Here is a 72,089-nt window from a genome sequence, read left to right on the forward strand (position 1 = left end):
CGCCTGTTCTTCTGAGGTCTTTTAAACAAATGAGATTTATATAAGAAGGAGGAAACAATGGAGTTTGAGACTCACTGTATGTCATTTCCATGTACTGAACTCTTGTTATTTAACTATGCCAAGATAAATTCAATTTTTCATTCAAGGGCACCTTTAAATCAATTCTGCTCAGAGTACATATGGTCCCTCTCTAAATAGTGTTAAAATAACACTGAATCAGAGTTAAAGTTTATGAGATAATTAAACAATTAATTAAGTGATGATTGTGCATTAGTGATGAACACCTGCTGTTAACAAGCATAATCACTGAAGAAAAGAGAAACACAAGAACTACAACTGACTTCAGTCACAGCCTTATTAATTGCTTAATTATCTCATAAACTTTAACTCTGCTTCAGTGTTATTTTAACATTATTTAGAGAGGGACCATATGTACTCTGAGCAGAGTTGATTTAACTCTGGGGATTTTACTGTGTAAATATGAATTATAAGAGACTTTCATTTACTGGAAGATGAATGACAAGACCCCTCTTTTTAATTTGTATAGGCCTACTTTTTTATTTTTCTCCCCAAGTACCTTGCTTTATTGTTCATTTATTTGAATAGGCTACCATTATGATGTTTATCATGTTCAATAATAATAAAAAAAAATCATTACCCAGTATGTAACAAGAGCATACAAGTGAACAGCTCGTTCGCAGTCACTCTCATTTACATCATGGCAGTTAATGAAGATAAAATGCTTTAAATTCCAAGTGCATTCTAAATTTTTCTTTGTGACATCAAAAATTCTACATAAAGCTGCGGACGCTTGAACTCCAGTGTTCTCTCTCCTCTTACGGTAAAGCCAGCTCAGCGGGTAATGCCTTCGGCTTCTTGCCGGTGTTCTGGCGATCTGTCCTACATGCTGAGGATGTGCTATCAGTAGTTTAAGCTGTCATGTTAATCTAACAATATGAGCTTCTTTCTCAGAATGAACTACCACCTTAAAAAAAGATGTAAAAACCTCCATAAAGGATGTAAAAACAGGGGTAGTGCATCTTGTGAGCTCTAAACACCTCTCAGAATGAACTACCACCACCTTTATAAAGGATGTAAAAACAGGGGAAGCACATCTTGTCAGGTCTAAACATTTCATTATGATGGAATAATAGATCATATATCTAAACTGAAGTTTCTTATAAAGGATTTTCATGTGAAATTACAATAATTTGCATCCACAGAGGACCATTTTGCATTGCATGATTACAGGAGGCTACAATTCAAATATGGAAGCAGCTCATTACTGTGTTTTAGCAGTTTACTAACTTAGGTTATTGAACATTAATGTAAAAAAAAAAAATAATAATAATAAATGGTAGAAAATTGAACTGTTTACGTATACGTATTGATGGGGTGCTAAACTAGAGGATCCTTCTTGGATATTAAATTTATTCAACAGTTATTTAGATTAGCTTCTCTGATCCATTTTATACATACACAACATATCTTTTATCATGTCTAAAGATGTTTGGTTCATGGACGATGCTGCAGAACATCTAGTATTCTGCTTAATTTTGTTAGATGTTTAAATTTTTGATGTTGTACTAGTTCTAAAATTGTTTAACATTTGCATAATGAATAAGAATGAGTCATAATTTTAAGATGGTTATAAAATCAGATGATGGGAGTGTTTGCAATTAAATGAACTCAGATATATTAGTATTTTTTTTATTTTTTTTTTTATGAACAGCCAGTGATCAAATAAATGAAATCTCTGACCGAGGGAGAATGAATCTGTCTTAAAATAACTTAAATTTACAGCATTTTAGAAGAACTGCTGATATGAGGTGGATAATGTGAGTGTTTATTGATATTTTTGATTGTTTTATTATGTTTATGATCTATAGAAAGTATGCATTGTTCATTTTTACTACTATTTTTCTATGCTTCATGTAACAGTGGAATTGTGTTCACGTTGTCCTACATATGCCATTAAAACTCCATTGGTTAAACCACAGCAGAACACACACAAACACACAAATGAAGAGGCAGAAGTGAAATGCTTTCTGCTTTTCTCTGCTAAAATGACATGACACATTTTCCTATCTCCCCTAATTTCCATTTCAATAGATAGAGCTTCCAGGTCCCTTATGAGACTCTCTCTGTCCCTCAGGTCTTAATGGATTAGTTTCTCCACCAGCCATATTATTGGCTTTCGTTACTCTTCCAATTTGTCTTTCAGTCTTTGCTTCAGTAATTTATGGGACTTGATGTGAAACAAAACATTTTTGACATGCAATTTATTAGCACTCCACAGTAACCTTTGCTGTTCAACAATTCATGCTCTCTGAACATTGTTTTTTTTTTAACAGCTTTCAAATTAATAAAATTTGCAATTCACATGCAGGAGCAATATTTTATGCTTGGACACTTTCCTGCACTATTTGTGTTCAAATATCCAGATTGAACTACATTTCTTACTGTCAGGATGTTTCTTGTTGCAAACTTTCACTTGTGTTGGGTTACTCCAAAAAATCTTCAACAGTGTAATTAGATTACTGTACTAATTACTCTCACTATATAGTATTGCATTACTTATGACTAATTATTTTCTAAATTCATTATCAACCAAAATCAATCCAATATCCTCAAGCAAGAGTAGGCGAACAGCAGGTATATCCAACTTTTATCTGCTGTTTAAATCTTCTCTCGGTCTTGTGTTCTGTCACGGTAAAGCGTGTAGATAATCCAAATAAAAGATTTGTAACTCAGAAAATGATCATTAACAATATAAACTTTCATAAAAACTCCTAGAATATCACAACGAAACAAACGTTCACTCAAGACAATGAACAGAAGAAACATAGGGCTTATATACACAAAGGATGATAATCAATGAAACAGGAACAGGTGTGTAACTAATCAACCGTGACAACTAATAATAAATGAGAACTAGGACAAATGGTGATAATGAAAAGAGAACAAATCTGGAACAGAACAAGACATGAATGTGACAGTGACCTTTGGGATAAGGAATAGGAAAGATTGGGTATCTAATGGGGATATTTCTTAGGGATAGTTCATCCAAAAATGAAAATTCAGTCATTAATTACTCACCCTCATGTCATTCCACACCTGTAAGACCTTCATTCATCTTCAGAACACAAATTAAGATATTTTTTTAAAAATCTGATGGCTCAGTGAGGCCTACATTGACAGCAAGATAATTTACAATGCCCAGAAATGCCCAAAAAGCTACTAAAGACGTATTTAAAACAGTTCACGTGACTACAGTGGTTCAACCTTAATGTTGTGAAGCGACGAGAATACTTTTTGTGTGCCAAAAATAATGCCTTTATTCATCAATATCTAGTGATGGGCAATTTCAAAACATTGCTTCATGAAGTTTTATGTTGTTTAAGTTAATTGTAAGAAAAGAAATGTGACTTTTTCATTTTTAAAAGAGGTAAATTATCTAATTAAAATTAGCAACTTACCCACTGACTCGGCTCAACTTACCCCTAACTTGGGGTAAATTGAGCCACAGGAAAACTTTTTTATAAAAAGCTATATTTTTCAAACCCTTTGTCATAGATGCATTCGGACCATTTAAATTGATAGGAAACATCCGGAAATTACTTTTCATTGTACTTCTGCCTCATTTTCCCTTATCTTGAGGACCACATGAGTAAAAAAAATGGCTCAACTTATCCCACTCTTTTGAGGCTAAATCAGGTCAACAGTGGAAGATTATGGGTTCTGGGTTCCTTATATATAACTTACAGATTGTTTTGAAAACGTTAGCGTGTAAGAGAGAAAAATAACTCCGAAAATTGCTAAAACAAAGTTTGAGAAGTGGGACAAGCATATGAAGTAACAAACACATAACCTGTCATCAGATTCTTACAGTCTCATAGGAACATGATATATATATAAACGTGAGTGGGTTTCGGTGAGCAAGTTCCACGTCAGCATTTGCTCATGAAATTCAGTCATAACCTTGCCTAATACATTTCAGGAAATCAGTGGGAGCTTTACTGTCAGAATGAGAGTTTTAAGGCAAAGATATGAGACGTCCATCTGCTAACACTCCCTTTTTTAGTGCTAGACAGAGTTAGCTCTTCATTTAAATTAACAAAAACATTTTCATAAAGCATTTTTATTTGCCATTTCCAAAAATGGTACTTCATTTAGGTTTATTAATGTAACATATTTACAGTGATTTGTTTTGACAGATATTTATTACACAACATGCAATAAGAAACTCTCCAAACTCGTACCATAAATCAAAAACTCTGATGATTAAACGCTTCTCAACAAACTTTTTATTTTTTTTTCTGAGAGCCTTTCAAAATGATCATAGTCACATATGACAGGCATTTATGGTGAAAAGGAATTAGTGTACAATAATGGAGAGGCGGTCGAAACAAGCTCTTAAAGGTGCAGTGTGTAAAGTTTAGCGGCATCTAGTGGTGAGGTTGCGAATTGCAATATAGAGAAGCTACGGTGGCCAATACAAGACACAGATGTCATCGTCTGAGACAGCAGAGAGAAGCTAGTCAATCAAACACGCTCTGTAGAGCAGTTTGTCCATTTAGGGCTACTGTAGAAACATGCAAAATGGCGACTTCCATATAAGGGGACCCACGGTGTAGATAGAAATGGCTCATTCTAAGGAAATAAAAACATAATGGTTCATTATGTAAGGTCTTTATACACCACTGAAAACATAAGTATGTATATTATATTGCATTTCTGTCAATAGATCCTAAAATTTACACATTGCACCTTTAAGTCTTAAGTCTTTTTCAAACACAGTAAAACAAAATTACTATGCATGAATAGAATGAAAAGAAATGGTATTGCTTGTTGCTGACAGCGTAACACACTTATCGACTAGATGAGTTTGAAACATGAAAGTCTGTTAAGATCGGAAGTATAATTGTGTTAGCTATAAATAACACAACCAAGATTGTGCCTCAGCATGATCTGTAGCCAAACTAATCTTTTCACAAACCAGCCTAATTACAGCACTAGTGTGCTCATAAAATAAAATCTAGGGCTTTTTTGAAGAAATACAATAGATTTGTGATTAGGTGTGGCACACTTTTGTTTCTCTCTATCGCAGTTTTAAGAAATGCACTATAATTAAACATACTTTTCTGACCAGATGAAGCTAGATGAAGGTTAATTTTGACAGAATAGTTGTTTATTCTGATCCAGAGTTCATGACAAATTATCAGAGATGCAGTAAACAGTTGATTAACATTTCTATATGGTTTGCAATTGCTTTTAAAGAAGCCTCAAACACACTGCAAGAGGATAGAAATCTGTTTTACTTCATCATATACCAGTAATTAGATGTTTAAGAAACTACTTTAAGCTAAAGTTAACTGTTACAAATTCATTCAAGTCCCTGACAGCAGAAACTAGCTCAGCTGAATAAGTGCATTCATTATTTCACCCAAAACAGCCACCAAATTATGGCACAATGTGAAAGCATGCAATTCAAAATGGCATATGTCATGTTTATGTACTGATTAAATGTTTCTAAATATACCTAATATGTACAAAATGATTAATATGTTGTTATGCTGAAACAAAAAGACCAGTGATGGCCTGCAGATTGACAGTTCTCCAGCTGACAGTGTTGGCACGTGGTCAAGGTCACAGTAAATGAATGTATTTGATTGAATATTTGCAGAGATCAATCTGAATTCTTTTCTTATGCACGTACATAAAATGGGCAGTAAAAAGCGATAATGTTTGAGTATCATGCATTTGCAGGCAAAGAATGAAAATTTCACTCCAAATATTTCACTCCATTCCTGAAGTAAATTAAAACGTGCAAGTGTTCAGTCCAACCCAAGTGAAAGGTATGGTGGAAATATGAAACATAGCCCTTAACATAGACACTGTTTGCCTCCGGATACAAATTAGAGCATCATTACACTTTTATATGTTGGTTAAATTTGAAAATACCCCATGTGATTTCACAGGCTGGGATTTTAGGATGTTAGATCACTGAAATCTCAATGATATATTTCTGGATTGGATGGTTGTGTATCATAATCATCAGCAGATTTTCAGTGAGCTTTTATATATTTAATGTTTTTATTATCCCATGATTTACTCACCCTCAAGCCATCCTAGTTGTATGACTATCCTCTTTCAGACCAACACAATCGGAGATATATTTAAAAATATTCTGGCTCCTCAAAGCTTTATAATGGTTGTGAATGGGGGCAACATTTTGAAGCAAAAATAAAATGTATCCATCCAAAGCGATGCGTTTTTGTAAAAATATCCATATTTAAAACTTTATGAATTCAAATAACTAGCTTACGGCGGACGACCGTACGCAGTACGTTGGAGTATCACAAGCTTAGACGCGTCTCGTGGTTCAAACAAATATGGCTGTGCAACAAACTCAAGCTCGTCTTCTCTTATATCAAAATCCTCCAACATTCCTACGACTTCTAATTCGTGACCGGTGTTTTGTTTTGCTCTCTCCTCTGCGCCTCTGCATTCGTTATTGTGTGGGGTCAGAGGTTACTCTTCCGCAGCAAATCGTCTGTCTGTCGGAAGCTAGCTATTAAAGTTAGTAAAGTTTTAAACATGGATATTTTTCTTAAAAAAAGGCATCGCTTCACTTCAGAAGGTCTGAGTTATTAACACCCTGGAGCCGTATGGATTACTTTTATGGATGGATGCATTTTACAACCATTATAAAGCTTCGAGGAGCAACATTTTTTTAATATATCTCTGATTGTGTTCGTCTGAAAGAAGAAAGTCATATACATCTAGGATGGCTTGAGGGTGAGTAAATCATGGATAATTTTCATTTTTGGGTGAACTAACCCTTTAACAATGTCGCTGTGCAACCTAATTAATAAATATTTTAAAAAGCAGTTTGAGTTTTGACAATAGTAGCACTGATAATATCTCAATATCTAAGAGAATGGAAAACATTCAGGTATAATATAAAGTGATTAAACTGATATGATCAACCAAAAATATGCTTCAGATTTCATCATTAAAATAATTTCAAATCTATATTTTTTTCTACTACATCCGATAGCATCTTAAAGATTACAGAATCACCAACACAGTAAGCCCTTTTACCCAGTTTATTATGTAATATTCATGTAATAAAAATTACATAAATTAAAATTCCAAATATGACTGTGATACATATATGAAAAGATGAATGTATCAATAAAGTGGGAATTGAAACCTAAAGTGTTTTGATTCTGTGGGGAATCAAACAACTCCTCAAAAAGTATTTGAACACGTGAGCTGCAATGTACAAATTTCTTTGCGTTGTATAATAAAATATATTATTTTCACGTCCTTGTTACAGTGTAATTACAAGTACTTAGTAATATTAACTACATGTACTCACTACAGGGTTAGGATTAAGTTGGGGTTGCACTTTATGTTACAGTACGTGGACTAGTGTACTTACCTAAGAAAGTATAGTGGACAATACAAGGTAACTATGTGTGTTATGGTTAGGTTTAGGGTTAAGTTCAGGGTTAGTACCTATACATTAAAAAAAATGCTGGGTTAAAAACAACCCAAGTTGGATTTAAAACAACCCAATTGCTGGGTTTGTCCATTTCCCACCAAACTTGGCTTGCTTTTAACCCAGCATTTTGGTGGAACCAAGTTTTGGTTTAGGGTTACTTGCATGTAATATGCATAACTACATGTAACAAGGACACTGAAAAATAAAGTGTTACCCAAAATATTAAATGTATATCAAACAATATTAGGTCTAGAATCAATTGTTTTCAGATGCCACTTCCGATGACATTCATTCATTCATGGTTCAAGTACAACCAAAAGTGTTCAAATACATTTTGGGGGGACTTGAAGGGATGAACCACTGCATTGTGGCTCAGGACACACTGCATGAATGTTTATGCCAAGAGGTATATTGGAAATACAACTATATCATCACATTTTTAGTCTGAGATCAAGTTGCAAATGATAAATGACTAGAAATGAGCCTAGTTTAGACCCAGTAGCAAGGGTTTCGAAATGACCTCTCAGTTCTGTCCGTACCAAACAACCCGAATGATAGGCCTGATGATAATTCACCATATCCCATCAGACAGATGGGAACTAATCCCTGGATAAAGGGTGCAGCTTCTGTTGCAGGGACAGAGATACATAAACAGGTACAACCTGACGTTCTGATTTGGTATTTAATGCAAAGTTTATCTGCATGCATACAGGAACATTAGGACTCCCATATCCCGATTCCACCATCTTCATGACAGTGGACACAGCCTGCTTTAGACTGTACATTAGAGACATCAACAGGTATAACATGAAGTAACATTTTACAGCACAAACAGGTACAGACGCACATAAATACACACTTACATTGAGAACGCAGAAACACGGAAATGTCATATACCTCAGTATATACACTTTCTGACATGTACTATGAAGAGTTAAATAGATATCAACATATTTTTTTTTTACAGGTAACAGATGCATGACTACAAGATGATTATTTTTTTCATTAATTATTGCAGTCTAACAATATGGCTTTGACTAGTGAAAAACCTTTCAGCACTACAAAAATTTAAAAGTCAATCTCATTCTTTCTTTATAATTTAATTTAAAAAAAAACATACCTCCGTACTGCTAAAATTAAAGTCTACTTGAGAGTAGCATGTGTTATTCTAAAGTATGTCATTCTGTTCTTACTAAGATTTTTTTTTTTTAAACAAACTTTACAATCTTAAAAGCATTTTGATCACAGAACAGCCTAATGGGTACGAATACATTCCTGTTGTTAAATTGTTTGCTAACAGAGTTTAAAAAGGGACACATTTTCAATCTGACTGATTGGAAAACATACAAGTACTAACTTTGTGTAATCAACAAAATGAAAACTTATCTATAGGTTTATATTTCCCACCATGCAATACAATAGCCATTTGAGCATTACTTTACAAAATGAGTTTGCCTCTTTACCCCAGTATTCATAAACAGTTATGTAAACATTTAACCCCCCCCTGCAAAAAATGTGTCCAACATGTTTATCAAATGGCAGTGTTTACGCAATGCTTAAAAACATGAAGACATTGATGACTGAAATAAAAACTTCATCATATTTGCAACCCCACATCCGAATTTGCCAGCAGTAAGATGAATATTTTGGGCAGAATATGAGCTAGCATTTTTATAAATGATCATGTTGGTATAGTTTCACATTAGGAATGATTGTTGTTGATCAGAATATTAACGGTTTCTCAAAATATCATTGTATTGTTGTAATAGATCATTTAACATGCCATTTCTTGAACTGTGAACACTCTAAAAAAATGCTGGTTTCAACCCAGTCAAAAAATGATTTTATGATACTGTTCAGTTAATTTAATAGATCATTTTCATTCAACACCATTAGGTTTCTCATTCAAACGCAAATGCATTGTGTTAAACTGACTTGAAACAGTTGCATTTTGGCTCAACTCAATATTTTCATTTTGAAAGGACGTTTCAATTACGTAGGCCAAAAATAACATTTGATGCTTGTTCAGTTTACTTAAGTAAATGAAGTTAATCCAACATGATTCTTTTCAACCACTTTACTTAATCCATTTGAGTTGAGAGTAAATAAATGTTCTATTTAAACTTAATAGTTTTGGACAAAATTTAAGAATGTTAACCTGATTCAACTAAATGACATTGATTTAACCTAATAAACTTAAGTTTACTGAATAAATAATGTTATTTAAATGCAACATAACCCAGTTGAGTGAAACATGTTGACATGTTGTTATAATTTTTTTTGAGTGCGAGTTAAATTTTTTAATTAAATTTTTAACCCACGGTTGGGTTTGTCCATATTTGACCCAATTTTGGGTTGAAACAACCCAGCATTTTTTAGAGTGTACCAATCACATCTTTACTAAGTTGTATAATTCTCTCTTTGGTATTTTTTACTGTCGTGAATGAAGCTCATGTATTCCCAGTATTAATTTAGTATATATTTTCATTAGTAAATGATTCTTTTCAATTACATCATGCCTCCATTTTCTGCAACAGTACTAAATTTATCCTCCTTGTTTTTTAACATTAACAGTTACCAACTTTTTTATTATTAAGAATCATGTCAGACCTTTACGTAATGTTTAGCGGAGGCAGATATTAATAAAAATTTGATGCCAATTTATTACTTTTTTTTTTTTTTGTACGAGACCATTTAATTTCTGATTGTCGTGTGTTTTGGCAGTGAAAAAATGTGCTGTGAAACAGTGACTGACTTCTGAATACATACTAAAAAGTCTGTAGAATCTTGTATTTCAAGTTCTGTATGTTTTTCAGATCTTGAATTCTCCTGAATAACTCTTAATTGTAAACGTCCAGTTTGTAAAAATATAAACTGTGTTTTTGTCACAGTTCTAGTACATACTGAGCTTTTCCTGATCTTTTGCTGGCAAGGCAAATGTGAATATTACTTGTGGTCAAATCAAGTTCTATTTCACACGACACTCTTAAAAATAAAGGTTCCAAATGGAGGGTTCCATTTTTTTTTTCTTAGTGTGCAGAACATTTTATAATCTAAAGAACCCTTTTCCAGTATAAAGAACCTTTTGTGCATTGAAAAGGTTCCATGGATGTTAAAGATTCTTCACGGAACCATCGATTCCAATAAAGAACCTTTATTGTTTAAGAGTGTACAACAAAGATAAAATAAATATCAATACATCACAGACAAATGAGAACTGCCAGGCTGCATTCAGGTGGTCTAACGTGGCACAACTAAGACGGTTTATCCGCGTCTCCCATTTTTACAAATGCCAACGTATCAATGACGGCAAATCTTATAGCAAGATTTCGACCTCATGCACACTACTAAAAGCATTACAGCTGCACTTCACTGACATTTTTGTTGTTTTCTGTGAAAGAAGGAATAATTATATCAAGCTACTGTTTTAAAATGCTTTGACCCCACTGTGTTTGAAATAGATCAATAAATCCAAGTAACCATCATATTCCCAGTGCCAGAGCTCAGTATCAAGATCCTGGAATGTGCCGTTAATGTGGGGCTGATCATTGAGTACCTAAGGCAGATAACTTTCTAAGTATCAGAAACCCTGGTGATCAGTAAACAAATAGAGATATCTTTAGAAAGTGTAAACAGTTTGAACCTGAATGGCAGTGAAAAGACCAAACGTTGTCGGGTTATGATTAGCGTTTCTATCCGTAGAAATAAAATTCCGTCAAGGCAGTGAAAAGCCTTTCACCTGTTTGGCAAAAATCCCCCCTCACCCATTTTCTTCCAGAAACAGCTTTGTGTCTGTTACTTTTTAAACATGTCTTGCAGAGGTCCCGGCAGGAATTTGAGAACGGTGTCTAGAATGCTCTCCTCATCCTCGTCGTCATCTGCCCCGCAGCCTGCTGGGATTGCCTTTTTGGGGCGAGTCAAGGAGCCCTCGCACGCTTGTTCCATAGCCGCTTTCTCCTCTGCTTCCTTCTCTTCTTTCTTCTTTAGTCCATACTATATAAACATATATCAAATATATCAAGATAATTAGACAATAGGAAAAAAAGATATATTCAGAATGTTGAAATGACGCCATTTCTCATAGTACTGTATAGCCTATATCTTATTTATGGGAGATTAGGTAAAATACCATGAATTGCATAGATCCAACTATATGCAAAATTATTGACATGACTAGGAAAATTGTTTTTTTGCCAATTATATGCTATATACTATACTATATATACTGTATAATATTATAAACTATATGCTATATTCTGCTATACTACACAATGTACTCAACTGTTCAAAAGATTGTGGATTAAACATTTGCTGCTTAATATTTCTGTGGACACCACGATGCATTTTTTTCATGATTATATAATGCATAGAAAGTTCAAAAGAACAGCATTTATTTGAAATAGATTTTTTTTGTGACTTTTGATCAATTTAATGCATCATTTCTGAATAAAAGTATGAATTTCTTTAAAAAAAATTTAACTGACCCCAAACTTTTGAACAGTAGTGTACTATACTATACTAATTATATATATGTAATGCAAAGGTGTATATAATGCACTGTTTATATTTATATAAATATATAAAACATAGATTATCATTATTATCAATAACATGGATTATGGTAAATGGTAGCGACATTATCTTAATTGCCTTTTGACATTGCTTATTTGACTATACAACTGTTATGAAATTGTGTAGATTTCCATTTGGTGTTATTTAATATGATTATTAATTAATTATTTGTTTCTTTTGTTTTAAATTGTAGCGGTTTGCTATAGTTTCAAGATAAAAACTCCATACAGAAACGTTATTTTATATTCTAAAGGCATGATTATACATACATGCTTTTCACTGCCAATAATGTATTCTAAAAGTGAAACATCAAAACATGTATCTTGTAGGATTTAATTGTCCTATTTAGATCTATATTTATGCAGATGCTTTTATCTGAATCGACTTACAAAAGAGGATCAGGCAATTCGTCAAAGAGCCAACAATATTTATCATATTGGATATTAAAGTCACCCAGTTCTGATACATTTTTAAGGCTCTTAGGCTTGAATATGATCACGTCTTGTCCAGATGTTCTCATGCTGGTTCTTATTGCTACATTCATGATCCTGTAATGACCTGATACTCTCGGCTAACACTAACTCTGTTTTCCTCCCTTAAGAAGGAGCTGTTAAATTATTTGTAATTAGCTGACATTAAGACCTCCTGCAAATGTGACATTTCATTAAAGGGTAATGGAGATTCTTATTTGAGGCATTATCCCCACACACACATTAATCATTAAGTCCCGTAATCGGGGTTTAACGGCTTCATCCTGCTTTAGTTCAAAATTGATTAGCAATTAGCAAATGATCCAATGCTTACCGATTCTTCTAGTCTATACAGTTGTCACAAGAAGCTAAAGTGGTTGGGAAATGTGAAACGTGTACCTTATCTCGAATGGCCTGTCTGACTTTTTCTCTCTCTGCCTCCATACGAGCATGTTTGGCTTTCCGTTCCTCCTCTTGTTGTCTCAGCGCCTCCTGCCGTTCTTCCTCTTTCTTCTGGGCATCAGGGTCCTTCTCCTCCTCTCCACCTAACATCTTCCCCATGTCTTTGGTGGCCCCTGTGCCAAAGAAAACAAAAGCGAAGAAATCCTATTACCATCATAGAAGTGTTACGAGCTGGCTGTTATAGCGCACGGTGAAGGAGAATCCAACAGAGACACTATATTTTCAAACAAAACAAACATGTAGGAGATCACATGAGATTAACACAATCACTATACCATAAACGAGAACCGACAGAGAACTGAAGAGAACCAGGAGTACCAATATACAGGTGGTAATAAGAGAACTCAATTAGACACAGGTGGGGATAATCAGTAACTAAGGGAACAAACTGACACACACTAGGAAGCTAGGGCTGAATCCGAAATCGCCTCCTAAACCCTCAATCACTATTCTCTACGTTAGTCCACTAATACACTTGAAAGAGTGAATGAAAATGAGTGAGCGAATTCGGACAGCCTTTGAGTGTACATCGGTTACACACTCGTTGTTGCGGTGCAATGTGGGATACAATGAGTGCACTCGATAACGTCCACTATGGTTTCGGACATCACCATAAATGCATCCCCCCTCAAATAATGCCCTATTTGAGGGTATAGGAGGCGATTTCGGATTCAGCCTAGGTCAACCTCCAATGATAGGGAACACAGGCAAATGGGAACAAGGAAAACAGAACCAAAAATAACCAAAATATCCCTGACATTATGCCCCCCCAACCCCAACCCCCCAGGTGAATGGCAGAAAACAGAAGGTGATGGTAGGAGAAACCAAGGCGGCAATGACGGTGGCAGGAGCCAGGAGCAGGAGGAGCCAGGCGGGGACCCAGAGCACAGCCAGTACGAAGGCCCACAGTGGAGTCGAGGGTGGGAGGAGCCATGGTAGAGGCTTGGGTGTCGACACCAGCGGGGTGACTGGTGGAGACGAGGCCGGTGGAAGTTGAAGCCCTATGAGAAGACGAAGAGCCAGCAAGACCGGGCGACACTGATGGTCCTGGAGGCCCGAGGCGGAGCCGCAGTGACAAGCATCCACAGTGGAGCCAGGGTGCCTGAGGACTAGGGGTGGGACAAAATATCGATAGGGCAATATATCGTTGTGATAAGAGAATCGATACGCTGGACCCAAATATCGATATTTTAATTAATAAAATAAGGCTCTCTAAATAGATTTCCCTGCTTCCAGCGTAGCTACTTCATGGCTCCTCAAGGTGGCGCTCAACAAAAAATGAGAGAAACGTGAACATAAGTTAACTAGCCCAAGAAAAAGAGGTTTTTAACTGGATGGTGGACAGCAGAGTGAGTAAAATAATAGACGGCCCAGCCATGTTTGAAAAGTCCAAAGTCTGAAAACTGCACTTTTGCATTTTGTTTTCATAGTTAGACAGATATTGTGATGTATCATTATAGGATTTAGAACTATATCTAGAATATCTAGAAATATATTGATTATCGCAGAATTGCTGTATCATGATATTATCCATATCGTGAGCCATGTATCGTGTATCCTATTGTGAGGTAATCTGTGATTCCCACCCCTACTGAGGACTGAGGTGGAGCTGGCGGGACCGAGGCAGAGCCGAAGGGAAGGCGGAACCAGACGGAGCACAGCGGATGGCTTGAAAGTCCGTAGCGCAGGCAGGGCGACATCTGATGAAGGTGGAGCCGGAGGGACAAGGGAGCCCGTTGGAGCCCAGTGGAGCTGCAAGGACGATGGTCTCTGGTGGAGCCGAGGGAGGAAGGAGCCAAGGTGGGGCCAATAGGTTAACAGGCCAAGGTGGAGTGACAGGATCAGCGGCTAGAGGCGGAGCCGGAGGATCTTCTTTACTGGGCAGATTTGGAGACCGCAAGACCAGAGGTAAATCCACACAGTGGAGAGGTGTCAGAGGGAGAGCCGACGGACTGAAGGGAGCTGAGGCGGGGCTGAGGAACTGGCTGTTATAAGAAGAGGAGGCAGGAGAGGGAGGCTGGGCGGGAAATCTGGAGACACAGGAGACTTCAAGCTGAATGGGACCAGCAGGGATGGGAGAATCAGGGATTCTCTAAAACTAAACAGACATAGAAATAACCCTGACAAGAAGTCACCTATAAGTGGTTTTCAATGGCTGAAACTGATATATAGAGACTTCCCAGAGAGCAGTTATTTATTTACACTACCATTCAAAAGCATGGGGTCAGTAAGATATTTAAGAAACTAATACTTTTATTCAAGAAGGATGCAATAAATATATTAAAAAATTACACTAAAGACATTTGTTACAAAGGATTTCTATTTCAAATAAATTCTGTTCTTTTGAACTTTCTATTCATCAAAGAATGCAAAAAAAAAAGTATCACAGTTTCCACAAAAATGATTAACATTGATAATAATAAGAAATGTTTCTTGAGCAGCAAATCAGCATATTGGGATGATTTCTGAAGGATCATGTGACACTGAAGACTGCAGTAATGATGCTGAAAATTCAGCTTTGATCATCACAGGACAGGAAAAAAATACATTTTAAAATATATTAAAATAGAAAGCATTTACTGTTTAGTTAACATTACTGTTTTTTTTTTTTTTTTTTTTTTTTTTTTTTGTTGATCAGTTAAATGCAGAGTTGGTGAGCATAAGAGACTTCAAAAACACTTCAAAAATTTGACCAACCCCTAACTTTTGAACGGTAGTGCAATTATATATATATATATATATTTCACAATTTCCAGAGAGACTGATCACGTTTTCCACTGCACAATTCCTAACATGATGATATACTGGAGCCAAAATGATGAAGGCAAACAGAGACACCAGAATGATGCATGAGCCACTCCTCTCACTGCCATCTGTTTAAATGGTGCGACTCTACCTATCACGCTGTGTATTCGACATCATGTTTTGGTTTCAGCAAACAACAGCCGCAGGTCATTATGGGTAATGCAGTAATAAATACTTTAAAGCAATGCCCATATTTGCATATACCTCGATGTTCACTTCAACTATATGTTTTAAAATGCAAAGCACAGCTGTGTTTGAAAATTGGTACAGACGGCCTCAGAAACATGCTGAAAGATTTGGTTGCAAATGCTGTACTATTGCTTTAAGTCATTAATCATTTGCATAATGGCTGTGCGTAATGTGTCTCTACAAGCAACTGTACACTCATTTATTATTAATGGCAGTCATTTATTATGCATGAGTATGCATTTGAAATCCAACGTCAAGGTCTATGCATTACCTTCACATGCGTTTAATTGCTTCCATATGACATTGAAGGGGAAAGGAATGACAGTGTACTTTTTAAGTGGCCTTTAACTGTCTGTGTGTGTATGTCTAGGACACCTTGAGCTGACATAAAAGTGCTTGTATGTGTCATGCTGCAGGTTGCCCATGGTGCACAAGGACCGTATGATTTCATTCACTTTCTAACCCTGATATTTTCTTTTAAAGAATTCTCTGTTTAAGGACTACAACAAACGGCTGGTAGGGACTACAATGAGCTTCTTCCCGGATTGGTGATATCACTAACCCTAAAATTTACATAACACATCACACAACAAAGGGGGCGAGGCCATGTTGGGCTGCTTTAGAGAAGAGGAAGAGTTGTTGTAGTAGAGTGTTGTTGACATGCCGTCATTTTACACCGGACTGCTTCACAAACGAGGGTCAATTCAACGCTGGATTTGCACAAAAGATTAAGATGACAGCACATGCTAGTGGATGAGTTGAATCAACTCCACAGAAACTACATAAATGTATCCACTAACCATTCAGAAACGTCCAGTTTCATTCTAAAAGTTGTAACTTCTTCCACAGTCTCTCCATCAGTGTCGACTCCGGTTTGAACAATGTAAGGCTGAACACCGTTACTGACAATCCTCATTTTGGCTGCGTGAGATTCTCCAGCTTTGTTGTTGTTGAGCAAACGAAGCATGAAAAGTGGGCCGGGAGCAGCAGCTCATTTGCATTTAAAGGGACACACACAAAAACGTTGTGTTTTTCCTCACACCCAAATAGGGGCAAATTTGACAAGCTATAATAAATGAACTGTGGGGTATTTTGAGCTGAAACTTCACAGACACATTCTGGGGACACCAGAGACTTATATTACATCTTGTTAAAGGGGCATTATAGGTCCTCTTTAAGCAGTGAAAGAATGCATGGTGAGATATAAGCAGCTAAACATTTAATATTTGGCGACTGTTTTATGATAGAAAGGTTCAGCGACAGACAGTAATATCCAGTGATCCAAATGTTTTTATGAAAGTCACTGTTTTGAATTGAAAATATGCTATTATTTACACAATTCATGTTATTTATAACTGAATTTCACGAGGCAAGAAACAACTCGCGTTTTTTACTTATTAGACATACGAATAAGAGTGAATGTGTGCATATTTTTTTTAAAAATATATATTATTTTCAAATAGTTTAAATTGATAACTTCATAACTACAATAGACCTGGAACTTTTACAGTTTATATTTCTTTTTTATTCCCTTAAATCCCTTGTAACCCTTTAATTATTTGATTCCTTTAAATAAAAAGACCAATAACTCAATAACATTTGATTTAAAATTGATCTTGTTTAAAAGATTGGAAAACAAGACAAAAATACTGCTTAAGAAGCTTTGGTTTACATAAAAAACAATGGAAAAGTGGTGCAATGGAATGGAAAAACAGCCCCTTAGTGTATAATTTCTGTGCTAGCAAAATTTTTTAAACAAAATTCATGACTAGATCCTCCCTTCTGCCATTGGTTGATCAAACCGATAGCCCTGCCCTAAACTCACACCATTGGTTGAGCCAATGTTCCTGTTGTCAGGCTATTCGGGATGCTCAAACAAACAGTAATGTTTTGATGATGATAAACAGCCACAGTGCTACACTTTATGGGGAAATAAATCCACAGATGTCTTAATTATACTTGTCTATGCATATTAAACTGGGATATGACAAAGTATTTAAAAAGAGACACGCTACAGCATAAAGACTTAAACATTCTTCAGATTTTCATGTCACTTGAATTGTTCTACAAACACAAAGCAATTGCCGCTCCTGAGAGCTTAAAGCGAGATGTAGGCCAGTGAATGTACTTCTGTTGTCATGTTTAAAGCCACACAGAGGGTGGTTAACATAACAAAAGAACCGCTTCCCTCCATCAGATTCTTCATGGCTTTACATCAAAGCACTTGGAAGGAACAGCAGTGATGGATATGGATGGAAGAGCAAATCTGGGCTCTGGATAATGATGGCGCAGCGGCCGGAACTGTATTCCAGTATCTCTGGAAAAAGCCTAATTCTTAATGATATGTGAATTATCAGAGCTTAGGAAATTAGCATATTAATTACTTTTTTTTTATAACACTAAAGTAGTAGTAGTAAAATAGGTCACTTGTATTTTATAAGCACTGCTAGCCTTTAATGCAGTCTCAAAAAGAAAAATCTTACAGTAGGAGAAGAGTATCTGTGAATGATTAATAAGAGGTTGCTGAGTGTATCTGGAGATATTTTGTGTGATTATGCCCTCTTATAATATCACATGAACGCAACAGCCTTATCGGTTAATAAGCAGAGCTGTCCTGAAGCACATTTTTATTACATTTTATGCCTGTTTCTGTTTCCATCTTTCTTTAATAAAAGTCTTTCACACCAACAGACAACAAACATAAAGGTTGTTTTTTTTACAGTCTGCTGAACGCGGAGGGCAGCGTGGGGTGACTTCTCTGTGGGATCTTGAAGGAATTCTATATGCTTCTGAATAATTTGCAAGGGCTGAAGAAATCTAGCTAGGGAAAGTCTGTTTAATAATGGATGATTTTCATGAGTAAATCATGCTCCATTACCTCAGAGCTATGGAGCAGAATTTAAGCTATGTCATTTTATAAGGTCTATGCTGCAAACACCGTAAAATTCACCACATTTGGTGAAGATTTTAGATGTCAGGATCAAATTTAGGGCACATTTACATATCAAAGCTTTTTTATGTATTAAAAGTGCTATTCCTTTCATATTTCATTTTACGTCAGTCACAATCTGACATCCATGCGGAACGCCAAAGGAACTGTGTAAAATATAACGTGCAGTGAAAAGTTTCTTAAAGAAACCTCACGCAGAAGGTCAATCTGCTACATTTGGCCCACTCAAGGGAATTGAAAGGCGAGGAATACATTTCGTTTTATTGCCCATAGTCACTCAGCTGATAAAACCAAATCATGAAATTGATCTAAGGGCTCAGTGACCTTTAGACAAAGTTATATTAATGGGACGGTGCGAATCTATATACACACACAACAAATAAATGTCAAATAAAGTAAACTATAACCAGATCAATAACCACTTTGTTTTATTATTGTTCAAAATCTATGAATTACAAAAACATATTGCTGATGTATTGTCTTGCATTCAATTACTAGCTAGAAGTTTTTTTCAATGTGCTAGCTTCTAAATTAATTCTAATACTAAATAATCTAATGTAATACTTATCAATAAATACTGTTGGTTTTTATGTAATAAATTATTTTAATTGCACCCGATCATATTTTACAGTGAAAAAAAAACGTCATCAGTTCCTGGTCACATGCTAAAAATATATATATAAATATTTTAAAATAATAATAATTATATAAATATAAAAACTGATAATAGTCCTCAGAACCAAACATAGAGCTATATTATGTATAATAACAGGCATATCCTGTGCTTACAACAGGCGATTTGAAACAGTTTTATTTTAATGTGGCAACATCTAAATTAACTGGAATTATTCTACTGTTATAAAACGGAGAGTTACGGCCCTTGATTCTGATTGGTTGAGGCGTGTTCGAAGCCGTTGTAAAATTCCTGAAAACATGTCTGTCTTAGCATCGTAATACATATGTTTGTTCTCAATTGATTGTGTTCATTGAAGCTTACTGCATTATGTAGAAGAGTATCGCGAGAGAGATATTGAGTGACCGAGTGTACAGTGGTGGTCAGAATTATTGGCACCCTTGGTAAATATGATCAAAAATGACTGTAAAAATAAATCTGAATTGTTTATCCTTTTGATCTTTAATTCATAAAATTAGCAAAAATCTAACATTTCATTGAAGGAAAAGAATTGAAAGTGGGGGGAAAATCAGATTATGAAATAAATATTTTTCTCCAAAACACTTTGGCCACAATTATTGGCACCCCTAGAATATTTTATGAGTAAAATATCTCTGAAGTATATTCCCATTCATATTTACATTTTTTTAGCTCACCGGGGTGATCATGAACATGAAATTGTCCAGCCGAGACTTCCTGTTCCGCGGGAGTATAAACATGAGGAAACACAAAGGCCAAATTCCCTTAAACATTCATCACAATGAGTAAAACCAAACAATATAGTTCTGATGTGCAGCAAAAGATTGTTGAGCTTCACAAAATAGAAAGTGGCTGTAAAAAAAATAGCTAAAGCATTGAAAATCCCCATTTCCACTATCAGGGCAATAATTGAGAAGTTCCAATTAACTAAAGATGTTACAAATCTGACGAGTGTCTAAATCATAGTAATGCATGGTGAGGAGGAAAGTTTGAGTGGCCAAAGACTCTCCAAGGATCACAGCTGGAGAATTGCAGAGATTAGTTGAGTCTTGAGTCTCAGAAAGCCTGAAAAAAATTGATCAAACAGCACCTACATCCCCACAAGTTGTTCGGGAGGGTTTCAAGAAAAATCCTCTGGTCTCATCCAGAAACGATCTCCAGCATATTCAGTTGTCAGACAAGAACTTCAAACGGGACCGGCTTCTGTGGTAAGATGAAACTTAAAAAGAGCTTTTTGGCAGCAAACCCACCAGATGGGTTTGGTGCACACATGAATAAAAAGTACCCCATGCCCACGGTTAAATATGCTGCTGGATCTTTAATGTTGTGGGCCTATTTTTCTGCTGGAGGTCCTGGACATCTTGTTCAGATACATGGCATCATGGATTCTATCAAATACCAACAGATAAAAAATCAAAACCTGGCCGCTTCTGCTAGAAATCCAACAATGGGCCATGGTTGGATCTTCCATTAGGACAATGATCCAAAACAAACATCAAAACCAGCACAAAAATGTTTCACTGAGCCCAAAATGAAGCTTCTGCCATGGCCATCCCAGTCCCCCGACCTGAACCCTAAAGAAAATGAGTGGAGTGAACTGAAGAGAAGAAGCACTAACATGGAGCTGGGAATCTGAAGGATCTGGAGAGATTCTGCATGAAGGGATGGTCTCTGATCTCTTGTCAGGTGTTCTCCAAACTCATCAGGCATTATAGAAGAAGAGTGAGAGCTGTTTTCTTGGCAAAAGGAGGCTGCAAAAATTATTGAATAAAAGGGTGCCAATAATTGTGGCCAACGTGTTTTGTAGATAAACATTTATTTCATAATGTGACTTTCCCCCCACTTTCAATTCTTTTTCTTCAATGAAAGGTTAGACTTTTGCTAATTTTATGAATTAAAGATCAAAAGGATAAACAATGCAGATTTATTTTTACAGTCATCTTTGATCATATTTACCAAGGGTGCCAATAATTCTGAACACCACTGTATTACCTGCATTCAGATTTAACATTTTCCTTCAGGTCAGTCCTAAGTTCATAATAAAAAAAATCATAAAAAAAAAATTGAATATCCGCTGTGATCTTGTCCTTTTAACATTTATGGGTTTTCCCGTGCCCTGCTGACACTGACAGCGCTAGTCAAAGCATTTGTCATCTGCGTCTTGTTTCGTGTTCGTTGTTTCAATATAAAAGTCTTTGTGACTTAGTGATTCGCTCATAAAGACAATCTTTGTCGCCATCTAATGCCATAATAAATGTAACTTCAGTTGCTGTTCATGGTCAGGGACTATTTTTTCAGTGGAAGGAAGGCTTTTAATGATTTTACTTCATGAAAGTTGCATTTATACATATTTTTTTGGCTTTAATATTTGTATTGTGTGGTAACCGTTTTATAAAAGCAATAAAACCCGTGAAGCCGTGGTTTGAATTTATAACACCTCCACTCCGCGCCATGCCTAACAACGCCCCTTAGCTGTTATAAATTCACTGTAATAAACCACGTCTTCTTGGGGCTTATTGCTTTAATAAATACTTTTAATGTAATGTTAATGTTTCAATTATTTATTTATCAATAAATGTTGTTGTTTTTAATTTAATTGATTATTTTAATTTTACACTGAAGAAAAATTTCTCATCGTCATCAATTTCTGCAATGTGTCAAATAAAAGTTCAATAATGAACCATATGAATGCAACATATACAAACATATCTGGTTCAATCTGATTCTTGGTCTTGACCAAACTGAGACTAATATGCCAGTTTGATAACATGACACTTACCGCCCAGTGCTTGCTTCATCACAAAATCCATGATGCACTCAGATATCTGGTCCTCTTATAGCTAAAGAAGATGTTGCATTTAGTCTTGCCGTGATCCTGATTCTGCCGGTCCACCACAGTGTGTCAGTCTTCTGTGTCCTGATGAATCCTTCACACCTATTGGGCAAAAAAGTGAAGAAACCTGATCAGCATGCAACGTAAATCAGAAATACTGAGAGTACAGTGATATAATATCGATCACTATATTGTCAATACAACCTCGTCCATCACATCTGTTAATATTTGAGTTGAAATTTTACCAAGCTAACATAAAAAGTCATAATATCTGCAAGTTTATGTTATTATGTGCTTCTAGACAAATCCCACACAGCAGGTGCTCAAAATAAATTCACAGTCAATTCTGAAAACTCACAAAAATCAAAGTAATTAATGCTTACAGGAACACACTGAACATTTCCAGCTACACCGTGACATTAACGCTATCAGAGTCATTGAAGATTTCATCTCAAGGAGTTGCCTGAACCTTTATAAAAGCTTGCTTTCCTTCAGCAGACAAGAGATGGTTTGTCATGGTTTGGACATTTGACCATAACATATGCAAAAAAAAAAATCTTTCAGCTTTTCAAAGCACAACGAAATGAGCTGCACAACTAAAACAAACCACAACCCTACATGATAGCCAAACAACTCTGAAGAGACAAGACTCGATACTAAAGAACAGCAGTTATATTAATAAAAACAACATTGAATAAACTGATATTATATATGTTTAACTGTTTGGAACCTGTAATGTATTTGCTTAAATAAATCTGCTTCCACTTACCAGTTTACTGACCTTTGCTATTTGTTCTTGAAGTATTCCTAACTGAACGATAAAAAACCTACTTGCTGGAATAGCTGGAACATGGAAAAGCTCACTGGGTCCCGATAAACCACCTCTCTTTCTCTCTCTCTCTCTCTCTCTGTTTCTCTCTCTGTCTGTCGCTCCAATAGCCTCATTCATACTCCCCCACACTCCGCCCCCTCATCTTTCCATCTCCCTTCAGTAAAAGTACGTTTATTTTGTTCAATATAAAGGACGGATTACCCCAATTACTGCATGTTTCGGTTTGATTAAAGCATACAATATTTTTTTTTTTAACAATTCTTACATTTTTATAACATCTTTTTCATGTATTATCTGGGTAGAAATATTTTTATAATCCTATACTTCTGTTTAAAAAAAAAAAAAAGAATTAAAAGCAATAGTTACATGCTATTATGCTTATATATATTTTTTTTTTTTCCCTCTGTCTCTGAGCTCTTCAGGCAGTTCCTTTGACCTCATGATTCTCATTTGCTCTGACATGCACTGTGAGCTGTAAGGTCTTATATAGACAGGTGTGTGGCTTTCCTAATCAAGTCCAATCAGTATAATCAAACACAGCTGGACTCAAATGAAGGTGTAGAACCATCTCAAGGATGATCAGAGGAAATGGACAGCACCTGAGTTAAATATATGAGTGTCACAGCAAAGGGTCTGAATACTTAGGACCATGTGATATTTCAGTTTTTCTTTTTTAATAAATCTGCAAAAATGTCATCAATTCTGTGTTTTTCTGTCAATATGGGGTGCTGTGTGTACATTAGTGAGGGAAAAAATGAACTTGAATGATTTTAGCAAATGGCTGCAATATAAAAAAGAGTGTAAAATTTAAGGGGGTCTGAATACTTTCCATACCCACTGTATATATACACACACACACTCACCAGCCACATTATTAGGAACACCTATTCAACTGCTTGTTAATGCAAAAATCTAATCAGCCAATCACATGGCAGCAACTCAATGCATTTAGGCATGTAGACATGGTCAAGATGACCTGCTGAAGTTCAAACTGAGCATCATAATGGAGTACAAATATGATTTAAGTGACTTTGAAGGTGGCATGGTTAGCACCAGACGGGCTGGTCTGAGTGTTACAGAAACTGCTGGGATTTTCACGCACAACCATCTCTAGGGTTTACAGAGAATGGTCTGAAAAACAGCAAATATTCAGTGAGAGGCAGTTCTGTGGTGAAAATGCCCAGAGGTCAGAGGAGAATGAACAGACTAGTTCAGCTGATAGAAAGGCAACAGTAACTCAAATAAGCACTTGTTATATCCGAGGTCTGCAGAAGAGCATCTCTGAACGCACAACACATCCAATATTGAAGCAGATGGGCTACAGCAGCAGAAAACCACACCGGTGCCACTCCTGTCAGCTAAGAACGGCAAACTGAAGCTAGAATGTGCATGGGCTCACCTAAATTGGACAATAGAAGATTGGAAAAATTTTGGTCTGGTCTGATGAGTCTCAATTTCTGCTGCGACATTCAGATATTAAGGATAGAATTTGGCGTAAACAACATGAAAGCATGGATCCGGACTGCTAGTGGTGTAATGATATTGGGGATATTTTCTTGGCACACTTTGGGTACCAATTGAGCATCGTTTAAATGCCACAGCCTTCCTGAGTATTGTTGCTGACCATGTCCATCCCTTTATGACAACAGTGTACAGATCTTCTGATGGCTACTTCCAGCAGGATAACACGCCATTTGTCATGAAGCTCAATTCATCTCAAACTGGTTTTGAACATGACAGTTTTGAACATGGCCTCCACAGTCACCAGATCTCAATCCAATAAGCACCTTTGGGATGTGGAGGAACATCATGGATGTGCAGCCGATAAATCTGCAGCAACTGCTTGATGATACCATGTCAATATGGACCAAGATCACTGAGGAATGTTTACAGCACCTTGTTGAATCTATGCCATGAAGAATTATAGCAGTTCTGAAGGCAAAAGGGGGTCCAAACCACTACTAACCCCACCCACCAATTTCTGATTGAACCAGACAAAATTACAAAAGAAACCCGTGTAATAACAGGAGCAGTGGCGTGGAGAATAAAGCAGGTGGTGGTAAGATTAGACGCGATCGTCCCAAGTTCGAATCTGCCTTTTCTGAACTCATTCTTTGCCTTTTTCCCATCGCATATCAGATCAGAAAGGCGATTATTTTAAATGAAAATGAAGAAAATATTTGAAAAGTGGACATAAAGTGCCTAATGGGTATTTAATAGTAGGGAAAAAGGTGTTTATAGGGTATAGGTGTAGGGAGGGCTTTATTGTTCCAATAAGGTGCCATCCATTTAATGATTTTAATAAATATAAGTATTTACACTCAATATGTTATTGCATACTGTTTTATACTGCAACACACTGAGTTGCAAATAGTATCTGTCACCATTTGCACTATATAAATATCATCTAACATCTATTTACATTTAGTACAAATTGCATTAGTGCAAAGAAAACACTGCTTTTTCACTTAGTGTAAATAGCTAAAAAACTAGTGATCCTGACCCATCCTTACATGCAATGGCTGTTCTTCCTTTCCAGAGTCAAAATGTGGTTGTGATAACACCAACCATGTCAGATTAGCATAACACATAGCATCCTTCTGTGACCTTGAGGTCGGGTTTGTGTGCCATTTACCAGTTCTTTTCAACCAACCACTTCTATCATGTCAACACAATGAAGAAAACTAAGTCTTGCCAGTGTTTTGTACATAAATGCTTCCATTAAACTGTCTTCAGAGTGTTTTCACATGAGTAATGAATTGATAGATTGAAAAAAAAACGTGTTGCAATAACCATTTGCTAGGAATGATTTGCATTATCGTGCAGTGCTTTGCATCTAATTATAAATCTTTTTCTGTCATCTCCTATGAAGCCATATTCTATCCAGCTCAATCATCCATCCTGGTGAATGTAAATTATATGATAATCTGATATCCGAATGTGGAGATTTGTAAAATAACAAGACAGCAAAAGTATATATGTCATCTGAAATCTCACAATGCACTATAATGGTGGGAAGATGTCAAGGAGAAATGATGTTCTGATTCTGATTGTGCATCTCATCCATCTTTGAGCTTCTAGAATGATATAATGGGATTAGAATGAAAGCCTCAAGGTTACAGTTTGGAGAAACAAACTCAAAAGTGTTTTTATTATGAAACTCCTTAATATCTTCTAAAAGGATAGTTGTATTGTTTAATGCTAAAGATAAAGAAGATCATGTACTTTCTGAAGCTATTAGTGGATCCTTACATAAGCTCTACTTCAGTGGAAAACTACAAGATCACTGCAGGGCGTTTGATTTCCTAAACAGAAAATTGCACAAAATAGCACAAAAACAAATGTTTCGATAATATGACAATTAATTTGAGATGCTTATTGCACTCAATACTGTAGTGGATTTTTGAAATCAAAGGTCTCAGGGAAACAACATAGCTGCTTAAAGCATGGATGGAGCTGGCTGAGACTTTGCCCAACCAGGCATGAAATTATTACTCTTCCTATCAAAGACTTTACACAATTATGCAACACAATAATGCATGAATAGAAACATGGTTTTTGCACATGTACAGGAAACCTCTCTGAAGAAGACCTTGCCTCAGCTTTGGTAAGAATAATAGGAGGCTTTTTATGGGTTTTGGGTCCTATTAAATTGTACTTTTCCACAAAAACCAGCAATAATATGCCTCTAAATCAAAAAAGCAATTATAAGAGACTCTCACATGCCTTGTGAGGAAACACTTTAGCCGGATCACAGCAGATCTGTATGCGAAAGATGTTTTTCTCTGAACATGCTTTCACAAATCAATTGATTTGCTTGGGCAAATGAAAAACTTGTTAAATAAAGTAAAAAAAAATGTGAATGTATCTGGTAGATTGTCTCTGTGGCAGTGGAATGATGACTTCAGTGAAGATTAGTTCTCTGTGATTCTGTCCACATCCTCTCTTCTCTTCTTACAGATCCTTTTAAAGTGATACACATGGTCCCTGATTGCATCCATTAAGCCTATTGGAAGCTACCTTCAGCCACAGCTTAATGACTCAGGTAAAAGACGCCTGGGGGCAGCTCAAATCAATAGATATGGACAAGGAAAGATTCCTGACTTTCCTGACAACCCTAGAGCTTTCAGCTTAAAGGCAGGACTGAGTGCAGATACACAACTTTAAAACACATTAAAACTCTAAAACCTTTCTGACAGACAGTTTCTTATCCATAAAGATGCCTTGAAAGCAGAATGATGAGAAAAAAGCACCAAAACCTTGAGGAAATATCAGCGCGCTCATCGTCTTTTCTTGTTCTTTGATGGACTCTGCCAAATAAAAACACCACACAGAATTGCATCACTCTGTTTTTTTATGTTTTCGTTTTTTTTATTTCATTAAAGTCGCCATGAAATGTAAGTTGTGATAGTCTTTTCTTCACTACTGTTGCGTATATCTGAGTTAAACGCTTCTCAAACAAGAAAAAATGTAGGGTGAGACTTGATTTTGTCCATTGGGAATTGATTGGATTGTTGTGGTTTGCTATTAGTTGACCTCATGTGAATGACAGGTTGTCCCGCCCTCAATATTTGCATATGCCAGCTCATGTTCCCAACATTATGAAAGTCATTAGACAAGGGCAGAACGTCTGGATGTGCACAGCTGAATCATCAGACTAGCTAAGCAAGCAAGGACAATAGCGAAAAATGGCAGATGGAGTAATAATAACTGACATGATCCATGATATCATGATATTTTTAGTGATATTTGTAAATTGTCTTTCTAAATGTTTCGTTAGCATGTTGCTAATGTACTGTTAAATGTGGTTAAAGTTACCATCGTTTCTTACTGTATTCACGGAGACAAGAGTTGTCGCTATTTTCATTTTTAAACACTTGCAGTCTGTATAATTCATAAACACAACTTCATTCTTTATAAATCTCTCCAACAGTGTAGCATTAGCCGTTAGCCACGGAGCATAGCCTCAAACTCATTCAGAATCAATGTAAACATCAAAATAAACACTTTACTTACGCGATTAGACATGCTGCATGACGAACACTTTGTAAAGATCCATTTTGAGGGTTATATTAGCTGTTTGAACTTTTTTAAATGTTGTGTAAGGCAAGCGCGAGCTCTTGGGGTGTGGAGCACGAGATTTAAAGGGCCACACACCCTGAATCGACTCATTTCTAATTATGCCCTAAAATAGGCAGTTAAAAAAATGAATTAAAAAAAATCTATGGGGTATTTTTTTTATTTCATTAAAGTTGCCATGAAATGTAAGTTGTGATAGTCTTTTCTTCACTATTGTTGCGTATATCTGAGCTTCTCAAACAAGAAAAAATGTAGAGCGGGACTTGATTTTGTCCATTGGGAATTGATTGGATTGTTGTGGTTTGCTATTAGTTGATCTCATGTGAATGACAGGTTGTCCTGCCCTCGCGCCAGTAAACACATCATCAGAGAAAAGATGTCCAGGCAAGAGGGAGGGGAAGTTATTTTGATAAAAAACTACACTGCATTCCATAAAGTATTAATATAGTCTGAATGAAATGCAGACGTACTACATTTGGCATGTTGTCATTTGGTTCACTTCCATTCACAAATCCTCTCCTGTGGACTCATGGGATAGTAAAGCGGTTATCAGACACTTCGGAATCAGGTAATATTAACTTCAGGTAATATTAACTTCAGAATCTCACCAGAAGTAGTAGGTCAACCTTTCTGATACACAAAACACAATGAAAGTAACATTCGATGGATCGTTTTTGAATATATGAATGTGTCATTTTGAGTAGAAAATGAACTCCAAATGTCACAAAGCTGCAAGTTACTAAACCTAACAACAAAAGCAATGATAAAACTACTGGAAAACAACAAAAAAACAACCTTATTAATTATTCATGCCCCAGTGCATGATGGGGACACTAGTATCAGAAAAGTTGAGTAGGATTTACTTCATTTTATAACGTTGATATTTATGCTTTCATTTCTACAAGCTTGAATTAAGTTCCAGTATAGAATTTACTAAAGGGGACATATCATGAGAATCAGACTTTTTCCGTGTTTAAAGAACTGGAAGTTGCAAATGATTTTCTCCAGTGTTGTGACGTATTTCCAAGTGAAACAGAATAGTGAATAGAGGGCAGGGTTTTACTTTAGCACTCCTCCTCTCCATCTCTCGCTCATTGCAGACTAACGGTTGCAGGGGAGTGGTTAAACTGACGTTATCAGAGAAGGAACGCCATTCCAGACCGGAAGTAACTTTTCAGATTTTGATTAAAGATTACCACGACAAACACTTTTTTTCTGTGTATTAACTTGCACAGATTCATTGTTTACTACAATACAAGTAATATGCACTAACAAAGTAGATAGGGTCAATTTTACTTTTTACGACTTTTACGACTTTAAGTGCTATAATCGGGTGCATCTACCAACCCAGAAAATGTGAAAAAAGGACAACCCAGTACCTTTGTTTTGGCAAGCCTTTCGCTGAAAGCATGTGAAAAAAATGAGCCGCTCAGATTTCACTCCCCTTGTGACATAAGAAGGGGATCTTATTATAATATTACCGCCCCTCAATCTGCACGTTTCCACCCACGGCGCTACCATTTTGTTTTTCGCAAGCAACAATGGTGTACCAGTTCTAACGTCACGGCAAAAGTTGGAGCAAAGCATGCTAACTGTCCTGTCGTTGGTTGCACAGATGAGCACAGAACGCTATTTAGAGTCTCGTTAGCTTGGATAGCCTGCAAGTTGACCCTGGCAAGCTCGATTGCTAAAGGAGAGTTTCTGTCTGAGCGATATTTTGGAAAAAAATATTAGATCATTCACAGCGTTTGAGATTCTCCAGCTTTGTTGTTGTTGAGCAACCGAAGCACGAGCTGTTAAAGCTCCGCCCTCTTCTGGAAAGTGACCGGGAGCAGCAGCTCATTTGCATTTAAAGGGACACACACAAAAATGGTGTGTTTTTGCTCACACCCAAATACGGGCAAATTTGACAAGCTATAATAAATGATCTGTGGGGTATTTTAAGCTGAAACTTCACGGACACATTCTGGGGACACCAGAGACTTATATTACTTCAGTCAGGACCACTTAAGTCAAAAATTACAAGAGACAAAATTTAGTCAATTTTTTATTGGCATATTTGCTAAAGTTACAATTTGGCAGTATGGCTCTGTTCTAAATTCCCCGTCCTTTCATGAGCTCCATGAAAGCCAAGACCGGGAACAGCAGCAGCTTCTGGGGACAACCTCCCATGTTTTAACTGGGAGAGCAGCAGAAAATCCCCCTATTGAGAACAGAGCATGCATCAATGACAACAGAATGACACTGATTAAGTTATACACAAGTTTAAGGAGGAGCTGGGGAGGAGGTGGGTTGCAAACAGCGTGCAGTGGAAGCAGCCAAGCAGGCAGAGAGACGGAAGCTGCGTTTAAGTAATGCGCCTTATTTTAGAGTTGCCAATGGAGTCCATAGAAATTGGATCAGCTGATATGGGTGGGGTTGGAATTTGAGAATCAGCTGATAGCGGAGCTTGACTACGAGGCCTGCCTGAACTAACGCTGATGCTTAATATCTTGTAAAAGGGGCATAATAAATTCTTGCCTTATATATTATTTTGGCTTTAATAAGGATTTTCCCAATAAATAGGCAAGAATAAACCCAGTGTCCTCCATGATTCCTGTTTTTTCCAACAACAAAGCACTTGAATACAACAAGCTCATAATCACAACTTCAGAACGGCGGATCAGCCGCGGAGGTATCGCGGCTTCCGGACCGTATCGCGAACGGACCCGTATCGGCGTCTACTTGCGTGCAGTGACAGATCCGCAACGAAGGTAGATCGCGGACCCGCCGTGGCTCCGCGCTGCATCCGCTCCGCATCCGATGATACAACCGTTACAGTAAATCGGATCCGACATGGGTCCGCTCAGGATCCGCTGATTGACAGTAGAATTTATGCGGCCCCGGAGGCAGAGCTGATCCTCTGGGCGGTGCCAAAACGAATGTGACAGTCACGCGGGTTTGGCGACTTGAATGCGGATCCGCCTAGGAGTCTCCTGCTGTGTGGGTGGGAAACAGGAAATTTCCGATTGCACATAAAGGTAGCAAGACCTTTTGATTGAGCTATTTTATTATTTATGCATTCAATGACAAAAAAACAAATACTGCTTGTATTCTAATCAGACAATCAGTTTAGACTGGCAATTTTGCACTTACATTGTAGAACCAACTTTTCCCAGTAATTTAGGAGAGAAGTTCTAGTAGGTCACATTACAGAGAGAATAATGGGTGAGTAGATCTGTCCCACTTATTTCGTGTCCTCTAGAATGAGGATGTTTTCCTGGTTTTAATAAAAACCCCAAGCTGCAAGAACACCATATACCTGAGGGTAATAAACACGCCTGACATTTACAAAGAAATGTTTTGAGGTTTACACCATTACAAATTACCATTAATTACGGTTTCAAAATATAAAATGAATTTCAAAATGAAAACAAAAATGTGCATCTTGAGTAAAGCAATAAAATGCAAATAATACAGAAAATATATTAATTAATTGTTTAATTCTCATGCTGAAATGAAGTTATTTACTTAATAGTTTCTGACATTTGCAGCCAGAAACAAGCATGAAATGAACAATATTTTTCGGTTGAGTTGTATGTCCATGATGCCTATGGCGAGTCGATCACTTACACCAGTTACATTTATTCTGTGACATTTCTGCTGAGTTTGCCAAGCTACTATGTGGTTCAATTATTACTTGATTAAAAAAAAGCAATTTTGCAGTGAATATGCCAAATTATCCTGTAGAAGTATATATGAAACCATGCATACAATCTGGAGCCTGGAAGTCTGCCAGCACAAAATCTTTAAACCATATGCCACAATTTTGTTGAATTGTCATAACATAAAAATTAAAAGCACTGATTACGCAACTGTAACAGCAAACCAAACAGTTTCAACCTGCTAGTAAATAAGGAACTGATACACTTCCCGCAAAAGGGAAGATGTGGGAGGTTGTGGGAGGGATACAGGAAGGCAGGGCATGAAGGGTAATTAGGTTAAACTCTGAGCAGCTCTGCCTAGTTTACAAAGCGACTCTGACAGAAAAACACCACTCACGATTAGATTAAATATAAGGCACGGGGCCTGGCTACAATACTATACAGGTCCATCCCAACACACAGGAGCAGGAAAGCAATCTGTTCATTCTCAGCATGTATATTAATACATCATGCCTGGAATCATTTTGCCGGGAATCGGCATTTATTAGCACAACAAAACACAGACCTAGTGCAGATCAATGTATCCTACTTTTACACAGTCATGTGTCCTGTTCTACAGGTGCAGGTTTATATTACGAAAAACACTGCAGAATAAATGTATGCCACAGAGCCGGATGAAAAGTTCTTTCAGGGCAGTGGGATATTTTTCTCAGAAAACAGGGTCTGTAGATAGACATTAATGACTTGGCTGAAAAAAAAAAGCTATATAGTATAAATAAACAATGTTTTGCTTTGACTGCAAAGAAAAATAATATATACGATTATAATTTTAATCATTTAAATACATGTTACAACTTGAAATTACATATAAAATGCTTTACTATACGTCACTATGCGATCATAATTATATCTGATTATTTCTAAAGACTTTTTTCTACAGACTTTGCAAGCATGCCACCAAAACAGAAAGCATATCTGTCTTTAAAGGAATAGTTCACTTCAGAATTCAAATTTCCTGATAATTTACAAAGAGTCGCGTGACCTTTCCAACGTGATAACGTAATGCGTGGCGCATCGCAGGGCTAGTGCAAGATGAGCATTTGTACTAAAAAAGTATATAATTTTTTTTTTTTTTTTAGAAAATGACTGATTGTTTCTCTAGATAAGACCCTTATTCCTTGTCTGGGATTGTGTAGAGTAGTGATCGACCGATGTATCTGTTTACCGATATTTTCCCCGACATTTAAGCATTTTTCCATAATCGGGTAATCGGTTTTGTAATATCGGATTCGCCGATTTACGGCGCCATCTTGTGGCCGTTTTGAGATTTCCGCCATTGCAGCCCGGGCGTCTGAGGAGATCAGTCAACAACAACTCAGTGCACAGGTAAAGTATATGTTCTACTTGGTTTGCTTTAATTAATCAACTTTATTTAACATAACAGACATGCACAAATGAGATCTGAGACATAAATTCCTGATATAGTTAATTTATGCAGCTTGTTTCTAAACAATTGAGAGGAACTCATTGAGTCACGTAGTGTAATTCGTCATGTCCTGCCCCAATAAAGACGTAACTTTACATGAATTAAATAAAACAGACATGAATGAGTGCATGTTGAAAATAAAAGCGCTGAATTTAATTCTCTATCTGTTGTATTTGCTCACCATTAGTCTAGAAGAAAAAGTTCGTTCATATTGCTTAGCAACTGACGGATGATCAGGAGCCTCAAGCACGGCCACTGAATGAAACTTTTGACAAGATTATCTTGTTTAAACACCCTAGATTATATTATCATTTACTACATAACAATTATTTCGCTAATACACATATAAATATAGCCTACCGCTTTGTGGAAATTAATTATTTATTATCTCCATGCGCGATCGCGGTTGATTAAGTTATAGTCAAACAGCACTTTGTCAGTTGGCATTTCATGATTTAACGTTAGATTACATTTAGATCATAAAATGCCAACTGACAAGTGCTGTTTAACTTTATATAGTCTCGGAAAAAAAAGTTCGTTCATATTGCTCAGCACCTGAATGGGTTGATGATCAGGAAGCCTCAAGCACGGCCACTGCATGAAATTTTTGACAAGATTATCTCGTTTAAACACCCTACATTATATAATCATTTGATTTACTACATAACCATTATTTAGTTAATAAATATTTTTTGTATGCAAGGAGGGAGTGATTGTTATAAATAAAATGGTTTGTTCAGCTCATTTGTGTTGTAATAATTGTCAAAAACAGAAGTATAACAGTAAATAAATATCGGTTCTGCATATCGGTTATCAGGTACATAAACATGCAAATAATCGGTATCCGTTATAAAAAATCAATATCGGTCGATCACTAGTGTAGAGTCCTTGAAACTGACATTTGGACCTTCAACCCATTGGTTGCTGTTGAAGTCCACTATATGGAGAAAAATCCTGGAATGTTTTCCTCAGAAACCGTCATTTCTTTTCGACTGAAGAAAGAAAGACATAAACATCTTGGATGACATGGGGGTGAGTAAATTATCAGGAAATATTAATTCTGAAGTGAACTAGATCTTTTAAGTATCATCCACACAAATTTTCAGTGTGTACAGTATATTTTTTACAATATATATAGTAAAAGTATATGTTTTGTATATATTTTAAAGTTGTATTTTCTGTTTTATAGGTTTAACGAAGCAAATCAAAACATTTTCAATGTACAACCAAAGTACAGCCTATACCCCTCGATGGGAATCATTAATATGGACGAAAAATCTGATATTTTATGGCAATGTATCAAAAGTCAGCATTGACCCACTTAAGCCAGCATATGAATATTACACCCCCTGCTGCGTGAGAGCAGTTGAAGACACTTGATTTGAGGAAGGGGGTCTGCAGCTACTTCCACTGACCTCCTGCTATGTAATTGTCAAAGCTTATCATCGCGTGCTGGGTTGGGCTCACACAAGAGGTCATGGGAACCCCCTCTCCAATGGGGGCCAATTAGCTCTTGTCACATTAAAGTTAACATGTCATATACACATTACTGTATTGTTGCTGACTGCACTGCTTAACAGCTGATTCACACTTTCCATTGTGCTGTATTCCAACAGTGCATTACAAACAGATGGCTGTGAAAAAGGAACAGTTGCTCTGATTGCACACAATATTTTCGTGTGCAATCTTGTGAAAATGCCAGACTAAATTTGTATACTACATATTGTGAAACACTGGACCACCCGTGCAACGGGATTAGAATTTAGGCATTGCTTTACATGTCAGACAGATGGTTTTTCCTTTCTAAGTGGGATGTTCTTGGGCAGAATAAGCTTCATTGGGGGCCAAGAAATGTTTTTTTGATTTATTGAAGTTTATAAAAGTCTTCAGCAATTCTTAAACCCATTTAATTATTATATAGTCACAATCCCTCAGTACTCAAGTTCACACATAAATATTTGGTTTTGCACTAAAAATGCATATCTGTTGACCAGTGTTGGGGTTAACGCATTATAAGTATTGTGAGTTACGTATAACTAGATTATTTTTTCAATTAACTAGTAAATTAATGCATTACTTTTAAATTACAACCAAATGTCTGAGTTACTTTTTCAAATAAGTAATGCAAGTTACTTTGTTTTCCCATTTATTGACTGATGCCCTCATGCTGTCCTCATGCTGAGAGTAAGTGCAGAGGTGTTGTGTGCGCTGTGAACATGATCTTATTGTAGTTCTAGACTAAATGTGAGCATGCATTTACTCATCAGACTTGCACTAAAACAGATTCAGTATTCCTCAAAATGAATAAAAACAGTGAAATACAAACTCAGAATATTACGCAAACCTGCAATAATTAAATGTTTAAAGGATTAGTTCACTTTCAAATGAAAATTACCCCAAGCTTTACTCACCCTCAAGCAATCCTAGGTGTATATGACTTTCTTCTTTCTGATGAACTCAATTGGAGTTATATTAATAAATATCCTGATGCATCCAAGCTTTATAGCCATGTGGAGTATGTTTATGATGGATGGATGCACTTTCTTCAGCTCATACTCATTGGTTCACTGCCATTATAAAGCTTGGATGTGTCAGGATATTTATTAATATAACTCAGATTGTGTTCAAACTGTACAAACGTGGATTTTCATTTCCGTCAGCCTGAGGCTCATTCATTTCACCTCTGGTGTGAAAGGGCTTTTGCATTTGCCAAAAAATGTTTTAATAAAAAAAAACAAAAAAACAAACAAACAAGCAAACCCAGCCCAGATGAAAGAAGTATGTAACATTACTTTCCATAAAAAGTAACACAATTAGTTACTTTTTTAGGGAGTAACGACAATGCAATATTGTAATGCATTATTTTTAAAAGTACAACACTGCTGTTGACCAATAGGTTGTCCATTTCAGCTAACTCAGGCCTCTTCCTTGAGTCTGAAGTGTGTACGGTGTTTGTACGTCTGCCAAGTGGCTAACCATGCAGAGGGAGTATAGAAATCTGGAGGAGAGAGATAAGCTTTCAGTTGAAATACTTGCTGCAAGCATTTCATCCAAAGAGCATTATCTTCAGACCATTTAGCCAGATTAAAGGTCTTTTCAATTATAATCAACCTCTCCAACATCTTTCCACAGCATGACACGGCAACATATACATCTAGTTCACAAAACCGACCAATCAGACCAGGTGCAGTCCGAGCTTTATTCTTTTAGGAAGCATTCGATTTTTGTTGGTTTTATCCATTGTGTTTATTGCATGCAAAATGCCAATTAAAGGATTATCTGAAGTAAAAATAATCTTTCAAATTTCATAAACCATTGTATCAATAATCACAAAAGAGACAAAAGCTTCTGGTAACCTGTCACTCCACACCTATTGGTCGTTGCTCAGCAGCTGTTTTATCAGAATTCTGAGAAATTTAGGGCATTTCAATGGTGACAACAAAACCATAGCCTGCAAAAAAGAATATGATCATAAAGCCTCACAATGCAATTTGATGGAGGTTGGACACAGCTATAAATAATTCAGCACTTGATTTCTCCCCTGCAGCTAGACCTCTCCTGACGACTCTCAGCACCAAACACACAGCGGAGGCTTCAAAACCGCCACTCCACACCTGTCACCAACAACACCTCTCGGAGACGCTCCCTCCACTCATGCTGGAAGACAGATGCGTCCATATGACTGACTTAAAGAGTCATGAATCAACTTTATGCCTGGATGAATTTCTCCCTTATTGGTAATAAAATACATTCAAAGCAGGCTAATGGCAGGCAGACCAATTTTCTGACTATTCAATGACGCTAGTGGCACAAAAATGAAACACTTTAAGTGAAAATTCTTTTGCTTTCTGAGGCTTTTAATTCAGCCGAATCTAAAGCAAAAATCTTATGCATAAAAATCAGTTATATATTATCCAGAATAATCACACATCAAGGAAAATGGTGCATACACCACTGTATTTTTCTTTTGCAAAGTTGCATTACAGTATGAATGACCAATCTAAATGAAGTGTCTACATGTTTTACTGAAGCAGAAATAACGCGATCTTATCTGTTCCGCTACTATACATCCATTTCATGCATTCTCTCTTTCGCTCCTTTTATCTCTTCTTTTCACTCTCACAGCACATGAATAACGGTCAAGGGTTAGGTCTAATTCCCATTCTTGCCTGGGGCCAAAAGTAAGAAATAGAAATGTGCATTTGCGGTGTCCAATCAGGGGGAATTCTTTTGAAAGCTACAGTTACTGTCCCACGTGTATAAGAACAGTGGCGCTGCGTGCAAAAGCCATTTGAATAGCTCAAAACATATACTGTAACATTGAAGTATCAGGTTTTTCATTTTATCTTATGAGAGCTGATTATAAACTTTATTGCAGTACTTATGTTTGGGGTCTCAGCAACCCCAGATATGAACTTAAATAAATTATTTAATGTGCACTTGATAAGATAAACTCATTTATTGTACAAATTAACCCCACTACTATAAACAACACTGTATTATTTATGGTTTATGGTTTAAATTCATATTAATGAAAAAGATGCATGCCTAATTTTTGTCAATATCAGTCTCATGATCAGAATTTGAAGATGAAAATAAGAGGTTAAATTCACAATTGCTATTATAGTTTTTACATTTGTGACATAGGGGTCTCACAGTTTGAGTTTGTCAGAACAATAATAAGTATGCAGTCTGTTTATTTTGGCTCTGAAAAGCTTATAAGCCATAAACAGATTATAAACTCGTACCTACATTTTCATTCGGTTTCATTTAGAGAATTACAGTTTAGATGTTTTAAAGGGTTAATTCACCCAAAAATGAAATTTCTGTCATTAAGTACTCACTCTCATGTCATTCCAAACCCGTAAGACCTTTGCTCATCTTCAGAACACAAATTAAGATATTTTTGATGAAATCCACAATAATCTTCAATAGAAACAAGGTCCAGAAAAGTATTAAAAACATTGTTAAAATAGTCGATGTGACTACAGTGGTTCAACCTTAATGTTATGAAGCGACGAGAATACTTTTTGTGCACAAAAATTACGACTTTATTCAATAAATTCATCTCTCCCCTGTCATTCTCCTGCGCTATTTATGTCCAGCACTTCCGTGTTTACATCCAAACGCCGGCTCATATTGAACAAAGTCAGTATTTTGGTTTTGTTTTTGCGCACAAAAAGTATTCTCGTCGCTTCACAACATTAAGGTTGAAAGATTGTAGTCACGCTGACTATTTTAACAATGTTTTTACTACATTTCTGGACCTTGAATGTGTTAATTTTGTTGCTTTCTATGGGAGATTAAAAAATATATCATAATTTGTGTTCCGAAGATGGTTTGTAACGACATGAGGGTGAGTAATTAATGACAAACATTTGGGAGAACTAACCCTTTAAGGATTCATGTTTGAAGAATTACATAACGAACCAATACAATGGACAGTAAGAGCATATATAGGGAAGGAGCTGTCCTATATATATCAGGCTATGGAGCTCAAGGCAGTTGTAGTCTCAGATACTGGATTCTCATACACCCAGAAGATCTCTGAAGCTCAATCTCACTATACGAGAGAAGATCAACAGTAGAATCATCTCATTCAGTTGTTTTCGGCCTTGCCTTCCACCGGTATACAATGCAATCATGCAGTCCATCAGCTGACAGATTCATCAATTGCTGCACCTGCGCATATTGTCATTATCTCTCTCTCTATCTATCTCTCATCATGCACGTCGCGCGCGCTTCTGTCTCTAACGCGTACCTGAAAACACATCTCAAAACACCTGACAACTCACATTTCACTTGCCCTTTTCTTGCAAACATGGAGCTAAAACTGGCAGATCACGCCTTACCCTGCGTGCCCAACCCTCTCCATCGCCGAGTTTGCACCATGGCAGGCAGCGTTCAGCACCAGCAACATGCAGCATTCAACAGCAATAGCGCGCCGAGTCTGATCAAATGGATGGAGAAAAGAGAGCATGCGATGAGCGAACATTTACAAACCTCCGCGATGTGAGAGAGCGAGGTGGCGGCTCTGTGGTCCTGACTGCTTTGAATTCAGCGTCTGATGTGCTGCTCCGTATCGAATCGCCCCCTCCCTCCCTCTCTCTCTCTCTCTCTCTCTCTCTTGTCAGATTCTCCCTCTGCCGCCTCCCGCCCCTCTTCCACCCTCTGCCATCAACAACTGATCCTACAGCATTATATGAGCAGGTTTCAGAAAAGTACAAACAAAAGGTGCGTTGTACGTATAGTTCTTTAAAACAAGCGTGCATACGTTTCAGTCGGGTTTTCAAACCTTTCAATAAACACCAAAGTTAGATTTAGAAGTTAGTCAGAGCGCATCGCCGAAAAGACGCCAGCGAACGCGTCGCGTTCGCCTGAAGAGGTAGTCATAGCAACAGTATGCCGCGTCCGCACAGAACACTACTGTCATTATCGTTTAATTATAGATGAAGATATCAAAATTGAACTTCAGGGTTTTGTTTAAAATGCCATTTTAAAGCAAACTGCGCCAAATGACAGTTTGTGTTGTTCGAGACAGGTAGCGTCTAAATTAACCCTTTCATGCATGAATTATGACAACCTCAGTCATGTGTATTTATTGCTCTTAAGACATGAAAAACAAGATCTTTTTTTTTACACATATTTCTTAAAGAGATTTTCAGATGTCCACTTGAGTGGACAGTATGCATTTATGTTTTAACTGAAGCGATATTGTATTAAACATAACACAGTAATATTGTGTGTATTTAACAAACCAATTAATACAATTCCAACATATTTTGGGTTCATTTTAAGCAAGCAACACAGTCATTTTTAAACAATAGAGGAGTTATATAAAACTACCCAGCAGGTTGGGCAAACATTTATCCGAGTTAATACAACGCAATCACTGGGTTTGTCCATTTCAACCCAATTTGGGTTGTTTTTAACCCAGCATTTTTTTAGAGTGTACAAGTTAAACATGCCTTAGATATCATGAGGATGTGATTCCATCAAAGATCTGGTGGAGATAGCCTACAACTCTGTGAAAACCCAGCTCAGACTATGTAGAAAATGCTCATGCTCCCTCCAGTCCACCAGAGTACTTTAAATTACCCTTATTAGCTGATTGTTCAAAATAGAAACATTAAACTCTCTTCTCGAAGAAAACCTCTGACTCAAATCTACATTGATTTATAGATGTTTTCAGACGATCAGGTGTTTTCAATTTCATCTAAAATGAGCAGCGTTGGGCGTAATGCATTACAAGTAACATGCATTATGTAATCAGATTACTTTTTGATGTAACGAGCAACAAATTACAAGCATTGCATTTTTGATGTTACAAGAAACACATTACAAGTAACATGCATTACGTAATCAGATTACTTTTTTATGTAACAAGTAAAGTAATGCATTAAATGTAACGTACACCTATTATACGCAATCGGATTACTTTTTGATGTAACAAGCAACTAATAACAAGTAACATGCATTACATTTTTGATGTTACAAGTAACACATTAAATGTAACATGTATTATGTAATCAGATTACTTTTTTGATGTAACAAGCGACGGATTACAAGTGACATGCATTACATTTTGATGTTACAAGTAACACATTAAATGTAACATGTATTATGTAATCAGATTACTTTTTTGATGTAATGAGTAAAGTAACGCATAAAATGTAACAAGTATTATAAAATCAGATTACTTTTTTGATGTAACAAGCAATGAATTACAAGTAACATGCATTACATTTTGATGTTACAAGTAACACATTAAATGTAACATGTATTATGTAATCAGATTACTTTTTTGATGTAATGAGTAAAGTAACACATAAAATGTAACAAGTATTATAAAATCAGATTACTTTTTTGATGTAACAAGCAATGAATTACAAGTAACATGCATTACATTTTGATGTTACAAGTAACACATTAAATGTAACATGTATTATGTAATCAGATTACTTTTTTGATGTAATGAGTAAAGTAACGCATAAAATGTAACAAGTATTATAAAATCAGATTACTTTTTTGATGTAACAAGCAATGAATTACAAGTAACATGCATTACATTTTTGATGTTAGTAATACATTACAAGTCACAAATTAAATGTAACAAGTAATACATAATCAGATTACTTTTGATGTAACAAGCAATGAATTAGAAGTAACACGCATTACATTTTGATGTTACAAGTAACACATTACATGTAACGTATTACATAATCAGATTACTTTTTTGATGTAACAAGCAATGAATTACAAGTAACACACGTTACATTTTTGATGTTCGAAGTAACGCATTACAAGTAACATGTATTACGTAAGAAGATTACTTTTTTGATGTAACAAGCAACGAATTACAAGTAACATGCATTACATTTTTAAAGTTAGAAGTAACACATTACAAGTAACATGCATTATAAAATCAGATTACTTTTTGATGTAACAAGTAACGCATTAAATGTAACGTATTATACACAATCAGATTACTTTTGATTTAACAAGCAATGACTTACTAGTAACATGCATTACATTTTTGATGTTACAAGTAACACATTACAAGTAACATGCATTACATAAGCAGATTACTTTTTTGATGTAACAAATAAACATTAAATGTAACATATTATACATAATCAGATTACTTTTTGATGTAACAAGCAACAAATTACAAGTAACATGCATCTTTAATCTTTAATCAAAATCTGAAAATTTGCTACCGCTCTGGAATGACAGTCTGCTATGAGTGAGGGATGGAGAGGCGGTGCGCTAAAGTAAAACCCTGCCCTCTATTCAATATTTTGTTTCACTTGGAAATGCATCACAATATTGACGTAAAGCCAGTTGCAACTTCTGGTTTACAGGGACTTTAAAGACAAAAATGATGACTAACTTGTAAGACTAGTCTTAGCAGTAAGCAACCTTTAAAAAAAAAAACTTTTTTACAATAATTACCTGGATGAAACAAACTGTAATTTTCATTCTTTCTGATATTTTACAAAGATTTTCCAAAACCTCGCATGCTCCCTCTCACTGTGCAGACACACACAGCCTCACAAATAAAGGTGCTGAAATGGTGTTAAATATAAACAATACACATTCATAATGTTCAGTGACACTATCTGTCAGCAACGTGGCATTATGTGCATTCAGCTATTTTAGACTTTACTGTTTTTCCTTTCTGAAGGTCAGCAGGATCTTGTTGTAAAAGTGCTGTGTACAGTGATTACTGATCCCTCATTACCTCCTGTACATAGACCTGAACAAATATTACTGGCAGGTGCTCAGGCGACACAGAGCAACGCAATCACTTCAAACAAAGCAGAACTTGTACCAGCCATATGGGGTCTGATTTCAGAGATCTGCTCCATTTGGTTTTATGACATCACGTCTGGAACAAGAGAACAATGAAGTTTAGGTAGCTGTAATGGAGCCACAATGAAATCATAATCCTAATATGTCAATGAGTGAGCCATTAGGGACCCTTCAGAGATAAAAATCTATACTGAAGGTTGAATTCATTACAAGGTCAAACAGTTGCTATACATGACTTTTCAGGAAATAGATAGATGGCACTATTCAATGCCATTACAAAGTTAGGAAGAGCCAGGATATTTTTTAATAAAACTCTGACTGTGTTTGGCTGAAAGTCATATACACAAGAATGGCTTGAGGGTGAGTAAATTAGGGGATAATTTTCAGTTTTGAGTGAACTATTCCTTTAATATCTGCTGTGCATTCGGCCCTCAACAACACCATGTCACTTTGTGAGTCTTTTTCATTGTGTGTTAGTAACTTATTAGCATACTTTCAATACTTAGATGTGTTTTGAACTGTACAACATGATGATAATAATTTCTAAATAGATACATTTTCATCAGTTGGCAGTTGCTGGGTGGTTGTTGGGGTGTTGCAATAATAATTATTATATATATTATTATTATTTTTATTAGTAGTAGTAGTACATTATTATTAAAATATTTGTTTTTATTTGTTAATATCCAATAATAATATCAATTTAATAAAAATACTATAATATTTTTTATATTATAATAAGCAATTATTATTATTACTATAACTACAACAATAATAATAAAGCAAAATGCAAATGTGCATAACAGTTATATGTTGTTACAGGCTTATGCACATCTCTTTTCACTCAACAACAAATGGGCAATAACACATTATTAATGATGTGCATGAACAGCCCAAACAACCACAAGCAGCAGATCTCACCAGGGAACCTGTAAGAAACATGCAACGTATTGCTTTAGAGCTCGACTTTGTGTGCTCACTATATATGAATCAGTCACAACAGAAAATAATATTTTTTATGACATGATGGTCTGATATCTCAAGCACACACACATCACCTCTTTGTACTGAAGCCTGGAAAAGAATAGGCATTACGCAGCTGATTGTGATAAGCAGGTGATCCATCATCATTAAGCTGTTTCACGCAGTCCGGAATTCAGTGACATGTGAAGTTGTCGATATTCATGCAGGCAAACAAGTTAATAAGATAAACAACAATAATAGATCAAATCTCTGCTGCATATGGAGCCCCCACATCTGAGTCATCCCTTAATCCGAAGATAGAAATATTTCAAAACATAGGGTGCTGTCTATCTAGAGCTATTTTTAATTGCTGCCGTTATCATTATTCCATCTGTTTTTTGCTTTTTTTTTAAGTTCTCAGAATAGCAACACTTAAGTATTACCTTTGGTACATTAAACTTTAGTATGTACACAGCTAAAGCCAAACAATGATGCATTAGATGAACATGGATGGATTTAAAACAGACACAATATACAATCAGAATGTCATTTGAGGTTTATTAATGCAGTCTATAGCATATAATTACTGAAGCACTACTAACAGGGTTTTTGGCAGCATCTTTATGCCTTAATTGACTTGGGCTTATGTTGTTTTGCTTGTGGCTTCTAGGGAAAAGCAGCATTGGTTTTCAGTGGAGGTGGAGTTTGGCAGAGGCCATTCAGCTGCAGTGAGGTTGACACAATGCAGGCTGGTGCTTTAGACGCCGCCTGTGTCCTCAGCTGTTTTCACTTAAACCTCATCTATCACTCCACTGGCTGTACACAAAAGGAGACCGCTATAACTCCATCTGCGAGAAATCTGGGACTGTGCTAAAAAAGAAAAAAAAAAGAAAAAAAAGGTTGGGTCATGTTTTAAACAAGCTGTTTAAATGTGACTGAAACATCATTCATGTCAATATATTTTACAAATAATCAATTTACATGTTACTGATATTTCCTGTAGCTATGTAAATGAGAAATTTTCCCCTGCCGTGCCATAGACATTGCAGAATATTTTCAGAGGAAATCTTTTTGTTTCTGTATAAGGTTTGTAATTATTCAAACCTAAAATTTCCTAGAAAAGGTTTGCTGCTCTCCAGGTTTGTTTTTGATACAGTGTCACCATCTGGTGGAAACATGTTTTCTTTACATTTCCATGCAAATACTGACTTTTCTGAAACAGCACCACCTAGTGAATCAGAAGCAACACCACGATTTATTATAAGGACAATTTATATATTTTTTTTATATAATAGTATTATTTACATTATTTAGGGCTGGGTAAATATAATGTATAATAAGGTTGAGTAAAAAAGGACATGAAGTATCAAAAGTGTTTTCAAGTCGCTCATGAACTCAACAATAGGTGACAAAGTTTTCAAACAAGCACTTTCTGATATACACTCGAAACTATTCTGGGTTAAAAACATCCCAAGTTTATTGGGATTAGGTTGTTTTAACCTTGCGGTTGGGTTAAATGTTTGCCCAACATACTGGGCGGTTTTATTTAACCCAACTATTGTTTAAATATTACTCACTGTAAAATGTAATACTTACAAAAACTTGAGGAAACTGATTGCCTTAAAATTAGCAAGTAAATTAACTGAGTTAATAAAACTTACTAGCACTTATTAAAGATACCTAGAACTTACTTGGAAAACTTGAGTAATGGTGACAATTAGTGCGGTCAACTTAAAGATTTAAGTAAACTGAACTCAAAAGAGTTTTCCTAACAAGCTTTTGCCTGCTTGATTGCCTTTGTTTTACTCAAAAGTTGTACGTTTTTAATACGAAAACATACAACAAGTGTTGGAAATTATTTGTATTTATTAAACTGCAGATACTGTTCAAATACTTTATAAATATTTGAAATCTAGCTGAATTAAGAAAAACATCTACTTAACGTAGTAAAAAAAAAAAAACATATCATATTATGTAAAAGGAAATAATACAGTTATTAATTTTTTTCATAAAAGATGCATAATTTCAACAATTTCTCTAGGTCTTCTCCTGGACTGAAGCACAGGCTCTACTCTTCAGCACAATGGTGACCCACAAAACTCAACAGAAACCTTTTAAATCCCAACACAACAACAACAAACAATAACAGATCCCTCAAGATCTCAGCAGAGGTGTCACGGAGGTTGCGGGAAGGCAGACACAGACAAAGATAATAAATCCAATATGACAAGGAGTGACGGAAAGGAAGGACTAATATAGGAACAAACAAGGTAACTGAACAACACAGCTGAACAGAAAGCAGTGATGATGGTAATCAAGGAGTGGTGGGTATTACAAACAAAGGAAGGCATGTGACATGTGAAAACAAACTGAATGTCCATGAGAACTGAAACTCAACTGAACAGACTGTGACAAGGAGGATTAAGAAACAAAAACAGCATTACCAGTTTCACTTATTACTAACCAGATTATTTTTGCACAAAAGTTCTTTTTGAGAATTAACAGATACAAACCTGATTCCAAAAAAGTTGGGACACTGTACAAATTGTGAACAAAAAAGGAATGCAATAATTTACAAATCTCATAAACTTATATTTTATTCTCAATATAATATAGATAACATATCAAATGTTGAAAGTGAGACATTTTGAAATGTCATGCCAAATATTGGCTCATTTTGGATTTCATGAGAGCTACACATTCCAAAAAAGTTGGGACAGGTAGCAATAAGAGGCTGGAAAAGTTAAATGTACATATAAGGAACAGCTGGAGGACCAATTTGCAACTTATTAGGTCAATTGGCAACATGATTGGGTATAAAAAGAGCCTCTCAGAGTGGCAGTGTCTCTCAGAAGTCAAGATGGGCAGAGGATCACCAATTCCCCCAATGCTGCGGCGAAAAATAGTGGAGCAATATCAGAAAGGAGTTTCTCAGAGAAAAATTGCAAAGAGTTTGAAGTTATCATCATCTACAGTGCGTAATATCATCCAAAGATTCAGAGAATCTGGAACAATCTCTGTGCGTAAGGGTCAAGGCCGGAAAACCATACTGGATGCCCGTGATCTTCAGGCCCTTAGACGGCACTGCATCACATACAGGAATGCTACTGTAATGGAAATCACAACATGGGCTCAGGAATACTTCCAGAAAACATTGTCGGTGAACACAATCCACCGTGCCATTCGCCGTTGCTGGCTAAAACTCTATAGGTCAAAAAAGAAACCATATCTAAACATGATCCAGAAGCGCAGGCGTTTTCTCTGGGCCAAGGCTTATTTAAAATAGACTGTGGCAAAGTGGAAAACTGTTCTGTGGTCAGACAAATCAAAATTTTAAGTTCTTTTTGGAAAACTGGGACGCCATGTCATCCGGACTAAAGAGGTCAAGGACAACGCAAGTTGTTATCAGCGCTCAGTTCAGAAGCCTGCATCTCTGATGGTATGGGGTTGCATGAGTGCGTGTGGCATGGGAAGCTTACACATCTGGAAAGGCACCATCAATGCTGAAAGGTATATCCAAGTTCTAGAACAACATATGCTCCCATCCAGACGTCGTCTCTTTCAGGGAAGACCTTGCATTTTCCAACATGACAATGCCAGACCACATACTGCATCAATTACAACATCATGGCTGCGTAGAAGAAGGATCCGGGTACTGAAATGGCCAGCCTGCAGTCCAGATCTTTCACCCATAGAAAACATTTGGCGCATCATAAAGAGGAAGATGCGACAAAGAAGACCTAAGACAGTTGAGCAACTAGAAGCCTGTATTAGACAAGAATGGGACAACATTCCTATTCCTAAACTTGAGCAACTTGTCTCCTCAGTCCCCAGACGTTTGCAGACTGTTATAAAAAGAAGAGGGGATGCCACACAGTGGTAAACATGGCCTTGTCCCAACTTTTTTGAGATGTGTTGATGCCATGAAATTTAAAATCAACTTATTTTTCCCTTAAAATGATACATTTTCTCAGTTTAAACATTTGTACATATGTCATCTATGTTGTATTCTGAATAAAATATTTGAACTTCCACATCGTTGCATTCTGTTTTTATTCACAATTTGTACAGTGTCCCAACTTTTTTGGAATTGGGTTTGTATTTATGGATGATTTATTGAAAAAAATAAAGTTTGATGTCACCATTATGGTGAATAGTGTTTGCTTTAGTTGGGCTCTTGACCTTGACTTTTAATTGTTTCTCTTTATAAAACACAGTTGTTATGGTAAAAAAAAGCCATATCATCATCAAAAATCCTAATTCACCGATCTCATCTCATGGTTTATACGTGATCAAAAGTATGGCTTATCATTAAACCTAATAAAATATTGTTTTATAAACACTGAAACTAGAGCAAGAGGCTGAGCCCTGTTGAGGTAATATTTTTGAAATGCATCATGCAAAAAACATTTTGAACTACTACCATGTCTAGACAGAGACATCAAGAATCAGTGTATAAATCTAGCTAATTCTTGATGTCTCTGTGTGTCTAGACATGGTAGTAGTTCAAAATGTTTGAAAAATATTACCTCAACAGGGCTCAGCCTCTTACTCTAGTTTCAGTGTTTATAAAACAATATTTAATTGAGTTAACATACTTATTATCAGTCACAAACCTTGAGATGAAATCTATGAATTAGAATTTTTGATGATTATTTCATCAATACAGATCATTCCCAGTATTTCTCTTGACTTCATAATCATAAGTCATTAAATATATTAATATATGTTAATTTCCAACCTATTTTGGGTTCATTTTAAGCAAACAACACAGTAATGTTTAAACAATAGTTGAGATAAATAAAACTACCCAGCAGGTTGGGCAAACATTTTCATTTCATGTGCATTTTCAACCCAACTTGGGTTGTTTTTAACCCAGCATTTTTTAGAGTGTAGACAGTTGAGATCAAACTTCATATCTTGAGAGGTTATTCTAAGAAAAAAAATCCCATTTAAACACACAAGTAAAATACATTAGTATTAGTTTGAAAGTGATTCATACAAACAAGCAAGCAGACACTTTATATTACAGGTTCACTATATAATTTGATTTATTCCCATTTGCATGATATTACATTAGCAAATCATCTTAAAGGCACATGGAAAAAAAGCAGATAAAAACATTTAAGCCCAGGCTAATGATTTGTTAGCTGATAATGCATGATAGTGACCACTTTAAAGTACATATACAGGACAGGTATTTTTTTAGCAAAATAAATTGTTTTAAATCTTTCACATGCAGATAATGCATAATCATATATTAAAATATCTGAGCAAACCAAATATGACCAAATATATATATTTTCACTATTTTCTTAATATAAGAAACACCTAAAAGCTTCCCTGCTCTTCATTGTACCAACAATGAACTCACTATATATATGGCAATAAATGCCACATGTAAGTCTGCATGCCATTAAAATCACAAATGCTCTAAAATCATTTCCAGGAGAATGTAATGTGCATTAGCTTGTTTCAGCTTGAGTCTTTTAGAAACTGCGGAAAAACTGGAGTGAAAGCTCGTAACCAAGAAACATTGTTGCAGACATTGGAAATCCCCTGATAGCATTCACAGTCGCCCCACGAAAGAAAACCTGCATTGACAATAAAAAAAAATTAAAAAGCAACAGTGTTATATTCATATTTCACAAAACTCTGAATCAGCATGTTTAAACATTAACGGTAATTAACTTACACCAGGCCTTTATAAGCGCTCTATTATTTATTTTATCTGATCTGACCCTTAAAATTACTTCAGCTGTAATATACAGTATAAAAATGATTGGTGTAATATAGTGCATATCTGAATATAGTCAAGTTGATTCGCTCATATTAAAGTGCCCCTATTATGTTATTTTAAAGGTTCCTAATGTTGTTTTGAAGGTCTCCTACAATAGGTTTGCATGCCTCCAAGTTCAAAAAAACATTTTTTTTCATAATATACATTGCACATCACCACATCTCTCAAATTACACCTTTGTGAAAATGGTTTGTTCAAAGATTCCTTCCTTTAAGGGACAATAACTCTTTTATTTAGCACAATAGTTTTTTTATTTAATTACTCTTTTAATGCACTTTGATCTTTACAGAGCTTTTACATTCACAAACAGCTATATTGTACACGACATGAAAGGTAATACTCAAAAAAGCATAACAGGTGCACTCCAAAGATTACTGACTTAAATAAAATGTTACTATTTAGATGTGACCACATGAAGCACAGGTTACCTGACCAAACTTGTTTGACAGTGTACTTGTTCCTACTTGTACTTATGGAACTATTAAGCAGCTATTGTAACTAGTCCTGCAGCTGCTGCATTAAAACTTTGTTTTGAACCCTACTTAAAAATTGTATAACATCCATCAGCAACTTACATGTATTCCCTCTGTCTTGTAACTTTGCATGATGCAATGCACAATGCCCTTGTATTTCCTCTGCTGCATTGCATCTGCTTGCAACCTGCTTTTCACCACGTCAGCAGGTGTGGCGGTGACCCACGAGATGGATCCTGTGGAACAACAGCAGAAGTGAAATCTCATGTGGAGTATCTTTAAAATGCTTGACTCCCACTAGTGTCATATTTAGGTTAAACCAGGCCCTTCCCAGAACCATAGGAGAGAAATTTATGGGAAATACAATGAGAAATCTCAAAACAATCCACCCCCGGACTCTCCTCAGCCAACAGTACACTTAATAATCTGACTGCTGAGAAATAGTTTGGTGTCATCCAGAGGTTCTGACAGAGTTTTTTTTTTTTTTTTTTAAAGAAACTTTTTCCATGATAAAGAACCTTATTTCCAATGGAAAGTTTCCATGGATTTTAAAGGCTCTTCATGAAACCATTGATGCCAATAAGGAACCTTTATTTTTAAGAGAGTAGGTAAGCATGAAAAGAATAGCTCTCTTCAACCTAGTGAACTAACTCTGTAGAGAGCATTTTAAAGTTTTCGCATATTATAATGCTTTCTAAGATACTATCTGGCCACATTTTAATGGCATGATTTTTCCCCCTTAAACCAGCAAACTCCGCCCCGCAGCCAATTCTGAAGACTTCATTGGTTGTGTCAATCACAGTGCTGACTGTGACAATGCATACTTAACCCTACCCTACACACCTAACCTTAACCACTGAAACTGAAATGTTGATTATAGATATAATTCATGAAATAATATAATTCATAAAACAATAGCTCATTATATTTTAAATTGACTTTTGTTGGACTATTGTTGTTAGCTTAGCAACATGCTAATATCAAATTCTATTGAAATCTACTGTGTTTGAGTGTTTTGAATCAGTCACTTATTAGGTTCCACTTTAGTTAGAAGCCAGGTGCCTGTGTGGGCAGTAGACAGCATCTACAAGGTTATGGAACAGATCTCATGTGTCATTTACCTGCTAAACCTCCTGCTAGCCATATGCAGCAGGGATGAGGTGTGCCACTGCCATCAGGATTCAGCCAGTTGCAGAATAATGTGTAGGGTATGAAGTACAATGTGTAACCAGGTACATCCCGCAATATCATGGCTCCTGCTCCTCGGTAGAGTCCTTGAATGCCCTCATTCTGCAGGACAGTACTAATGCAGTGCAGTGGCCCTCTGTACATAAACTGGGACTGAATCCCCATTGACCGAAGAGGGACACTCCCATTCCCAGCAAGGTTAAAGTTCTCTGAAAACACACAAAACAGTACATGAGCAATACTGTGTGTATTTTTGTCTTTTTATAGACATTTTTTTCCCACAATTGTTAATTTCCTTGTAAATGATTAGCTTTCAGTAATCATTACATAGGAATTTTTTTCTTTAACCCTTTCACGCATAGAGGTCACTACAGTGGACAGCTAATTAAAAAGCCATTTTCTTGCTTATGCATGGGTTTTGATGGCATAGTTGCACATCAACCACTACAGTGAATACTAGTTAATCATCCTATACACTGCCACCAAATGGCAAGCCTTGTATGTGGAATTTTTGTTTCCTCCCAAGATGGCTGACAGCCAGAAAAGCCAAGTTTCTCTGAAATATCCATCCATCTTAAGAGACAGGAAAAAAAAAAAAAAGGAACATCCAAGAAGTTAAATTTCCAAGTATTGATTTAAGATTGGGATAACATTCTGACTAATCATCTGTCCATTAAATTGGACATTATGCATCACTAGCTATATTTCAGCTACAATTCATACTATTACTGTGGCTGTTGTTCTTGAAAATACTTTTTTTGTCTGTAAATAAGTATATTTGTGTTATTAGATCGTAATTTGCAGTTTTAAGTAAAAGTAAAAGTTTTCTGATTACATAATGCATGTTACTTGTAATGTATTACTTTGCTCGTAACTTCAAAAAAGTAATCTTATCACGTAATGCACATTACATACTGCATTACAGTACTCACTACAACCTAAAAAAAGTACTCTGATCATGTAAAGCAGATTACTTGTAATGCATTACAGTACTGCTACATCGAAAAAGTAATCTGATTACGTGATGCATGTTACTTGTAATGCATTACATTACTCGCTACATCAAAAAAGTAATCTGATTATGTAATGCATATTACTTGTAATGTGTTACTTTGCTCGTAACATCAAAAAAGTAATTTCTTATCACGTAATGCACATTTCATAATGCATTACAGTACTCGCTGCATTAAAAAAGTAATCTGATTACGTAATGCATGTTACTTGTAATGCATTACATTACTCGCTAAATCAAAAAAGTAATTTGATAACGTAATGCATGTTACTTGTAATGCGTTACTTTACTCGTAACATCAAAAAAAGTAATCTGATCACGTAATGCACATTACATACTGCATTACAGTACTCACTACATCAAAAAAGTACTCTGATCATGTAAAGCACATTACTTGTAATGCATTACAGTACTGCTACATCGAAAAAGTAATCTGATTACGTAATGCATGTTACTTGTAATGCATTACATTACTCGCTACATCAAAAAAGTAATTGATTATGTAATGCATGTTACTTGTAATGTGTTACTTTGCTCGTAACATCAAAAAAGTAATCTTATCACGTAATGCACATTTCATAATGCATTACAGTACTCGCTGCATTAAAAAAGTAATCTGATTATGTAATGCATGTTACTTGTAATGCATTATATTACTCGCTACATCAAAAAAGTAATTTGATAACGTAATGCATGTTACTTGTAATGCGTTACTTTACTCGTAACATCAAAAAAAGTAATCTGATCACGTAATGCACATTACATACTGCATTACAGTACTCACTACATCAAAAAAGTACTCTGATCATGTAAAGCACATTACTTGTAATGCATTACAGTACTGCTACATCGAAAAAGTAATCTGATTACGTAATGCATGTTACTTGTAATGCATTACATTACTCGCTACATCAAAAAAGTAATTGATTATGTAATGCATATTACTTGTAATGTGTTACTTTGCTCGTAACATCAAAAAAGTAATCTTATCACGTAATGCACATTTCATACTGCATTACAGTACTCGCTGCATTAAAAAAGTAATCTGATTATGTAATGCATGTTACTTGTAATGCATTACATTACTCGCTACATCAAAAAACTAATCTGATTACGTAATGCATGTTACTTGTAATGTGTTACTTTACTCGTAACATCAAAAAAGTAATTTGATCACGTAATGCACATTACTTGTAATTCAATACTTTACTCATTACATCAAAACGTAATCTGATTAAGTAATGCATGTTAATTGTAATGCATTACATATTATTTAAAAAAGTAATCTGATCATATAATGCATGTTACTTGTAATTCGTTATTTCACTCATTACTTAAAAAGTAATCTGATCACATAATGCATGTTACTTGTAATTCATTACTTTACTCATTACATCAAAAAAGTAACCTGATCACATAATGCACATTACTTGTAATTCGTTATTTCACTCATTACTTAAAAAGTAACCTGATCACGTAATGCACGTTACTTGTAATTCATTACTCCCAACACTGCTCATTTCAGATGAGATTTGAAAACACCTGATTGCTAGTAGTAGCAACTTGTATGAAGTTCTTCTCTGCCTGGTAGTTGAACGGGAACAAACCCAGTTATGTTTAAATAATTGAAGCTGTATTATATATTTTTGTATATATTTTATAGTTTTCACATGATTTTATATTATTTTATTCCTTGGTTTGTTAAATACACAGAGTATTACTGTGCTATTACTGTATTATGTTTAATACAGCATCTCTTCAGTTAAAAACATAAACGCTGTCTACTCAAGTGGACATCTGCATGAAAGGGTTAACATGAATATGTTCAGTCCTACACCATGCATGACTCCAGGGTGCTAAAATGTCAAGAATCTAGCTTACCTGCAAGAACAGGTTGGGTTTGCAACTGCAGTCTAATTTTGACAAGGTCAACAGGGGCGCCCACCCCCACTGAAACCAGACCGGTCAACATGCTCGCTACAGTCAAGTCAAGCATGCTGCAAGGGTGTCTACCGTCATCATAACGATATCTGCTAATAAGGCGTTGTGTGTTGCTGAAGAAGCCGAACACCAGAGAGTTATAGAGTGTGATGCTAGCCAGTGGAAAGGACAGTCCTTTGAAAAAGCCTGTAACCTAAGACAACACAAGAGAGAGATGTCTTTGTCATAGATTGTCTACTTTTGCTTCCAAGAAAAGGAAATACCTATTCATAACATAAATGAAGTGATTTTTGATATGCAGTCCCACCCAGGGACAACTAGGAACATAGTCCCAGGCCCTGTGATGAGGGTATAGCCTACTTATTGGGCTTGGGGTGAGGGGGCCCATTTACACAAATTTTGTCCTGTACCCTGTAAATTTTAATGGTGGCCTTGGTCAGTATTGAAGGGTTAGTTCACCCAAAAATGAAAATTCTGTCATTATTACTCACCCTCATGTTGTTCCACACCCGTAAGACCTTTGTTAATCTTCAGAACACAAATTAAGATATTTTAGTTGAAGTCCGATGGCTCCGTGAGGCCTGCATGGACACTTCAGCTCTCAAGATCCATAAAGGTACTGAAAACATATTTAAATCGGTTCATGTGAGTACAGTGGTTCAATATTAATATTATAAAGCGACGAGAATATTTTTGGAGCGCCAAAAAAACAAAACAAAATAACGACTTATTTAGTGATGGCCGATTTCAAAACACTGCTTCAGGAAGCATCGGAGCACAGATGAATCAGTGTATCGAATCTGCTGTTCGGAGCGCCAAAGTCACGTGATTTCAGCCGTTGGCAGTTTGCCACGCGATCTGAATCATGATTCGACACACTGATTCATTTGTGCTCCGATGCTTCATGAAGCAGTGTTTTGAAATCGGCCATCACTAAATAAGTCGTTATTCTCGTCGCTTTATAATATTAATATTGAACCACTGTACTTACATAAACCAATTTAAATATGTTTTTAGTACCTTTATTGATCTTGAGAGCAGAAGTGTCCATTGCTCCCTATGGAGGCCGCACAGAGCTATCGGATTTCATCAAAAATATCTTAATTTGTGTTCTGAAGATTAACGAAGGTCTTACGGGTGTAATAAATGAGGGTAAGTAATAAATGACAGAATTTTCATTTTGGGTGAACTAACCCTTTAATATATCATACATAATTAATTACAATTAAGAAAAATAGGGTGTTTCTAATCATTTTACTACTTGTGTTTGAGTGTGCGTTGCCCAAGATGCTGCAATATTTTACATGAACAAGCAATTTATTAGGAAATATTTCAGATGTATTTTTTTTCCAATTAGAAGGATTTAACCACTATTTTCTTTGGGATTATTGTTTATTTTATTGCTGTAATAATTGTTTTATTGTGTCTTCAATAATACTCTAAGAAGTGACCTCATCATTAACAACATTTAAAAGGATGAAAAAAACTATATATGACTGAGCTAAATGATCTAAAATACACAAATATTCTAAATTAAATAAACCTACATTACCATAACTCCAAGTTAACTCTCCAATCTCTGAACAATGACTAACTTCAAATATTTATTTCCATGCTGTAATGCATAATTTCATTCTGTACATAAGTTTTCATATGCTTAATAAAGTTTATGAGCCTGAAGGTACAGCAAAACAAGAATGGCTCAACAAATACAAGGCTCTCTGGCCTTTTAGAGCAATTGTGAAATGGTTATTGCAAAAAAAAAAAAAAAAAAAAAAAAAATGCTTGTCAGTAACTTTATAAAGATATAAAGTCTTACATTTTCCTTTTTGTAGATTGTTACAACACAGTGCAGAGTATTCTTGTATCCTTTGCCAGCTTGTAAACGAGTCTGTAAAAAAGCACAAATGAATTTTTCATTATTCCCTGGGCTGACACTTCATTCCTAACCAAAATGTTATGCCATCCCAGTGGGTAAAAAAGGACAATAATGCCTTATGAAGTAACTTGGAGTGTAAAATCTTTAGAAAGGGAATATAAATACATAATTTATAAATGTGTAATAAATACATTTCTAATCTTACATTTGCACAAAATGCTTGACAAAACTTGGTACCTTGACTGTGTCAAGTGGATGTCCTACAATCACACTGGATGCTCCTGTAACAAAAACAGTATGCTATATATTCAAAGTGTTGCAACTGAAGTGTACAAAGTAAATGATAATGATAGATGCACTGCATAGCTTTGTAGGAGGCTCTTCTTGCAGAACACAGTGCCCGTTTTTCATGAATAAGTCACATTGTTTTGAACATTTCATGGTGGATGGGCATGCACATTAGGGCTTTACAGAACACTTTTTCTTTCAGTGGAGAACCAAAACCTGTCTTTACACCAAAACCCGTTTAAGGCTGATAAATGTAGACCGATGTTGTTTACAAGAGCGCGAAGTTAAATACTTTGTTTGGAGGCAAAGATTTTGAAACACTTGAGGCTACTGAAATGATGTGACACATATTTCGTGAAAAATAGACATGGAATTATTTTATGTAACCTACATCCCATAGGCTAACTGATAAACATAAACAAAGACGCCCCTCACGCGGATTCAAGCCATCTCTCAGTTAAACTTGTTTTTCGACTCTTTATATTGACTATTTCCCCATTTTTTTTTGGTATTTTCAAGAAAAAAAACTTTCTCAAAATGCAGATAATATCGATTAAAGTGGTAGTTTAATTGAAAATCTATTTTGCATGTAGACGCGAGGATAACAGATCAACTAGCCTACTTCACCAAACAAGAAAACTGCATTAAAAAAAGGCTAAATCGCACAATATTAATCTGCGAAAATGCACGGCTGGGGTTTGTTTGTAATGTTAAACATACGAAAGTTTCTACAAAACAAATAAAACTCACCTCCAATCCATCCTGCTACAAAATCATCCAGATGAAAGACTGTCATTGTACAACAGACTGGATCTACACTGGAGATCTCCACACAAGCGTCGGCATTGATACTGTTTAAATGTTGACGCTAAACATCCGTAAGCTTCATTTAACAGTTTGTCCGATCGATAAAAGCAAAGGTAACTTCAGCCTCATTCACATTTAAATCGGTGAGGGAGGAGAATATGGGGGCGTTACAGATATACGAAAATAGATTTGTTCACCAACATCCATAATGAGCTGATTAAAACAATTTGCTGCAGACATATTTCTCACTATTGTGTAACTGGTAAAGTGTGTAAATCTTTATCGCGAGGCTGCTGAGTTCTTCCTATATATCGAGGAATGCCTGGAATGTGGTGGTGTCCATCGAACCATATGTTTTTCACAAACCACAAACATTCTCTGGAAAATAATGTTTCATTTATATCTAAATGAAAATCTTGGCAATTAGTTATGCTCTCATCAGGCATGACATGACATGAAACCTTATAGGTTGAGATGTAAACAAACTTCTGTAAATAGCATGCTTCAGTGCATGTGGAAAGATACTGGCAGTGTCATTGGCATAATGGAAAGTAGAGTTCTGCACTGTTTTGCAAACTTTTTTATTATGATATGAGAAGTGCCATTGAACACTATAAAAAAACAAACCCACTAAAACTGAAAATGTAATTGCTGCTTTAAATCAAAATGATGCCAAAGGTACAACCTGCAGTGAGGTCATTGCACTTTTTTATTTGCTTTCACATTTCTGATTCTGATTGAAACTCTTAAGCTCACAGAAACAGGTAGTCAATAAATTACAGAAATTATTGTGACTGGACTAATATAAGCCTATAGCTAATATATCATAAATGTGCAACCTGAAGCAGTCTGAAATCCTCTCTTGTGTAAACTGAAATCACTTTCCTTTCATTGTGAAATATATTGTTGATTCACATGTTCTCCAAAAAGTTTTGGCACAAACTGAGTATTAGACAGATGAACCCCATGACACATAGGCCTTCTAACAGGGAATGGGAAACTTCTTTTACGTTTAGGCAAGGTCGTCTCAAAGTTATGAACACACGTTTTTCCAGCAACATTAATAAATGATTGTTCACAGGTCTTAAAACATGTTTTCAAAATGTTAGCAGAAAAACATTGTCTATATATACATCGTTCATGGAATGTTCTGAAATGTTTTAGTTGGACATTCCTCATTTTTAAATGCTACTACACTGTAAAAAAGAATTGTTGGTTTAACTTAAAGGGTTAGTTCACCCAAAAATTAAAATTCTGTCAGTAATTTCTCACCTTCATGTCGTTCCACACCCGTAAGACCTTTGTTCATCTTCAGAACACAAATTAAGATATTTTTGATAAAATCCAATGGCTCAGTGAGACCTGCATTGACAGCAAGATAATTAACACTTTCAGATCCCCAGAAAGCTACTAAAGACATATGTAAAACAGTTCATGTGACTACAGTGATTCAACCTTAATGTTATGAAGCGACAAGAATACTTTTTGTTTGCCAAAACAAACAAAATAATGACTTTATTCAACAATATCTAGTGATGGGTGATTTCAAAACACTGCTTCATGAAGCTTCGAAGCTTTACGAATCTTTTGTTTCAAATCAGTGGTTCGGAACGTGTATCAAACTGCCAAAGTCACGTGATTTCAGTAAACAAGGCTTTGTTATGACAAAAGCGTTTTGAAACGTTTTGAAATTTCAATGGTTCACCACTGGGGGCAGTTTGATACGCGCTCCAAACCACTGATTCGAAACAAAAGATTCGTAAAGCTTCGAAGCTTCATTAAGCAGTATTTTGAAATCGCCCATCACTAGATATTGTTGAATATTGTTTTGTTTTGCGCACAAAAAATATTCTCGTCACTTCATAACATTAATGTTGAACCACTGTAGTCACATGAACTGTTTTAAATATGTCTGCTTTCTGGGCATTGAAAGTGTTAATTATCTTGCTGTCAATGCAGGTCTCACCGAGCCATCGTATTTTATCAAAAATATCTTAATTTGTGTTCTGAAGATGAACAAAGGTCTTACGGGTGTGGAACGACATGAGGGTGAGCAATTAATGACAGAATTTTCATTTTTGGGTGAACTAACCCTTTAAAAAGTAAGTTACCTGGTTGCCTTAAAATTTTGAGTTCATTGAAATTAAAAATTTGAGTTAATGCAATGAAGGCGATTGGTTTAATCAACAGAAACTCAGAATATTGTTATCTGAACCATATTAATTATTGAAGTTGATTTGACAAAAGAAAAAATGTCATAACAAATTATGAAAATAATTTTTGTACTTGTTTCAGAACATTCAAAAGTAACATTATGTCTTCAAAATGGCAATGGCAATTTATATAGCACAATTAAATACAATCTATGTTGTCCAATGTGCTTTACAAAAGCTAAAAACACAGAAAAACACAATAAGTAAAAAGACAAAAAATTATTAAGCAATAAAACACATACACAGAGAAATTGTAAAAACATACCATAAAATAGTGCTTAAGCATTAAAAGACAATGTAAGGGTGCTTCAACATGTATTATATGCCTTATCAAACAAATATGTTTTCAACTTAGATTTAAAAACAGATAGAGATGGAGCCTGTCTAATTGAAATGGGCAAATCATTCCAGAGTCTAGGACCAACTACAAAAAAGGCTGTTCCCTTAACGTTCGCATAACAAAGAAAAACGATAACAATGGCAGCTTTTTACATCTTAATCTTTAATGGGTGTGCTGTACACAACTAACATAATGAGGAGGTTGCCTTATAGGGTTGGGTGAAACAATAATAACTTGTCACTTAAGTCACTCAGCTGACTTAACCATAAGATGATACTGTGGAATTTAAAGATGAAATTGGTTTTACGAGAGCAAAGAAATGCAAAATAAATAAAAATATAAATAATTTTTTTTTTTTTTTTTTTTTTTTGCCTCCCACTAATGGTGCAGTCAAAATGGCAGAAATGGCTGGTTTAATGTTTTGTTTGACTGTTTGGCCCATTGTGACTTATCATTAACTCACTCATAGTAATAAAGTCATATCGTATGGGCCATTTATCCTTTGTCACCTGACCTGAGATGGGTGTGGCCATGAAGCAATCCACTCATGCATTGCAGCAATTCCTGTCCTGACTGCTTTGAAATGCAAGTTTTTAAGGATTTTAACAAGGGCAATCCAGGTCTCTGATTAGTGTCTCTGAGCACAGCTATTGTTGTGATAAGTGATCAATATTTAACCACACAACACAGCAGTCTTATCACAGCATACCGGATTGCATGTGAGGTACAGAACGCTCCATCTGTCTGTGCAAATAACTGACTAGGCAGCTCAAATGTACTTGTACTCATTTTCATGCATTACAAGAGATCTCCTGTGCATCTGCTGTAGACTTGACTACTAATGAGGATTTGTTTGGGTGTTAAGAAGAGGCTTGGCTTTGTCCAACGTCAGCAGAATAAATTAAAAGCCAACACTGCGTGGACAAAACAAAGTCTTTGTTTCTGACACAGAATGAGCAGTGCATGTCTGGGAGAGCCTGAAAGAGATGTTTTTTCCATTTTGGCAAGAAAAAGCTGTAAAAAGTTGTTGTTCTGAGGTGAGGGATGAGGAACAAACACCTAAAATAGGCTGGAACATGCAATTCTTTTGAATTTATGGTTTAAAAAAAAAAAAGCCAGTCACATTTCCCAGTTGCAGAATCACTTCTTTCCACAATATACCTTAAGACATGACCAAAGCAAAAAATGTCCATGATACTTGTGATTATATATCATTTCAGAAGGCTGAGCATTCTTGTTGGTCAGGTTTCTTTGAATCTGCTAGAATTAGAAGTCGGCCAGGTCAAGGTCTCTGGTTTCAGTGCAAATGAAATATGAAGTCTTTTTAACCAACTCATGTGCACCCTCTTGACCCACTGACATAGTTCATTTCAGATGTAGAGAAAAAACATGATAAAAAAAAAAAAAAATTGTTGTTGTGACAGACTCAAAACTAAATGTTCGTTACTGGCAGTATTCATTTTGTTCTGTCACAGAGACATATAGATATGTTAGGTCAGTGACCTGACTAAACATGTTTTCAACCCGTTTTGAGGTCTGTGTTGACACAGATCACAGTGAATCGCCAACACAGACCAGTAACCTTTGTTTTGTTACTTTTGAAATTGACAGTACAAACCCTATCCGGAATGGAAAACTTGCAAATGGAAGGATATAATTAAACAGAACAAATATTATATTATATTCTTGCTAATAATGCTACTACTATAATAAAATAAAATAATAGTCCAAACAATCACACACAGTGTTCATTTAATAGAATTCTACAATTCTTTTCTAGAATTCTTCCAATTCGAACAGTTAAATAGTTCCTTTGACCCCAATGTTACGTAAATGCTCAATTCACTGAATGCAAATAGAATGAAATGTGTTGAGTAATTTAAATCTCTTTAGACGTCACTGTGAAACCTTGACAATTGGGGTGTGTTAAATGTGTGAATTCTCATTGGCTCTCAGTGTGCAGTGAGATAAAAGCCAATGATGTCACAACATTTTTGGCTTTACCCACTGAGCAAATTACATCCAGAAGACATCTTTTTGAGGTCTTGTCTCAGGTTGAAAAGACGTCCACTGAGGGGCCAGAATGAAAGTTTTTATGACGTCTTTTTTTGACGTCTTCTGGACATCCGATATAGACGAACACGCAGAATCACCAAAGGAGAAAAATCACAAGTTTTAAGCCACCATCGCGGAGATGAGTGTTTGCTCTAGTTGGGCTCTTGACCCTTGCCTTATTAATATTAGAGTTTGTTTGGGCAGTTAACTGAGTCATAACAGTCAGACAAGTAAAGAGAAATGATCAGGTGTTGGTTATGGTCTCACATAACCATTATTTGACCTGAATCACTGAACTCATGAAGAGCCCAATCTCTGAGTTAGATTTACAATATTGATTACAACATCACTGTGATTCACCAGCAGAAGATCAGCTTTTACAATATGATTCAAATGATTTCAGAAAAGGTGTGTTGAACAAAAAAAAAAAATTACTCATTTTAGGCACACACAGACATCAAGAATCAGCCTGTGAATCTCAACAGTGGTGACCATCAAAAAGCATGTTGCAGTGCATTCTGGGAGCCACCAATCAAAATTCATCCATGGCTCCCATCATGCATTGCTGCATGAATAAATTATGAGCTTAATTGTCTTAGTAATTTCCTTTATTCTCATATTTTATTTTGATCTGTTTATGTGACTTTTTAGTAGCTTGTTTTCTAATGTTCAGAGTTGATCTGTTGATCAGAATATGTTGCTTGTCACCGTCATTGAGATTCACAGGCTGATTCTTGATGTCTGTGTGTGCCTGAGAGAAAAAAAAAAATTATCATGTGAAGTCCTTTATATTATATTGATAAAGCTGATCTTGTGCTGTAGAATCACAGTGCTGCTGTAATCAATAATGTAAATTGAACTCAGAGATTGGGCTCTAAATGAGTTCAGCGACTCAGGTCAAATAATGATTATGTGAAAACATAACCAACACCTGATCATTTCTCTTTACTTGTCTGGTAGTCTTGTCAAGTGACACAAGATGAGCAGTCATTTTTACAAACGCAGAACAGGGACACTTTTTGTTATGCTTTACTCCACTGCTGTACACCTCTACATTCCAACAGCGTTACTGCAAGCAGATACTTTTGGACAGCCCTGACTATAAAAAGTAACCATCCTGAGTCATCTAACCTCAAATTAGATGCTAAAGTGCAAAAGATATATATTTGCATGTTGATAAATTTATGCATTATATGTTTGCACAACAAAATGTATTATGCTATAATGCTTTCTTGTCAGAGAGATATGTCATTTACTTGAATGTAACTAACTGGTTTAGGCTTAAATGAGTAAGAATTCCCATGAATATACAGTAGCTGCATGCAGCAATTATCTGGGCTGAGTGAGCTGTCTGTACTTGTCCTCCTACTTGAACTTGTCATTGTGGAAATGAAGTTGATATGGCATTGTCAGGGGATGATTACAATGGTACTGTCACTCCCATTTTTGGGGAACAGACCCCAACTTTAAATCTTGAATACTTTTGAGCACAGAATTAAGTTTGGTCTCCTTATAAAGGGCACACTTGGCAGATTATTTTAGAAGTGAAATAAAAAATATGAAAGTGAAATAATAATAATAAAAAAAATTACTGATGTTTTAATTTAGGAAAATGTAAAAATATGATTTCTTATAATTTATATAAAATCTATATTTTACAAAACTGCTTTACTCTAAAACAGCAAGAAAATCAAAGCCAAAATCTAAAATCTAATCAAGTTGTGTTTTAAATTTTAGGTTGCTATCTCAAAAACTGAGCTTTCAGTAAGATTTTGTTTGGGCGCAGTACCAAACTCTTCCACTAGATACCATCCAGGCTCCATTGGTGAGCACACAAGTACTCTTCCATTTCCATATAGCCCATGGGTGTGCAATCCTGCTCCTGGAGGGCCACTGTCCTGCTGAGTTTAGCTCCAACCCTAATTAAACACACCTGGACCAGCTAATCAAGGTCTTACTAGGCACACTAGAAACTTCCAGGCAGGTGTGCTGAGGCAAGTTGGAGCTAAACTCTGCAGGACAGTGGCCCTCCAGGACCAAGTTTGGACAACCCTGATGTAGCCTATGGTTTGAGCGACCTGAACCTGTGGCGTGATAGATCGCTGTAGCACTACAGTTCATGCGGAGGGCACGTGAACCGACCATCTCTTCTGCTTTACTAGATACAATACGAAATAAACATGAATTAACATCTGAAGATATGCTGAAAGATACAGTAAAACTTACTGAAATCCGTATCACATGTAATCGATCAATCAGTGTTTCAACCGTGGAAATAAAACAACTTGTAAAAATGTCACATTTACCTCAGAAAAGCCCTTCAATGTCCAAAATGTCTACAAAAACTAACTTAGAGAGGAGCATTTTGTTAAATATTTGCACTATATTGCATATTCATTGTATTTGTACTTAACATGTGCTTCAATATTTAATGTATAAATCTGTTTTATGACAGCCATTGAAATGTTTAGGCCTATATAAAAACGAGTAGAAATATAATGACGTCATTAAAAATATATTATAATGTTATTATAAAAACGTCCTTATGTGTAATTTATATGTAAGAAGCTTATAAATCAATTAATATTAACCTTTAATATGATAATGATGCACCAGCTGTGGTTCCCTGTACAGTTTACAGCATTGAGAGATGTTTTTTTTTCTTTGAGGAAATTTGCCATGTACTGTACCTGATAGGCCCCAAATGAATCAATAATGAATCGAAGGCAATCAAATCGAAATCAAATCGCAAGCTTCTGAATCAAAATCAAATCCAATGGTGAAATGTGTGCCAATGCCCAGCACTATAGTGTCAATAAAGCTTTTTTTTTTTTTTTTTTTTTTTTTTGAAGCAAATGTTGTCTTTTCCATTTACTTTATTTTCCAGAGTGCACCAGAATGCTTAGTTTACATGTTAAAATCACAAAAACTTTCTCATAGGGAAGGATGCCCCAGACCCCCCTACAACAACTTAGTTCATAAACATGTCACCTTTTTCACCTCTTTTGAGTTTTAATCTGACAATAAATGTGGCACACCCAGTTTTTCTGATGCACACCCACAGTCTCTTTTCTGGCTATGCTAGTGTTTCCTACTGACACACTACAGCAAAAGATATAAATAACTGGCTCAAAACCATTGAAAATACTAACGTGCCTAAGACTTTTGCACAGTACTGTATAGTTTGTCAATATTATTTTAGGTTTAGACTAAGATTGTCAGGAAGGACGATCAGGAAGCAACACACTTTAAGACGGTGAACAGACAAGGAGTGACTGAAATGTATGATAGTGCCACCACACACAACACACTACACCACACACCCTCTGTAGAATAGAGGCCACTTCAACTCTTCAGGGAGGCCCAAGTTCTTACTTTCAACATCTTTTAGTCAGCACGTTCTGTGTGTTCTTCACCCCGCAGCGCCAGAATCAAAAGCAGAGGAGAAGGTGTTATGATATCTGCATGTGTGCAGTTCTTTGTTATAATTACAGTTTACATAATGTGATGCAGGAGCGATAGGCCTACTATAAAGTTTTTTCATCACACTAGTTGTTTTCCTTCAGCGAAAATTGAATGTGAAGGCATACTTTAGAAAATGATATTTTCTTTTGAGAATTTAATTTTTAAATTAAAACGTGTTGTTGTGTGGATGTGGCATTAGATTAACATCATGCACAGAAGTTGTGAAAGACAATCAAACTGTTAAAAAAAAAAAATAAAAATTGTTGGTTCAATTTAGCCTAATCTGTTTGGCTTTAAATTTTGAGTTCATTTAAACCAAAAAAATTGAGTTTAGTTTATTCAACAGAAACTCAAAATATTTTGTTATCTGAATAACATTTTTGAATCTAAGCTGATTTGACAAAAAATTTGTGAAAAGTTGTGATTTGAGCTTGAGAGTTTAAATCTGCAGATGAAATAGAATAATATATCCATATATATGAGGTGGTATTAAAGTCAAAGGCACCACAGCTATAATCCTGCTGTAGGCACATGACATATTCTGATCACAGGATGTCACCATTTGGACAGTAATCCCAGTAATCCCACAAAAATGAGCTACAGAACATTCCAGGTATCAGGTCAAAGTGCATGTGCAATACTTACAATAATTTTAAGAGTATCTTATAATTAGTATGATCTTAAGCACTTTAGCAGTTTAAAATAATAAAAGAATTTAAAAAGGTGTAGTATGTCATTTTTGCATGGCTATTATTTTCAGAAATATATAGGCCTAAATATATATAGATACAATACAAATTCACATAAACATCTTACACATAAATACTCAAGGAACATTGATATAATTTTTAGGTGCCTCACCCCTTCAGTGCATGGCCTCTAAATCAGATTTGCATCGAGATTGAACAATTATGAGCACTTTATTTGATTAATTTTCTACAAGACAGCAGTGGGGTGAAAAAACAATGCTAAAACATAATTGTGTTTAGTTAGGACAACAAAATAAACATCAAAACCCATATCTTTTGTTGCTGCCATTAAGTATGTTTCCAATCAATCTGTATTTTGTTGCTAATACTGTATTTTGCTGTCAAACTCACACACAGCAAATTCAGATTCATCTCTGTAAAATAGCTAATACTAATACATCATTATGCTAGTGTTTGTTTGTTAGGCTGGCCACTTTCTGCTCTTGTTTTTATGCCGTGCAAACCTGAAAAACTCATTGTTCAGCCTGTATATGTCATGTTAAGAACATGTTAATAATATAATTGGGCGTATTGTTAGGGCAAAGCAGCTGGCAATATTAAGTTAACTTTCATGTTTCATTTTTTTGTACTTGCTTTTGAACGATAACCACTTTTGGGTTTGCACAGCACACTAATTTATGGGGAAGTTTTATAACTTAGAGGTAAGTTTGTAATTTGGTGTTCATACTGCAGTTATTTGACGGATCGAGCATGTTTGTCTTCTAGTGAACACAAGGGGGCAGAATAGTATAGTCTATTCTTTTGCCAACCTTATACGAAATTTGTGGTTTCTCCATGGTTTTGTACTTTAATTACCACTGACCTTTTCTCTCTTACTATAGATTCTAATCACGGAGCACAAGGCTCCGGACCGATCCCTCCAGTTCAGAGGAAATGTGTAAAGGTGAAATTTCCTATAAATCTTTCCAGCGCAGCTCTCCTCTGCCCATGCAGATGGATGGAACTGAATACTCATTGGCTCTGTAATAATTATGTCCCTTTTTCCACCATTCACTTGCCTTTCTCTCTCTCTTTCATTCTCCTTTTTATATATAAATGTATGTAGGCCTACATTAACAATTGAAACCGTTTGAATTTTTTAGCGTTTATGGTTCTGAAGCTGATTATGCCGGCACACCATAAAAAAGTTCATATTCTTTTCTTTTAAAGCACCAAAAATGTATGTATATAAGTTTTCTATGTAATTATTCAATACAGTTTAAAAGCTTGTGGCCGTTAAGATTCTTGAATGTTTTTGAAGGTCTCTTTGCTCACCAAGGCTTTTTTTTTTTTTTTTTTTTTTTTAGCAAAAATTAAGTAAAAACTGTAAATATTATCACAATTTAAACTAACTGTTTTCTATTTGAATATATTTTAAAATGTAATTTATTCCTTTGATGCAAAGCTGAATTTTCAGCATCATTACTCCAGTCTTCAGTGTCACATGATCCTTCAGAAATCATTCTAATATGATTATTTACTGCTCAAGAAACATTTCTTATTATTATCAACGATCATTTCATTATTCTTTGATGAATAGAAAGTCCAAAAGAACAGCATTTAAAAAAAAAAAAAATAGAAATCTTTTATAACAATGCAAAACTTTTTACTCTCATTTTTGATCAAATTAAAGGGACAGTTCACCTCAAAATTAAAATTAAAATTTTTGGATATCCACATTCTTCAAAATATCTTCTTTTGCGTTCAACAGTACAGGTTTTAACAACAGTAAATAATGACAGTTTTGGGTGAACTAGCCCTTTAATGTGTCTTTGCTGAATAAAAGTATTAATTTCTTTTAGTAAAAACCTTATTGACCCCAAACTTTTGAACTGTAGATATATGTAAATGGAGTGATATATCTATCTGTAAACAGCAACACATCAATAAAACTGATTAGTCATTCACTAAAGTATACCTTTCTTTAAATACAGTTGTGTGCATGTAAACTACGCTCAAGATCCTTCAAATTAACAGTTGAAAGTAAAAACGTTAACTACGGCTTACAAGAACAATGACATTGTGTGCTCACAGCATTATAGCTTAAACAGATTTTGTTTTCACTAGTAAAATATTTACCCTTGGTCTTCAACGTAATTTGCAATCCAGGAATCTAGTCTAATTACACACGGAAATGACCACTGTATTGGCTAGGGAGTATAAAGCTCATTTGCATTCAACAAGAATCACAGTGAAGGGCAACGTAAAACAGCAGACAGGAAAATGCGCAGGCGTCTACTGTTCGTGACGTGCTGGGACAGTAGTAGTAGCAATACACAAATATTAAACCAATGTATAATTCATAAATCAAGAGCCCAACTCTTGGAGCAACATGATTGCGTGCTGAAACAAAACAAGTTCGACCGCTCTGGTAAATTTAGAGACTGTGGAAGGACATAGTCCTTGAAGGGAAAGGTTAGCACTGTCCTTGAGTCACATGAACAGACTGTGTGAATCACACAAGGGTGGATGAAGCAGTCAAAGTTCTACAAGAACACATTTCTTATGTAAAAGCATGACTGCATTTTACCCTACAGCAGCAGATTAAAGGAGAAGCGACTTAATGTGGAGTGACAGTCCTAACGGAACTGGCTGAGAGTGGCGTGGTATGGCAACGCAACGCTGACTGGCCACAGATTTACAAAGATTTCTGCAAGATCTACAATGACACCCAAGGAGGAGCTGAACTCTGCCTCAGTAAAAAAAAGCCTGTCTTAACAAGCCAGGAAAAGGTTCTCGAGAGCTGCAGAGGGGAGCGTTGTGAATAGAGCCATCTTGCGGCTCTTGTCTCATGCAAAGATTCCTGACACCTAGTGTTGACGGCGCACTCTGGAGACCTGCCTTCAGTCCTGCCTCTTCCCTCCACCACCTGTACAGAAATAAACAAAAAAGATGCTCCTTAAGGGGGTGTTGTTGTACTGGCTGTCTCTCCATGTGTCTGACCTCTGTATAAACAATGAAATCCGTACCAGCAACGAAGAATCTGAGCCACTTTGGGAAGAATGAGGTTGCGGATCGGTGAAAATTATGCATGTTATTTACATACACCATGTGAGCAAATCTGAGGCGACAGAGGTCCAGCATGGGAGAGCTGAATGTAAAGTCCTCCAGCAGCAGTTTAAAGCTGGCAGGGTGTTGTGCTTAGTCATCTCTGGATTTTCCTCTCCATGCTGCCAGGCCTGGACGCTGCTCAGTCTAGACATTAGCTGCCATTGGTCATGTGCAGCTGGGAGCTGTCAAGCTTTTCAATCATTTTAATATGTCTACAGGGTACCACGGTCTTCGATCTCATCTGATGATCCACACTAGCAGCAAAGATTAAAAAGAGAAAAGAAAAAAAGCCTCCAGTTGTACTCACTGTATATCGAGGACATAAAAATATGCAATCATGTGATCATGCGATCGTGTGGTTCGATCCCAGGGAACGCATGTGTTCATAAAGTGTAAATGCACTATAAATCACTAAGGGTAGGTTTAGGGGTGGGGTGGGTGTAGTCGTTAATAAAAATTATTTTTGGTAAATGGAAATAGGAGAAATGGTGTAAAAAGTCCACACATTGCATTTAAATGAACATGCATTTTGATTGGTAATGACAGTCATACGTCATTTCATGACGACAGACGTAACACAACACTGTAATTAGTTTTATGACAGATAGGGGGTGCATGACTTTAAAACGTAAATGTAGGTTGTAATAAGGTGCTTGAAAAACGACCTATAGGGTCGTTTTTTTGGAGGACAGTCTCGGTGTATCAGTAGCCAATGAGCTTGCATGCTCAAACTTCAAATACTTGGTTAGCATTTGCCTTATCAGTGCAGCATGCTTTTAGAAACCCTCCACCTTTCCCAGCTCCACCTGTATAGATCTGCTACAGGTAATTCATGTTGGTATATTGTACAGCAGCAGCGTGTCTTACTTGCTCACTGCAGCGTGTCGTGTATATGTTGGCAGTTGCAAGTCCTGTACTTGCTCTGAAGCAGTAGCAGCAATAACAGCAACAGCAATAACAGCAGCACCAGCAACAATAACAGAAACAGCAGCATTAATAACAGCAGCAGCAGTAATAACAGCAGCAGCAGCAGCAACAATAACAGCAGCAGCAACAACAACAGCAGCAGTAGTAATAACAGCAGCAACAGCAATAACAGAAGCAACAGCAACAATAACAGCAGCAGCAGCAGTAATAACAGCAGCAGCAACAATAACAGCAGCAGCAGTAATAACAGCAGCAGCAACAATAACAGCAGCAGTAGTAATAACAGCAGCAGCAGCAGCAATAACAGCAGCAGTAGTAATAACAGCAGCAGCAACAAAAACAATAACAGCAGCAGTAGTAATAACAGCAGCAGCAGCAGCAATAACAGCAGCAGTAGTAATAACAGCAGCAGCAGCAACAACAATAACAGCAGCAGCAGCAGCAGCAACAACAACAGCAGCAGCAGTAGTAATAACAGCAGCAGCAACAAAAACAATAACAGCAGCAGTAGTAATAACAGCAGCAGCAGCAGCAGCAGCAATAACAGCAGCAGTAGTAATAACAGCAGCAGCAGCAGCAACAATAACAGCAGCAGCAGCAGCAACAACAACAGCAGCAGTAGTAATAACAGCAGCAGCAGCAATAACAGAAGCAACAGCAACAATAACAGCAGCAGCAGCAGCAACAATAACAGCAGCAGCAGCAGCAGCAATAACAGCAGCAGTAGTAATAACAGCAGCAGCAGCAGCAACAATAACAGCAGCAGCAGCAGCAACAATAACAGCAGCAACAACAATAACAACAGCAGCAGCAGCAGCAACAATAACAGAAGCAACAGCAACAATAACAGCAGCAGCAACAATAACAGCAGCAGCAGTAATAACAGCAGCAGCAACAAAAACAGCAGCAGCAGCAGCAGCAATAACAGCAGCAGTAGTAATAACAGCAGCAGCAGCAACAATAACAGCAGCAACAACAATAACAGCAGCAGCAGCAACAATAACAGCAGCAGCAATAACAGAAGCAACAGCAACAATAACAGCAGAAGCAGTAATAACAGCAGCAGCAACAAAAACAGCAGCAGCAGCAATAACAGCAGCAGCAGTAATAAAATCAGCAGCAACAATAACAGCAGCAGCAGCAATAACAGCAGCAGTAGTAATAACAGCATCAGCAGCAGCAACAATAACAGCAGCAACAACAATAACAGCAGCAGCAGCAGCAATAACAGAAGCAACAGCAACAATAACAGCAGCAGCAACAATAACAGCAGCAGCCGTAATAACAGCAGCAGCAACAATAACAGCAGCAGCAACAAAAACAGCAGCAATAACAGCAGCAGTAGTAATAACAGCAGCAGCAACAATAACAGCAACAATAACAGCAGCAGCAATAACAGCAGCAGCAATAACAGCAGCAGCAATAACAGCAGCAGCAGCAACAATAACAGCAGCAACAACAATAACAGCAGCAGCAGCAGCAACAATAACAGCAGCAGCAGCAATAACAGAAGCAACAGCAACAATAACAGCAGCAGCAATAACAGCAGCAGTAGTAATAACAGCAGCAGCAGCAACAATAGCAGCAACAGCAACAATAACAGCAGCAGCAGCAGCAGCAGCAGTAATAACAGCAGCTGCAGTAACAGCAACAATAACAGCAGCAACAATAACAGCAGCAGCAATAACAGCAGCAGCAGCAACAATAACAGCAGCAACAATAACAGCAGCAGCAATAACAGTAGCAACAGCAGCAGAACAACAGCAGTAATAACAGCAGCAGCAGAATAACAGTATCAGCAATAATAACAGCAGCAGCAGCAGCAACAACAATAACAGTAGCAACAGCAGCAGAACAACAGCAGTAATAACAGCATCAGCAGCAGAATAACAGTAGCAGCAACAACAATAACAGCAGCAACAACAATAACAGCAGCAGCAGCAATAACAGCAGCAGCAGCAATAACAGAAGCAACAGCAACAATAACAGCAGCAGCAACAATAACAGCAGCAGCAACAAAAACAGCAGCAGCAGCAGCAATAACAGCAGCAGTAGTAATAAAAGCAGCAGCAGCAACAATAGCAGCAGCAGCAGCAGCAATAACAGAAGCAACAGCAACAATAACAGCAGCAGCAA

The 72,089-nt window shown here is 36.1% G+C and overlaps 2 protein-coding genes across 5 annotated transcripts; both read right to left on the bottom strand.

Annotated features, from left to right (window-relative positions):
- Window positions 1-8,176: 8,176 nt before the first annotated feature.
- Window positions 8,177-39,605, bottom strand: cplx2 (complexin 2). Of its 4 annotated transcripts, none has more exons than XM_048176596.1 (4): window positions 39,491-39,605; window positions 22,393-22,548; window positions 12,955-13,130; window positions 8,177-11,506 (listed from the first exon to the last, which is right to left on the bottom strand). In XM_048176596.1, exons 2-4 carry the CDS (start codon window positions 22,421-22,423, stop codon window positions 11,309-11,311), a joined length of 405 nt encoding a protein of 134 aa, XP_048032553.1. In that variant the 5' UTR covers window positions 22,424-22,548; window positions 39,491-39,605; the 3' UTR covers window positions 8,177-11,308. The 4 variants fall into 4 exon arrangements, with proteins under 4 accessions (XP_048032553.1, XP_048032555.1, XP_048032552.1 ...); XM_048176598.1 differs by lacking the exon at window positions 39,491-39,605 and adding an exon at window positions 39,340-39,445; XM_048176595.1 differs by lacking the exon at window positions 39,491-39,605 and adding an exon at window positions 23,216-23,363.
- A 9,186-nt stretch (window positions 39,606-48,791) lies between these two features.
- slc25a48 (solute carrier family 25 member 48) lies at window positions 48,792-57,270 on the bottom strand. The gene is made up of 7 exons (XM_048176775.1): window positions 57,097-57,270; window positions 56,296-56,339; window positions 55,999-56,070; window positions 54,120-54,372; window positions 51,160-51,435; window positions 50,141-50,274; window positions 48,792-49,359 (listed from the first exon to the last, which is right to left on the bottom strand). The coding sequence occupies exons 1-7, from the start codon at window positions 57,140-57,142 to the stop codon at window positions 49,255-49,257; spliced, it is 930 nt and encodes a 309-aa protein (XP_048032732.1). The 5' UTR covers window positions 57,143-57,270; the 3' UTR covers window positions 48,792-49,254.
- Window positions 57,271-72,089: the final 14,819 nt, after the last annotated feature.

This window comes from Megalobrama amblycephala, linkage group LG23 (genome assembly GCF_018812025.1).
Source record: "Megalobrama amblycephala isolate DHTTF-2021 linkage group LG23, ASM1881202v1, whole genome shotgun sequence".
NCBI lineage: Eukaryota > Metazoa > Chordata > Actinopteri > Cypriniformes > Xenocyprididae > Megalobrama > Megalobrama amblycephala.

Excerpts from the sequence above, each read along its gene's own strand:
- cplx2 (XM_048176596.1), bottom strand. The coding sequence starts at position 22,423 with ATGGATTTTGTGATGAAGCAAGCACTGGGCG. Across the intron at positions 13,131-22,392 it reads GATGAAGCAAGCACTGGGCG|GGGCCACCAAAGACATGGGG; the intron begins GTAAGTGTCATG and ends TCTTTGGCACAG. Across the intron at positions 11,507-12,954 it reads GACAGGCCATTCGAGATAAG|TATGGACTAAAGAAGAAAGA; the intron begins GTACACGTTTCA and ends ATGTTTATATAG.
- slc25a48 (XM_048176775.1), bottom strand. The coding sequence starts at position 57,142 with ATGACAGTCTTTCATCTGGATGATTTTGTAGCAGGATGGATTGGAG. Across the intron at positions 56,340-57,096 it reads TGTAGCAGGATGGATTGGAG|GAGCATCCAGTGTGATTGTA; the intron begins GTGAGTTTTATT and ends TTTTTGTTACAG. Across the intron at positions 50,275-51,159 it reads GCTAGCAGGAGGTTTAGCAG|GATCCATCTCGTGGGTCACC; the intron begins GTAAATGACACA and ends GTTGTTCCACAG.